Below are 62,462 nucleotides of genomic sequence, written 5' to 3' on the forward strand. Positions count from 1 at the left end.
AATAATTTATGATATTTTATAAACTTAATTTCAGATTTAAGATTGAGAAAAGTGAACTGATGCAGGAGCTGTCTATAAGAGTGACTCCACTCAAATTCTGACTAGAAGGTAAAGTACCGTCTAACTCCTCTTCAGAGTCCTCTGCGTCGGGCTCAGAGGGCGGCGTGTCGCGCCACATTTCTCCACAAAAGTCGTAGTTGTTCCACAGCGGCAGATAGGAAGTCCTGCGAGCTCTGAGCGGTCCTGCTCGCGGCTCGCCAAACATCCAGGGAATGGTTCTCACATTGACGGATGAGAGCGCCCGGAGAGCACCATCCCCGCCGTAGAGTCGGTCCACCTCCAGGCCGGAGACGTGGAAACTCTCTCCGTCTCCAGCGTCTGCATCACCGCGGCTGAACTCCACATTCCGGACGACGGAGCCGCAGTGCAGTTTATTCCTGCTGATGAGCTTGTTTATAGCGGGATCCAGAGATACGCGGATCTTACAGTCTCCGTCCGTGAGAGTGGCGTCAAACAGGCTCTCTGACATGGAGATGCTGTCCGGAAAGCGGATGCTGAAGTCAGAGTCTCTGCCGTAGCGGTCCAGAGAGATCACGTACAGCGGCTCGGAGCGGGTTCTGGCTCTCGGCGAGCCGGAGGTGTTGGATTTTAGGCGGTTTAAAGTGCTTTTGAGCGGGCATGTCTCTGAAGAACCGCCTGACAGCGCCGCCATGATTGCGCGACATCGACACACTGCCGCGGTGCATCGTGGGAGATTGAGTACAGCACAGAAAGAGAAAACGAAACTAAAATTTATGTTTAAAAAAAAATCTAGTAAATTGGTAAATGAAAAAACAAAAGATTGAACCATATCTAAGAAAAATAATGATGGAATTTTTTTTAAATATTGAAATTAAAGACAACTTTAGAAAGACTAAAAAACTAAAATTTAAATACAAATAAGTGCATTAAAGAAATTAAATTAAAGGCACAATGCGTAAATGTATAACAAATGTTGAAATTAATATATTTTTATATATTATTTATATATTATTTTGAATAATTTTTTAAAATATTTTTATTAAGGAGGAAACTCAACATTTTAAAAAGCAGGAAATCATAAAATAAACAGTTTGAATAAGCCTATAAATCAAATTGAAATGTAAACCAAAATCAAATACTTATACTTGTATAAAATAAAATACAGAAAAGGGAACACTTTAAAAACAAGAAATTGGACAATATTAATTGAATTCTAACAGTTTTGATCGTTTACGCTAAAAAATTAAAGTAGATTCAATTAGATTAAAAATGTATATGCATACACACAATAATCAATTTATTAATTTGTTTAATTTAATATTAACCTCAGCTAAAGAGACTGGTGGACACAATGTTTTCAGATTTCGATTCTTGGTTTAATTTTGGAGACCACCACTCAGAGATTATCCTCAATGTTCAGTTGTGGCCTGTATTTATTTTTTAATTGATTTGATTGCATAAATGTGTCAGAAAGTTTAACCTGGTGCTATAAAATCAATCTGCTGCAGCTGACGCTATTGCTGTGTTAATATAATGTAAACACACAAATCCTATGAAAAAAATCTTTTAAAGGCTGATGGCTTTTCATTTGCATGGTGTTTTTTTTTACTATTAAAGACTACTATTTTTATTTTCTGTGGGTTATGGTTAAAATATAGTAATTCTAATAGTTTAATAAAATGTATTTGACTTTTGGAAATCACCAAGTGACCCTGTGCCACTGGCCTATAATATATGTATTAGTGAGTAAAACCATCGCCATTACTATAAATTTGTGTAAAACACTATAAGAACAACCTCACCTGGAGGTAAGCAGTTAAAATTTCCTGTTTGTATTCTTCCTGCTTTTCTTATCAATTTTAAGTGTAGTTTTGATTTTAACGTAACTGTCTAATAATTATGTATAATCTTAATGCATTCACCTAACTGGTTAGCTCAATCATGCCATTTCTTAAAAACTGGGGGGGGGGGGGGGGGGGGGTGCAAATGAAAGTGAAGAGCGGGGGGTGGCAGGGGTTGGGGTGATAGTGGATTAAAGCGAAGAGCGGTTGTGGAGATAATGTCTCTGGGGGGCCCCTAAATGTAAGGGCACTTAGTATCGTCCTGACTAAATATCCGCATATTTGCAGTTCTTTGCTATAGAAAAACTTTTTTCCTAGGCGCTCCCCTCATCAGCACAAATGTTTTCTCCAGTGAAAATGTAACTCTTAACAGACATGTTGCAGTTTATTTCACAATTAACAAAGAAAATAAAACACTGTGCATGTGCATTAACTATATCATACATTCATGCACAGGATTAAACACAGTGACAGAACCACTTAATGAATGTACTCATTTTAACTGCATATCTGAGTGACATCAGAGTCAAACATCATGAGTTGTATCGTATTAAATTTTTTTCCTATTATAACTTATATTATGATAGTGAAATATGTAAATTACCCTTTAAGTTTTTAATATGTTTATATCTATGCTATTATAAATATATATAAAAGTGGCAGTTTTATTTAATACCTGGATAAAATGTACTTGAGTATAGGCTAGTATATATATATATAGGCTCATTTACATTGCCAATCTCCGGGTCTGCTGGGGTCACTATTACCCAAGCATAAATCATTGAATTGGGATGAAAATAAATAAATTTGTTCAAATATTTGTCCTTTTTAAATGAATAGTTCACCCAAAAAAAAATGAAAATTGTCATAATTTACTCAATCTTTACTTGTTCCAAACTGGTTTGTCTTTTTTATTCTGTTGAACACAAAAGAAGATATTTCGAAGAAAGCTGGAAACCTGTAACCATTGACTTTTTTGGAAGTCAGTAGTTACAGGTAACTGATGTTTTGTATATATATATATATATATATATATATATATATATATATATATATATATATATATAGCTAATGAATCAAAGAAACATTGACATTCGTAATTTCTTTGCCTACTTTTAAAATTTGGATTGCATGGGTAATAGTACACCACCTTTTTTTTAGGACTACACCACTGGGTTGCAGCCCAAAAATTCCGCTTATTCACGGGAAAACGTAAATGGCATGCGTGAGAAAGTGGATTTTTGCCATGAGAATACTGCCAATTGCGTGAATAAATAAACAAGCAAATAAATAAACAACTAGCAAATAAATAAATAGGAAAATAAATTAATTAACAAGCAAATAAATAAATAAACAAGCAAATAAATAAAAAAGCAAATAAATGCATGCGTGAAAAAGTGGGGTTTTTTTAGCGAGAGAAACTGCCAATTGCGTGAATAAATAAACAACATTAAATATATAACCATAAATAAATAGGAAAATAAATTAATTAACAAGCAAATAAATAAACAAGCAAATAAATGCATGCGTGAGAAAGTGGGGTTTTTTTAGCGAGAGAAACTGCCAATTGCGTGATTAAATAAACAAGCATTAAATATATAACCATAAATAAATAGGAAAATAAATTAATTAACAAGCAAATAAAAACATAAGCAAATAAATAAATTAACAAGCAAATAAATAAACAGGCAAATAAATAAATAAGCAAATTAATAAATAAACATGCAAATAAATGCATGCGTGAGAGTGGATTTTTGGCGTGAGAATACTGCCAGTTGCGTGCAATAAATAAACAAGCAAATAAATAAAATAACAAGCAAATAAATAAACAAGCAAATAAGTAAAAAAACTAGCAAATAAAAAATAAGTAAATTAACAAGCAAGTAAATAAATAGGAATAGGTTATACCTGTATGTGTGTAAAGGTTTAACCAACTATATTAAAACATCAGAGTTTCATTATTTCGCATTATGTTCATAAAGAACTGATTCAATCTTGTGAGACATCAAATGCACCTTATAGTGATAATGACCCTATATAAAATGACTGAAATCCAATAAAAATATATAAACATCAACAAAAGGTAAATAAATAAATAAATGAATAAATAAATAAACGATAAAATAAGCCAAAATGTAAACTATAAAATAATAAAAGGGAGAAAGATTGGCAGCACTTTAAAATTCACTGTGAGCTCATGACGTTCCCATGGCAGATAAAAACCAAAACATAAACAGGTCGCCATCTAGCGGCGACTGCGTCTCACTGACTGATGCACTGCTTAATCTTCCACTCAGAGACAACCTGCTGCTGCTCAGACGCTCCTGGATCGGAATAGATAATATAGAAGTTAGACATATAAGAAGATAAACAAGTCAGGTTAAGTCTAGTCTAGGTTAATATTAGATTTAATCTAATATTAAAGCCCGCGACATGGATCTAATGTATTTGCTGTTCTTTTCAAATTAAAGTTCAGAGCAGAAAACTCCTGTCTGGACTCTTTTGTGCCATGTGGAAATATTACAGAAACGGAGTTGTGCCGAAAAGAAATAAGCAGAAATCGGTAAGTTTGTGTTTTTAGTTCAATATAATCGCATCACTCTAAAATGCTGTGTTGCTGTAACACGTTGGGTCTAATATGAACATTGGGTTACACTGTAAAACCCAACAGTTAACTTTATCAAATGAAAGGAGTGTAGTTAACTGAAAATGTACTTAAAGTTACTTATTTGAAAAGAGTTTTGAACTCAGTGTTAAAAGTAATGAGTTCATTAAATACCTCATTACTTCAATTTAAATGGATTAAGTTCACAGTACTCATATAAAGTAGTTTTTTTAACTCAAATGGTTTGTTGCAATCGGTTTCCTCAAACGGTTTGAGTTGCCCTAACTTATTGGGTTTTACAATGCTCAGTTGGTTTGAGTTCTCTTTATTTATTGGGTTTTACTGTGCTCAAATTGCTTCGTGTACTCAAATGGATTAGGCTCACAGTACTCATTAGGATTAGTATTTGAACTTAAATGGTTTGTTGCAATCGGTTTCCTAAAACAGTTTGAGTTGCCCTAACTTATTGGGTTTTACAGTACTCAGTTGGGTTGAGTTCTCTTCATATATTGGGTTTTACTGTGCTCAAATTGCTTCGTGTACTCAAATGGATTAGGTTCACAATACTCATTAGGATTAGGTTTTGAACTTAAATGGTGTGTTGCAATCGCTTTCCTCAAATGGTTTGAGTTCCTTAACGTTTTGGGTTTTACAGTGCACATTTCTTTACACGAAATTTGACATAATGTTGAGTTAAAACATTTCTGCAATTTTTAGAGTGTCTAATAAATTTATCAATACTATTACAGGTTTTTTTTTTTGTAACGAAATGTTTGAACTTAAATAGATCAACATCTTTAAAAACACACACACACAGCCAAAAACGATAATTTACTATTAATTAACGTTTTAATCAGTTAAAGAAACTTTAAATAATTTTATATCTTTCATAAAATGCAATTAAGAATCAAAATATCATATACAGACCAATCTAGATTAATACCAATGACTCCTGACAAAATATAAGGGAGTTTTAGGAAGTGAAACAAATTTAAAGATCATTAATTAATTACAGATTAATCACCAACTTAATAAGATATTCTTTAATATTTTTACCTCAAAACTTGGGGTGAACTATCCCTTTTAACATTATATTCAACTAAATATGTCAATTCTGTCATTAGTTATTCATTCTTAATTCATTCCAAAGCAGTTTGAGTTTTTATTATTATCATTATTATTCTGTTGAACACCAAAGAAAATATTTTGAAGAATGTTGGAAATCGTTAACCACTGACATCCATAGTATAGGAAAAACAAGTCAATGGTTACCCGTTTCCAACCTTCTCAGAGAAAATCGTCCTTTGTCTTCAACAGAACAAAAAACTCAGCAAGTAAATTATGACAGAATTAACATTTTTGAGGGAACTATCTCTTTAAGACCCCTTAAAGGTGTTTTATTAAAATAAAACAGAGAAAGTCCATTCGTATATATACAGTATCACTGTATGTGTTTCAACTGAACAGGACAATGAAGTTGTCAACCTTCCTCCCATTTCCAACGGGATTGCTGCAAAGCTGGCACCGGTAGGCATTTTGGTTGTTTAATGATTGCTCTTTCTTTTAATGAATATTATTATTATGAAATCTCACTGCGTTTGTGACAGTTTCTTTGTTTTGCAGTGGAAGGCTCTGCATGAGCTGTAACTCAATCTGTTAATTTAGTTTTGCTAAGTCGGCTTCTTGTGTTACGGGAGGTGTTTGTGCAGCACACTTTACTGCTCGTCTCATTTAAGATGCATGACTTGTGCTTCTTCAGGATCAACAAAGCAACATCCAAAGCACAGCACAGAGGCTGCAGGAGCTCTTCTTCTCCTCTCAGGCTCTGAAGGAGCATGGCCTCCTGTATAAAGCCGTCCGGAAGAAGGTGCAGAGTCAGATTACTGATTGATATGATATTCAATAATTTGATGATATTCAATAATTTTGCGATAATGAAGGTGCACAATATTGATATTATCAAGGGCCCTTCAAAATACTGTGAATAATTATCTTATTTAAAAGAGTTGTTTGTCTTTTAAGACTATTTAGATTGTTATATCAGTGGTTTGGTCATCTCAGCAGAAATTTCAGTAACTATTTATAGGCCTTTTATTTGTTAACGTACAATTCATTTGACTATAGTCAAAGTAATGGCAACAACAAAAGCATAGTTAATGCCTAATAGACAGTAATGGAAAGAGTACTGAATAATCATACAGAAGTAAACGCACCATTACTTGCCTAAAAATGTAGTGCGATGAGAGTAAATGTTCTGTTGTAAATATTACTCAAAGTATGAGTAAAAAGTAGCCCTTTCAAAAGTACTCGTGAGTAGTGAGTACTATGCTGTAAAAATGCATTTACATGTAGTTTGTGGATGTGTGTAAGCGTAACATTCTTTAGTGCATTTAGTTATTGTCCAGCAGGCACACAATGTCATAAGACGTTAATATTAGGTTAGATTTAGGTTGTGATGTCAGGTGACCAAAATTCAATGTCTAGTCAGCGTCTAAGGACAACGTTATTTTGATGTCTAATTAGAACGTCGAATGACGTTGATATTTGGTTGATTTAAGGTTGTGTTAGAAAGTGAGCAAAATCCAATGTCGAACCAAGATCTTAAACGTCATATTGACGTCAAATACTCACATTTATTCGTCATGGCAACCAAAATCCAACATCTGATAGATGTCATAGTGGTTACGTACACACTACGTCAAGCTGTAACATCATTAAACTTTGATATTTGGTTGGTTTTATGTTGAACGTTGGACATTGACATCAGCCTAATGTTGAGTTCTGACGTCAAGCTGATTTTCTTTTCCAAACAAAAGGCAATGTCCCTTACGACATTGGGGTACAACGCTAATCTAATGTCATGTTGGCATTCTGTGCCTGCTGGGTGTTTAAAGCCATTTCGGTCATCATACAGTAAACATCTGTCATCTTCTCATCAGTGACATTTTAGTTTTCATTTCAGAGCAGTTTTCATTATAAACATATTTGCAAGCTGTTGTAATATGTTGTGTCGTTCTCTTTATTTATGGGATAGAAATCAACTTTTGGCCATCAGGTCGTTCCTTTGTCCAAAGTGAGTGTGGAAACAGAACTGCAAATCACAGCTCACCTTAAAGTAAGTGTGGAAAGTTTGAGTTGGAGTTCAGTCTAATCCTGAGGTTAGATAGATAATTAATGACAGCTCTCCATTTCAGATGCTTAGGATTATCAGGCTTAATCCATGTATATTGGTTTGTAACTATTGAGAGAACAAAAACTAATTAAAAGTTTTAATAAGACTAAGTTAAACATATGAAATATTTATGAAATGATGAAATGTAATAATGAATTATGATGAAAGAAAAAAGTTATTATTAAATACCATTCTCTATTTGAAATGCTTAAGATATACAGTTGAAAATTATTAGCCCCCCGTTGAATTTTTTCTTTTTATATATTTCCCAAATTATGTTTAACAAGAGTAAGGAAATTTTGACAGTATGTCTGATAATATATATTTGTTTTCTTCAGAAGAAAGTCTTATTTGTTTTATATCGGTTAGATTAAAAACAGTTTTTAATAAAAAAAAACTTAGCCCCTTTAGGCTTTATTTTTTCGATAGTCTAAATTTATTAAAAATACAAAACCTGAAAAAAATCACACGTACATCAGCCTTTGCTCAGTACTTTGTTGATGCACCTTTGGCAGCAATTACAGCCTCAAGTCTTTTTGATTATAATGCCTCAAGCTTGGCACACCTGTCTTTGAGAATTTTTACTCATTCCTCTTTGCAGTATCTCTCAAGCTCTATCAGGTTGGATTGGAAGTGAATTAGGTCTGGGCTCTGGCTGGGCCACTCAAGAACATTCACCAAGTTGTGGTAAAGCCATTGATATTTTGGTGGTGTGCTTTGGGTCATTGTCCTGCTGGAAGATGAACCGTCGCCCCAGTCTGAGGTCAAGAGCACTCTGAAGCAGGTTTTCATTTAGGATGTCACTGTACATTGGTGCATTCATCCTTCCCTCTATCCTGACTAGTCTTCCAGTTCCTGCTGCTGAAAAACATACCCACAGCATGCACCATGCTTCACTGTATGGATGGTATTATGAGCCACTGTGCTCATTGGATCTGTCAGAGCAGCAAAAATGTTTCTGTAACCTTCCCCAGCTTTGTGCCTCAAGACAATTCTGTCTTGGAGGTCTGCGGACAATTCCTTTGTCTTCATGCTTGGTTTGTGCTTTAACATGCACCGTCAACCTAGGGACCTTATATAGACAGGTGTATGCCTTTTCAAATCATGTTCAATCAACTGAATTTACCACAGGTAAACTCTAATTAAGCTGCTGAAACATCTAAAGAATGATCGGTGGAAACAGAATGTGCCTGAGCTCCATTTAGAGCTTCACGGCAAAGGCTGTGAATCCTTATGTACATGTGAATTTTCAGGTTTTTTATTTTTAATGAGGTAATTTGTGTAGAATTTGGAAGAAATAAATGAATTTTATCCATTTTGAAATAAAGCTGTAACATAAAAAATGTGAAAAGAGTGAAGCTATGAATATATATATATATATATATATATATATATATATATATATATATATATATATATATATATATATATATATATATATGTATATATGTATGTATGTATATATATATATATATATGTATGTTAATTTTGATCATTAATATGTGACCTGTTCTCTCTCCAGTACCGTTTGCATCAGCGCCACTCGTTCACTCCGAATTCTTCACTTGAGGACAAAGCTGTAGTGTTTCAGAATACAAAAACAGTTTTATTCAAGGTTAGTAGATTGGAATATCTTTAAAGAGGAGTTTTATGCAGCCATGATGTGATCTTGTGTACTGTAGATGTTCATTTCTCTTTTTGTGGTTGTAAAGGAGCAGGTTTCATCAAACAGTCCTCATCTCCTGCAGAGCATTGTGCCTCTAGAGAAGAAAGAGGAGGATGAGGAGGAAGAAGAAAATAAAGCAGGACCAGTGCTCCCTCAGAATGCATCTTCATGTACAGATGAGGCTCCTGAGGGCCAGGGCTCTCTGTCTGAGGGCCCGTTCAGAGATGCTGATACTAAAAACAAACAGAGATCACATGAAAGAGAGACAAAACAGCAAAATCATTCTTTCCTAGACGCTCAAAATGATGACAACGTGAATTATAAACAGAGGAGATTTCTGATCTATCTTTGTGGTGGATACAAAGGTAATGTGCACTTTGATTATTTATTACTTTTTTTCCATTTGAAAAAGGGCTGCACAATATATCGTTTCAACATCAATATCACAATGTGTGTGTCCGCAATAGACACATTGCAGGATCTGCAATGTTAAATTGGGATTATAGTCGATCAACAATTGAGAATGCATGGGATTTGTGGAGTCATTGCAACATATATGTAATGTGAATCGGGACGCTGGACAACGGAGTGCGGATCCAAATGCAGGATTTATTATGAGAATGGTCAGGCAAGCAATGGTCAACACAGGAACAAACAAATATATGTGGACAATCCAGAGTCATGGCCAATAAACAGGCAGATGGTCAAAAGGCAGGCAGCAGACAACGTAAATAAACAAAACAACAAAGCAATGGTCTAACACGGCAAGGAAAGGAAAATTTGTCATAATGTCACACACAGTTAAACAAGACTAGTGTGTATATCTGTGCTGCTTTTAAAGTCCATGTCATCAGTTCTGAATAGCTTCATCTGTGTGTGTTAGCAATCAGCACCCTAAAGCTGCGGTAACACTTGAGCATGCAAAATTCTGTAGTACGGCGCTGAGAAAAGGCGCGGGATTAAACAAGATGATTATACATTTATAAAAGCATGCAATTGCTCCATGTTTTAAATTTCTGTCCAGAGAGGATCCTCGATTGGTCTCACGCAGTAAAGGGATGTGATTTCGCAGGTCAAAGTTCACCAAGCTTGAACTTTGCAGTGCAGTGAACTGTGAAACTTGTCGCACGAGCTTGCGTTTACGGTCTGACGCATTCGTGTGCATATGAATGGAGGTCTATGTGGAGAAAAGTCTGATGCAGGGGTCACCAATCTCGTTCCTTGGAGGTCCGGTGCCCTGCAGGGTTTAGCTCAAACTTGCCTCAACACACCTGCCTGGGTGTTTCAAGAATACCAAGTAAGACCTTGATTAGCTGATTCAGGTGTGTTTAATTAGGGTTGGAGCTAAAATTTGCAGGACACCGGACGTCCAGGAACAAGTTTGGTGATCCCTGGTCTAGTGTGACCGCAGCGGAACAAGTGTGTGTGGTGCATGACTGGATCTGTAGTCCATGTAACGGCAGATTTGTAGTTCTTTAGCGATCTGCCAGGATTAGATCGCTGGGGATTGTGACAGTATAACCGTAACAGAGTGAAACTTTATAATTTGCATGTGTTTTAAAGGCATTTCAAACACGTGTAAAGCATTCGAGCACAATACCATAAAACATTTGTAACTTTAATGAAGAGAAATTTTACTGATTTATTAAAACAATGAAGACTGTAGCGTTATTTTACATTACAATATTACATTTCTGTATCTGAATACTGCTTGACTCTCCAGAAAACCATAAAGAACTGTTTATTTTACTTTTTTCTTTGCTCCATTGTAATTATTCTTATCAATACATTTTTTGTACATAAATCCCACTCTTACAAAAATCAACCCAACCAATCTAAATATTTTATTTTCACAAAGAGAGCTGTTCAAGCCATCTGCTGAAATTGTATTCGTATCACAATATATATCACAGCAACACAAAATATTGCAATGTCAGACTTTTCTAATATCGCGCAGTCCTAATTTGAAGCAGTTTTTAGTGTCACTTGATCTGATTCTACATATGATGGAGATCAAAATTAGTGAACAACCTAGAATTTTCTTCATTTCTGTTTTGGGGGTGACTGCTCTGTCCCTTCAAAGTTAAACCAGAGTAAAAAGTTTTTAAAGCATATTTATATTACGTAGATTCAGATTGACAGTATAAAAAAATTGATGACTACTTTATTTCGGAAATATCTGACGTTCATAAATAGTTTTTATGAATTTATATAGCATAAAGTTGAAGGCAAAATTATTAGCTGCTCTGTGCAATTTTAGTTCTATTTTAAAATATATAAGTGCTGTAAAACAGAGTTTTTTTTCAACACATTTTCAACACAAAACTAATTTTACTAATTTCTAATAGCTAAATTGTTTTGTAATATTATATGATGAAAAATCTTATTAAAATATTGTACAAATAATTTCCTAGTTATTTTGCTAGAGTAATCAGCTTAAAGTGCAATTTAAAGGCTTAACTAGGTTAATAAGGCAAGTTATGCTAATTATCCAAGACACTAGACAACAGTAGTTTGTTCTGTAGCCTTGAAATTTTATTTTATTTTATTTTATTTTATTTTATTTTATTTTATTTTATTTTATTTTATTTTATTTTATTTTATTTTATTTTATTTTATTTTATTTATTTTATTTTATTTTATTTTATTTTATTTTATACCTGGTTTTATTCCAGCCAAACTTAGAAAAATATATTACAAAATACTGTGGAGGAAAAAAAAGCTCTGTTAATTAGGAAATTTTTGAAAAAGTTCAAATTTCATGGGTGTAATAATTTTGCTAATAATTATTAATTATTAAATAATAATCTACATTTTTTCAAATAAGTTAGTATATATTATCAAAATATTAATAATAAAAGAAATAAATTGTTAAATTATGTATATATATATATATATATAAACTTATCATATATAAAAGATTATAATATGTATATTCAAACTCAAAAAATAATTTATACAAAAATAAAATTTGGCTCTAAAATTGTTGTGTGTGCAGATACAATTCCCGAGCGCAGTGCGCTGATGGAGAGTGTGTATCCGCGGCTGTATCTCCACTGTAAGCAGAGAGGATATGATTTCAAGATGATTGACTTGCGGGCTGGGGTTGGAGATCCTGATTCAGACCGTCATGATCTGGCAGAGATGCACATAGAGACACTCAGACGATGTCAGGACACTGAGGGACCAAACTTTTTTGTAGGATTAATTCCATGTGGTTTATTGGAGTAGTGAATCGAGTGTTTGATTTCAATATTTAAGTTCTTTCTTTTCTTACAAGGTGTTCACCGGACAGAAGCATGAAATACTCTCGCTGCCAAATACTATTCCCCAAGCAGATTTTGAAGCGGTTATAAAACTAATGGAGAAAAACAAGAAGAAACTCTATAGGAGACAGTCAGACATGGCGGTGGAGTCACAGTCCTGTTTTATTCCTGCTGGCGACAACAGGAGTTTTGTGCTGGAGAGGGAAACCCATTTATCAGAGGAGAAGGAGCTTTCGGAGAGTTCAGCCATCCTAAGTGAGAACTCGGTGTCCAGCAGTTCAGTGTCAGATAGAGAACAGACTCCGCTGGCCCTCAGCTGGATGGATTATGATCAAGAGCTGACTCTCTTACAGACTTGGTATAAGCTAGACACAAACACAGTTCCTGCTGTGTATCGCTTACTTCCTGTCAGGTGAGTTTTTTCATTTTTGGATGAGCTATCCCTACACGGTAAAAAATGCTGGGTTCCTCATGATTCCTTCATGTTGTCCCAACACAAATCAATTAAGTTAACTGTTTTTACAAATTGTTGACTGAACATAAAACAATTAAGTTGTCCCCCCAAAAAACTAAAGAATTGTGTTAGCTCAGCTCATTTTAAACAAAGTGCCTTTAAGGCAAGTCCTTTCACCTTGTGGCCATCTTTGAAACGCTTCTCAGACAGTATGCTCGGGCGTTCTGTTTAAATGGGGAAACATCAAATTCTTCAAAATTGCTTGCCAAGCTTAAGATTAAATTTCAAATTAGGAATCACCAATAAGGCGTCAGGCGATTGGGATAGACGTGCTGTAGCGAGCTCCACTCACTAGCTATAATATTCACTGAACATCCTCTACTAATTTCCCTTACTGATAGAATATCGACTTCATCAAGACATCGAAAAGTCAATATTGTTGATGGCAGAACACATACTGCGTCGAAAAGGACGCAAATCACGACCAGTTTCTAGCATAGCTGAAACGAGCGATCTCGACACACTAGACAACATGGCGGAGCAAGTAGAAGATGAAATATCGTTGCAGACTTTGTGGAAGGAAATTAAAGGCAACAAAAAAGAAATCAGCGAACAAATTGACCGGATGGCCAGTGATATCCATACTAAACTGACCCATATCGAATCCTCTATGTCAGTGTTTCTCAACCACGTTCCTGGTAGACCACCAACACTGCATGTCTGGGATGTCTCCTTTCTCTGTCACACCAATTACAGGTCTTTCAGTCTCCGCTAATGAGCTGATAATCTGAATCGGGTGTGTTTGGTTAAGGAGACATGGAAAATGTGCACAGCTGGTGGTCCCCCATGAACGTGGTTGAGAAACACTGCTCTATGTCAACATTATCTGAACAGATGACCGAGATGGAAACTAGAGTAAGTGCCACAGAAGACGACTTAAGTGACACTCAATCAGCAGTCAGCTGCATAGAGAAAGATATCTCCAATCTAAAAGATAAAGTACAAGATTTGGAGAACAGAAGCAGGAGATTAGAAAAATTAGAAGGAGGTTATATGAATTCGTTTCTGGAACACTTCATTCCTGAACTCCTTGGCGCCAAAAACTTCCTAGCTACTATGGTAATTGAAAGGAATCATCAATAAAATTAAACAACAACTGTCTGTTTAGTTTCAATTCTAAACGTTTGAATCACACAAAATCGGCAGAAACTCACGTCTAGTCTGAGCCCCTACCCTGGAGAATCGTCAGTCTATATCGATCGATGATTGGCTCCTGCACTAGAAGGTGGGATTTAATTCACTATATAGACCGTTACAATTTTCCCCATTCAAAACTATATGAGTGGCACGTCTTATTTTAAATAAGTTGTTTGAACAAGTAGCAAAATACATTTTTAGTGTATAAGGGACTTGATAAACCGATAACAACAATCATTATTCATTCATTTATTTATCCATTCATTTTCCTACGGCTTAGTCCCTTTATTGTTCAGGGGTTGCCACAGCGGAATGAACCGCCAACTTATCCAGCATATGTTTTACAAAGCGTTACCCTTCCAGCTGCAACCCATTATACTGGGAAACATTCATTCACACACATGCTTTGTGGTCAATTTAGTTTATTCAATTCCCCTATAGTGCGTGTCTTTGGACTGTGGGGGAAACCGGAGCACCTGGAGGAAACACAAGAGAACACTTGGAGAACATGCAAACTCCACACAGAAAGGCCAACTGACTCGAACAAGCAACCTTCTTGCTGTGAGGCAACAGTGCTAACCACTGAGCCACTGTGTATTGCTGTATTGTGATATATTGAGTTAAACATTTTTAACTGTGTAGAATTGCATGTTCCACCTGATAATACTGTCTGTCTTCTTTCCTTCAGTTTCATCTTTATGTTTTAATCCCTTTAAATCAGGAACTACTTGCTGAACTAGTTAAAACAATGGATTAATTGCGATCGTTGTTACTGAGCTTTTTTTCTTTTCTTTTCTTTTTTAAATAAATCCAGCTTCTCCTTGTTTGGTTCCCATGGCAGTGAATAGAAGCAACGATTTCCATGGCAGACACAATACAACTAGCATTGTTAGAGCGCTTATATGAACATGGATTCCTAACTAGTGTTTGTAACTGTTAACATTTCCTATGGCTTCTTATAGACATAGTTCACTTAAAGCTTTAACTCTTTCATCCTTTAATAATCCCCATGTTGTTCCAAATCTGTATGATATTCTGTGAAACATTTTGAAATTGTCTATTTATTTTATCAATAAAAGAGATAGTTCACCCAAAAATGGAAACTGTGTCATCAATTCCTCAACCTTCACTTGTTCCAAACCAGTTTAAGTTTTTTGTTCTGTTGAACAGAAGTGGATATTTTGAAGATTGGTCTGGTAAAACTGGTAACTGTTGACTTTCATAGGAAAAACAAATACTACACTGCAAAAATGCTTTACTTACTTAGATATTTGGACTGGAAACAAGACAAAAACTCTAAGAATTCTTAAATTAAGCAAAAATTGTGAAAACAAAAAATATTTCACAGCAAATATTAGATTATTTTGCATAACCCATTGGCAGATTATTTTACTCATTTTAAAGAAAAAAACAAACTTAATTTTGACATTATTTCTAAAAACAACACTATATTTTTTACTTGTCTAGAAAATGCTTCTTGAACTTTAAAATTTTTTGATATTTGGACAAGAAACAAGACTAAGGGGTCTATTTTAATGATCAAGGCGCAAAGTCCAGAGCGCAGGGCGCAAAAGCATTAAGGGTGTGTCTGAATCCACTTTTGCTATTTTTACACATGGTCTAAAAGGGTTGAGCTTATTCTCTTAATGAGTTATAGGTGCGTTTTGAGAAGTCTCATTTCTCATTCTCTTTAAGAGTCAGTTGCGTCACGCCATAGCGCTTTTGCTGTTTACATGGTGACTTTGTAAGGGGAAAAACTGAACCCTTCACTAGCGAGAAAACAGTTACACAGACCATCTGTAGTGTGAGAATAAGAGATGAGCCTCCTCATTCTTTACTTTCACTTTCACTTTCACTCTCGTGGATAGAGAAACGTGTTCTACGCGCAGACATCCATTAGTCTACATAATTAATTTTGTTTGTTAAGGACAAAGATTTGTTTCAAAACTATTTCTAAATTCAGTTCTAATTTCCAGCAAACAAATAAATTAATAATAATAACGAAGTGTGGTCAAAAAAACTGTTATATCCAAACACACATGCTGTGCCCCATATGGTCTAAAGCATGACAGGTGGGCAAATCTAAGCTTGTTTTTAATAAAACAAATATAAATATGCGTATAATAAATAATACTGCTTATAATAATATTATACAAAAGAAAATTGTCATGAATAAACTGAAAAAGCCCTCCGAGGTGAAGGCATGAAAGTATGTTTTTTATCTTTATGTAGAAAATAATATTTTTTGTAATAGTTTAATCCTTTAATTTTTTTTCATTTGTAAAGATATTTGTGTATTGCTGTACATCCTGTGTGTATTAAGCAATGTTTAAGCGAGGCGCACAACTGACGCGCTCTGGTCTATTGAACAGTCTATATAGTTCCTCAAAATAGCAAGGCGCCAGCAATGCACCATAACACACCTCCTTTTTTTAGACCATGGGCGCACATACAAGCGCAAATGCATTTGCTATTTAAACACTGTGGAGCAAAACATCAAAATGACTCTTGCGCCGAGGTGAAACTAGCAAACAACAATTACGTTGCGCCTTATTGCGTCGGGTGTATGATAGGGCCCAAAAACTCTAAGTAAGAAAAGCATTTTTTTTTTGCAATGTATAGAAGTCAAATGGTAACCAGTTTTCAGTATTTTTCTTAATATCCTCTCAAATATTGGTTCAGTGGTTAGCATTGTCGCTTCACAGCAAGAAGGTCGCTGGTTCAAGTCTCAGCTGGGCCAGTTAGCGTTTCTGTGTGGTTTGCTTGTTCTTCCTTTGTTTGCATGGGTTTCCTCCGGGTGCTCCGGTTTCCTCCACAGTCCAAGGACATGTGCTGTAGGAGAATTGAATAAACCAAATTGGCCATAGTTTGTGTGTGTGAATGAGAGAGTGTATGGGTGTTTCCCAGTACTGAGTTGCAGCTAGAAGGGCATACGCTGCATAAAACATATGCTGCATTAGTTGGCGGTTCATTACGCTGTGGCGATCCCTGTTAAATAAGGGACTAAGCCGAAGGAAAATGAATGAATGAATAAATTGTTTGGAACAAATGAAGGTTGAGTAAGTGATGGCAGAAGTTTCATTTTTGGGTGAACTATCTCTTTAAGAAAGTTAGCATTTGAATCTTTTGCGTTTGATTTTTGACTAACTTTGCTCACTTGTTTTTTGTTATTCATTTGAGTATTGTTTATAGTTTGAATTTGAATTTTTATTGGTATAAACCTTTAGGATCTGGGAAAAAAGGGACCACAAAAATAGTCTTCAGGCTAATTTGGGCACATTTACGTTCTTGGGCAATGTTAATTAATGTACACTCTCCCTTGTTGTGAAAATAAGTTCAATTAAATAATATTTTACCTTAGCACAAATCACCCAGATTTCCTCAGTAAGGATGGACACCGCAGGAAGTTGGGAAGGAAGGCATGGCGCTCGTCCTGTGTGAAGCTGTGGAGCGTGCTGTGGCGATCTGGACCCGAGGCCATCGGAGAAGAGGCCACTTGCCGTCTGCTAAGAACAGGCATGTGATTTGCTGACATAGTGAGACACCCTGGAAAACAGAAGCAAACGCAACAGTGCAGGTAGCCTAGTCGCCAGTGTATCCACATGAAGTACCAGATAAGTTTGAGTCCCGACTAGGCTAAGATTGTGATAAGCTTGGATAGAAATATCATTCACAATATCCTGGTACTGCTCTAAAATAAGCTCTTTTTAAATGTCTGGGTTAAAACTACTTTTTTCCTATTATTATACAATATCTTGCCTAATTACCCTAATCTGTCTAGTTAACCTAATTAACCTAGTTAAGCCTTTAAATGTCACTTTAAGCTGTATAGAAGTGTCTTGATAAATATCTAGTCATATATTATTTACTGTCATCACAGCGAAGATAAAATAAATCAGTTATTAGAAATGAGTTATTAAAACTATTATGTTTATAACTGTGTTGAAAAAATCTTCTCTCCATTAAACAGAAATTGGAGGAAAAAATAAACGGGGGTAATTATTCAGGGGGGCTAATAATTCTGACTTCAACTGTAAATACATATATACACATACATAAATATACTTAAATACATATTCAACAATACGTAATGAAAATCTGTGGAACATATTAAAAAAGAAAAAAATGACAAAAAAAGGAGAAAAATCTAATTTGCAATTTAAGCCTGGAAGTTTAGTCGCTTTTAATGTATAGATCCAGAAGGTCTCTCTCTGTTTAAATCTTTTTATCCCATCTACTGCCCTTGTAAAATTAAAAATAAGCTCTATAGCAACAATTTTTAATGAACTGGGATTGCTGTGTCCTTCATTTTTATAATGTAAAGCCATTGGACACTGTGGATTACAAGAAGGTATCGCATTTTTATGCTCAGCTTATCTCAATTAAAATTTTCTCTCAGTCATTCCTATTTATAGTAGAATCAAATCACATTTATTGTCACATCATCAGCAGCACGTGTGCTATGATGAGTGAAAAGCTTAGGTGCTGATCTTAAATTCACGACCTGATGTTGGATCCCTATGTTTGTATATTTCTACTCTTTGGATATAAAGTTAACCGCTGCAATGTTCAGGTCCAGAGCATGTTTGGATGTTGGTGCATAAGCGATTGTTTTTACAAATGTTTCCTGAATCGTGGGCTGACCAGTAGCTTTTGATGTGACAGGTCCATTTTTGCTGGAGATACTGTTGCCCTAAATAACGAAATAAAATAGTTGTAAAAACAAATAAATAACAGGCATAACAGAAAATTTTAGCGGTTTTGAAAACTTTAATTTTCCAAACCACAGTAAACCTTGAAACCAGTTATCGTCCCATGCCTAGTCCTGACTCAAGGACCTTTCCTGATCCCATCCCACTTTCTGTCTCGCACTTCACTTTCTGTCATTACACTGTCCACTCATCATAAAAGCAAAAACAAATCTCTAAAAAAAAGAAAGAAAACAGATATGAATGGAGTTGTTTCATATGTTTCAGTGCTGGACCGGGAAGTGGAAAAGGGTCTTGGAGGGAAGCAGCCACCGGAGGAGTACAGCCACTGTTACAAGAGGATCATCACTGACCTTCTGTACAACCTGAAGAACGAACATGCGTCACAGTTTATAGACCTGCACAAAGGAAGACCTGAAATCAACCAAACCTTTCATCAAGCTCAGCAGCGCTTCATACGCAACGTCCACCTCAAGGTATCTATCTATCTATCTATCTATCTATCTATCTATCTATCTATCTATCTATCTATCTATCTATCTATCTATCTATCTATCTATCTATCTATCTATCTATCTATCTATCTATCTATCTATCTATCTATCTATCTATCTATCTATCTATCCATCCATCCATCCATCCATCCATCCATCCATCCATCCATCCATCCATACATCTATCTATCTGTCCATACGTCCATTTATATATCTAGCATCTTTCTATCCATTCATCCATCTCACTCCATAATCATTCTGGCTTGTCTCTAATATGTACAGCAATCATCTTGCCAATTATTTTGTAGTTGAGACACACTAACATCCGCGAGACAAATGTCAGCTGGGGAAGGAAAGGTCTGAGTGCCAAACACAACAGATCTCATCAGTTTTATGTGGACCGGCTTTGCTCTCACTTCCAGCGCACTATAACTGCTTCCCTCAACAGGTAAGAGCTCACAATCATCCCTCTATTCCTGTCATCTCACTTTATACTGTTTGTCAGGCAGGCCGTACTCAAAAGTGTTGCTTCAGACACATGCAGGTCCGTCAGCCTAAAGGATCTTTCGACATGCAGAGGAAAGAGGTTTCCAGACTCAAAACTCAAGAGGAGATTCAGCGTCATGTCAGATTTGGGAAAACATTGTGAGTTACAAATTGTGAAATGGCTTTTGTTTTTGTGTTTGACTAGTTTTGAATTGCAACATGCATGCTCGGGCCAAAAACTGAGTCACTGTTTGATTTCAGTAAGCAAACTGGATCTGCAGGGATTAATATGTTTCTGGCTTGTTGTGTTTTTGACAAGCAATTGTTTTTCTAACTATTGATCCTAACTGACGGAGAGTGTAGCTTTTATACTGCAAAAAAAAAAAGCTTTTTAATACTATTTGTTTCTTGTTTCTAGTCTAAATATCTAAATATTTATAAGTGAAGAAGCATTTTGTAGACAAGCAAAAAATATTGCCTTCTTTTCAAAAATTATGTCAAAATTAAGTGAGTTTTTCCTTATAATAAGCAAAATAATCTGCCAATGTGGTACGTAAAATAATCTTATTTCAAAGTGAAAACAATATTATTTTGCTTACTTCATTGGCAGATTATTTTGCATGTTTAATGGAAAAAAATAACTTAATTTTGACTCATTATTTCTGTAAACAAGACAAAATGTTCTGCTTGTCTAGAAAATATTTCTTGATATAAGAATGTTTAGAGTTTTGTTTCGTGTTCCTTTCCAAGTATTTGCTTCCTTTCCAAATATCTGAGTAAGAAAACCTTTTTTTTGTAGTGTAGCTTCTTAAACATGTTGTTTGGGGATGTATCCAGTGGTCACATTTCAGGATGACAATGCCAAAATTCACTGGGTTCAGATTGTGAAAAAATGTTTCATTTTCACACACAAACTGACCTGAATCCCATTAAATGTTTTTAGATAGTCAAAACTGGATGCCTCAGAATCAGATAGCAGGTTTGCTCCCATTATCAGTACAAAAGAAAGTGGCAAAAGTTTATCAAAGCAATGCCATGACAAATTTACACTATGATCAAAGCTAAAAAAATCCTTAAAGCCCAGTAAAACACACTGTAGCATAGATGAAAACTGATTTGTTTCCTCACATCGGTTGCATCTTGACCAAAAAGCTGCTCATGAACACACCAAACAGATGACAGCCGAATGAAACTGTACATTCTGAAGCTGAAGATTGTACATTCTGTGCCTGCATGAGAGGATGTATCTTTCCATATGGCTGTAGTGTTGTCATGATACTGCAATTTCAGAACTAATCAATACAGAAGTCTAAAATCATCTTTTTCCCGCTAACATTTAAGTACTATTGAGCGCATTCTTAAACACCACTGATTTGCCACTGTGTTCACTTGCTTAACAAAAATGACTGTGATTGGCCATGAAGGTCATCAGTTCACCTTACTTCACCACTGTTCACCGAGTGCAAACACTGATACACGGACATAGGAGAGTTTTAAAACTGCGAAGTTTAGTCGATTCATCAGTGGATAACTCGGATGTCAGCTCATAGACAGACTAGCTGATCTTCACGGCTTTTTAGGAACTAGCTCAATAGTGCTTACATGTTAGAGGGAAATGGACGTTTTTAAAACTACAGTACTGATTGGTACCAAAATTGCAGTATCGTGACAACACTAGGTGGCAGTAGTCTGTACTGTCATTCAGCAAAGGGAAACCAGAACTAGTGCTGCACGCATACAAAACAGCATTCACTTGACATAGAGTGCAAATATATCTGATAACCTGATTATCCATATTGTTTACAAATACTTAAGAATTGCAACTAAATTACTGCTGCTTCTTTGTGTTCCCTCATGACTAGAGATGTTTGCTTAGTTTCATCACTTCAGCTGTTGTTCTCACCTGCTGATTCATAGCCAAACAGCCAATCATAGAATCATAGAACAGCCATAGACTGAGAATACTTTCTCAAGTATTTTCTCATTTAAATACAAACAGTGCCTTTTTGATGGAAGTGAAAAGTGCACTTGAAGCATTCGTAGCCGAACAGCCAATAAGAGAGCTCTCTTTCACTGACAGTACAGCCGATGCTGATTTTACATGCTGAATCAGGCAAACGCTCTCCAATGGGAAACTGAGACACATACGGCTGACTGTCAGCTTTGTGTGTCCGGCCCTGAGATGACCCTGAGGAGAACCACTCTGTGTAAAAATCACTCAAGCACATTTCAAGACGTTCGACTGGGTTCAGGTCAAATGGTGGTCAATTCAGGTGTGTGAAAATGAAGCCTTCTTTCCCAGTTTGAGCCCAATAAACATTGTTAACCTGGAAAATGTCAATGGAATACATTTTCTGATGAAATAAAAAGCTACACAATGGGTCAGTTAGAGTTAAAGGAATTTGCTGCCAAATAAATAACAAGCCAGGAACATATTAATCACTCCAACTATAGACTTTCTCAAGTATTTGCTCGCTTAAAACCAAACAGTGCTTTTTTTTTGGCTGGGCAGTGTAAATATTCATTCTTTTCTTCCACATTAGCGCACAGGGCTTTGTGTACAGGCAGAACTTTCTGATGGAAGTGAAAAGTGCACTTGAAGCATCATCATTCTCCCAGAATGCTGTGCTGATAGTTGGAGAACCGGGCTCTGGAAAAAGCATGACACTTGCCAAATTGGCACAGCTAATACCTACTTGGATACCTGGGTAGGCAAACAATGAGTAATATTAAAAAATTCACTAGCATTCAAAAGATTAATGTAGATGAAATTTGTTCAACACAGGCTCGTTGTAAATATGTAGCCCTCTATACATTTTACACTGGTCAATCTGTGCTTTTGAAAACACTATCCGTTGGGTTTAGGAAAGTGGGTGGGTGCTGGTCAATCTGTGCTTTTGAAAACACTATCAGTTGGGTTTAGGAAAGTGGGTGGGTGCTGGTCAATCGGTGCCTTTGAAATCACTATCGGTTGGGTTTAGAGAAGTGGGTGGGTGCTGGTCAATCGGTGCTTTTGAAAACACTATCTGTTGGGTTTAGGAAAGTGGGTGGGTGCTGGTCAATCGGTGCCTTTGAAATCACTATCGGTTGGGTTTAGAGAAGTGGGTGGGTGCTGGTCAATCGGTGCTTTTGAAAACACTATCAGTTGGGTTTAGAGATGTGGGTGGGTGCTGGTCAATCGGTGCCTTTGAAATCACTATCGGTTGGGTTTAGAGAAGTGGGTGGGTGCTGGTCAATCGGTGCTTTTGAAAACACTATCAGTTGGGTTTAGAGAAGTGAATGGGTGCTGGTCAATCGGTGCTTTTGAAAACACTATCGGTTGGGTTTAGAGATGTGGGTGGGTGCTGGTCAATCGGTGCCTTTGAAATCACTATCGGTTGGGTTTAGAGAAGTGGGTGGGTGCTGGTCAATCGGTGCTTTTGAAAACACTATCGGTTGGGTTTAGAGATGTGGGTGGGTGCTGGTCAATCGGTGCCTTTGAAATCACTATCGGTTGGGTTTAGAGAAGTGGGTGGGTGCTGGTCAATCGGTGCTTTTGAAAACACTATCGGTTGGGTTTAGGAAAGTGCTTAAGTGTTACGTGTTTTTTACGTTTTTGTCAGTTTAGTGGCAAATTCGTACAAGTTGAGTCGTATGAAAATGTATGATTTTAAAAAAGGGGCATGGCACCCAACCCCACCCCTAAACACAACCGTCATTGGGTGATGAGCAAATCGTACTAAATTGTACGAATTAGATCGTACAAATTCATACGAATTAGCCACCTAATCAAAAAGTTACGAATTGCCGTGAGATTGCATTAGAAACTACTAATACATTTGCAGAATACTTTGATGAATAGAAAGCTCAAGCGTGCTTCATTCATTCGAAAAAGGCAGCATAAATGAAATTTTTAAAATCATTTAAAGCATACTTGCCAAATTAAAAGTATTATAAAAAGATTAACCAAAAACAACTTGAACCGCAAACTTTAGAATGGTAATGTAAGCCTAAAACATTTTAGTGTTTAGAGGATTTGCACAATTTCAATTCTTATTTCAAAAATCAAACTATTAACATTATAACTAACAATAACAATCATGGTTAACTTTTTCTTAGGGATGTCAAAGTGCTGGCCTGTTTTGTGGGTCTGACATCTGACAGCAGAAATGTGCGTTTGCTCCTCCAGACTCTATGTCTTCAGTTAGCCAACATCTACAGCCTCCAAACAGAGATATCTGAGGTACATAAACACTTTAAAGACGCATCAAATATTCATAAAGGTCTTCTACACCCTTCTGGATATGCGATATTGAGAGATTGTTTATCTGTCTGACATATAGTGTTGCACTATGAAATGCAGTCTATGGTTTTTTTCCCCCTCAGTCTCTGTCAGAGTTGTCCAGTGATCTGTGCTCGTTGTTGGGTTTGGTGACAGAGGAGCGGCCCTTGACCCTGCTGCTGGATGGTCTGGATAATCTGAGTGAGGAACATGAAGCTGATCTTTCCTGGCTCAGTGATATTCTTCTGCCACACGTCTTCATTGTTGTTTCTGCCAACACACAGTCTAAATGTGCTCATGTTGTACAAGTAAGCAAATGAAGGAGGATGCTTTACACTCCCATTTAGTTGTGAGTCGATAGTCCCATTAATGGCGCAGTGGGTAGCGCTCTCACCTCGCAGCAAGAAGGTCGCAGAGTCGAGCCCCAACTGGGTCAGTTGGCAATTTTGTATGGAGTTTGCATGTTCTCCCTGTGTTTGTGTGGGTTTCCTCCGAGTGCTCTGGTTTCCCCCACAGTCCAAAGACAGGTGCTGTAGGTGAATTGGGTAAGCTAAATTGTTTGTTGTGCATGTGTGTGTGTCCTGGTCCTGCAGATTGGAGGTTGAGCGTTGGGTTAACAACTCACCTCATAAAAACTAGATATTACGAAACACCAATAAGGTGCGGATATAAATATGGATATAAATGGCCCTGGGAGAAAGTAAGTAAATAGTTATTACAGATATTAAATGTATTGCTGTCATTTAAAGCTTAATATTTTAATATGAAAGCTTAATGATCTAATTTGTCATGATTCTTTGATGAATATAAAATGCAAAGTATAATTTTTATTAATTAGATAATATTATACCATGTACTAATTTTCTAGTGGTGTTTAGTTGGGGATTTTTTTATATGTTAATAAAATAAATGTTCTATATTAGTTCAGTTTTAGGATATTTTTTGGTACTAAATTATATATATATATGCATTAATTGAATACAAATATTGAAGCCATAAATCAATATATTCTAAATTTTATAAAGAACGAATTGATATTTCGAAAAAAAAAAAAAACTCATAAGATTATGGCTGGGCAAATATTTTTACTAGATTAAAAATTTGTTTCCCTAATTTAATGTTCCTTTAAATTCCCTTAAAGTTTCCCTTAAATTAATTTCTAATGCAGGAATTTTGACTGTGATTATTTTTTACCGTGAAAAATATTAAAAGAGATAGTTCACCCAAAATGTTAAATTACTCACTCACATGTTCCAAACATGTCTGAATTTCTTTCTTCTCAAAAAAAATATATTTTGAAGAATGTTTGGAAACCTGTAACTATTGACATCTATATGTCATATGAGATATCCATATGAGATTTATTTTCAACTCTGCTAGTCAATGGTTACCGATTTCTAACATTTTACAAAATATCTTCTAGTGTATTGTGGGATTGATTGAGTGCACTATGGATTCGGCACCAGTAGAAATGGCTGTTTCCTCAAATAGTGCACTATTTTGGATACAGTGGGCAATTTTAGATACAGCCATTTACAAAAAAAATCTAAATCAAAATGACTAGCTCCTGTTAATTTTTTTCTTTTTTAAATGTTTTCCAAATTATGTTTAATAAAGCAAGGAATTTTTCACAGTATTTCCTATTATATTTTTTCTTCTGGAGAAAGTCTTATTTGTTTTTATTTGTTTGGCTAGAATAAAAGCAGTTTTAATTTTTTATAACCAATTTAAGGTCAATATTATTACCCCACTTAAGCAATATATATTTTTTTCGATAGTCTACAAAACAAACCACTGTTATACAATAACTTGCCTGATTACCCTAACCTGCCTAATTAACCTAGTTAAGCCTTTAAATGTCACTTTAAGCTGTATAGAAGTGTCTTGAAAAATATCTAGTAAAATATCATGTACAAATCATGGCAAAGATAAAAGAAATTCGTTATTAGAAATGAGTTATCAAAACTATTATGTTTAGAAATATCTTGAAAGTCCCAAAGGCCCACCTCAAATACAGCTGCGAATGTGAATTCATTATAGCTGGCCCATGCATTTGGAACGCACTGCCGCTAGAATTAAAAAATGGCTTCGTCACTGCAAATTTTCAAGTCTAAATTAAAGACTCATCTATTTTGGAGGTCGTATGAAGCATAAGTTCTTTTCTCGGGGCCAACGGTCTTGTATTTAATCCTGTTAAATGTGGTTAACTGTGGTAGCACCTTTTAACTAAGCGGAATTATTTAAAGGGTCTTTATTCGTTACATCTTTTATTCTCTCTTTTACATTATGTGCCTATTGCTGTTTTGTATATTATGTCTGTACTGCTTGTTTGTATCTTCTCTGTAAAGCACTTTGTGGCCATTTAGAAACGGAACTTGAAAAAATCTTCTCTCCGTTAAACAGAAATTAGGGAAATAAACATACAGGGGGGCTAATAATTCAGGAGGGCTAATAATTCTGACTTCAACCGTATATTCAATTTGAATCAGTCTTTTTCTTTCAGTCTCAGGTTAAGGTCTCTGTGCTGTCTCTACCTGCTCTTCACCATGAGGAGATCACATCAGCACTGGCATCACGACTATCTTCAGACTCACGCCAGCTTACAGAAAACCAGTGGATGCTTTTATCCCAGTCCTGCCTATCCTGCCCGTCTCCTCTCTACCTCAATTTAGCCTATGCAGAGAGCAAACAGTGGAGATCCTTCACTCCCGAAAACAGTCTCAGCATCCCTAAGGATCCAAATCAACTTTTCATGAATGTCCTAGTCAGTTTGGAGCGAGAGTATGGGTCGTGTTTGGTACGACGTTTGGCTTTGCTTATTTCACTATCCCGTTCTGGCATTGCCGAGGAGGAACTTTTGGTGCTTTTAGGATGCGATGGTCATGTGAAGCACGAGATGGCGAATTTGCATCATCAGACGCTTCCAGTTTCCGAATATTCCCCTGTGCCTTATGCATTTGTGGCAGGACTTTTGTACGCTCTGAAGGATTACGTGACAGAAGTGGAAAGTGACAACACATGGCTGTTACGCTGGACTCATATGGAGTTTCAATGTGTTGTTTTACAGCGATATGCACCAACAGAAGACTCTGTAAAAGCTGTCCATGCAGACTTTGCTGATCATTTCAATGGGAGTGCTCCGAATAGCCAGGTTTTTCAACCATTGGCTTGGATCAGGAAGGAGAGGGGAAGAAGGTGCTATGTGTTTAATTTGCGCAAACTCCACTGTTTGCCGTATCATTATATCCACTCAGGGCAGATCATTCCTTTGCTCACTGAGTGTCTGTTTAACTACGAGTTCCTTCTGCATAAACTGTGGGGCTTGTCCATCTATCACGTCCAGGAAGACCTTAAAGCAGCTGTCATTGTGGAAAAGTATGATTATTTCATCAGTGTTTGGTTATTGTTATGTTAAAGGGATAGATCATACAAAAAGTATTAGGACCTATTAAATCACTTATAAAAAAGGTTTAAATCCAGTTGTGTGGCAGCAATGTGTGAATTTAACCAGCCTCTAATGGCATAAATTTATTAATTCTACTTTTTAAAAATCACACTTGATAAAAACAGTCTGCAGAAACACTTTGATTCACATTTTCCCTTTTATACATGTCATTAGAGAAGGAAAGCCTCACCCATTAGTGACAATCTCTCCCTCATTAACATAGCCAGCCCTGAGTGAGAAGCAGCCAACGCCATTAGATTTTCGCGCCGTACACCATACCATGGACTACCTTTTTCCAACCCAGGCTCATTCTGAAAACGTACCATATAGACATTTCTGGAGACTGTCAAATATGTCCCAGGAGCTACATTTTTTTGCAGTTTTTGTTTTCGCAAATCCGTGAGAGGCCGCTGTGTATGCTTTTTGAGATCTCAAAGTTTTTTCTCGAGTGCCATTTGCGCTTGCTGTTCTGGTGAAAATCCACCAGAGGTCGCTGTCAACTGACTGACTGACTGACTGACTGACGATTGACTGACCCATCCTCCTTCTTCCCTAAACCCAACCAATAGTGTTCTAAAAAGCACCACCTGACCCGCCCACCCACTTCCCTAAACCCAGCAAATTTAAAAAGCAATCCAGAAAAAGAAAAACCCTCACCTGATTTTTACCACATTTTAACACATTCTCACCCTGTTATTTACTCATTTGTTGAATTTTTTGGCTTTTGTTTTTGTCCTACCTGCTTTTTGGAACTGTTTTTCACCACTGACGTACATGGTGAGCTACTGGACAAACTGGTAACAGTGGGAAAGCCGTCCATACGGAGGTAGGTCAGCTGGTAAGCGCGAAAAGGAACAGCATCATACCGCCCCTTAGTGTTCATTTTAAAGACGAAATGAACATACATACATCTGGCTATATAATTCGCAATTTCCAAAACGTATATAGGGCTACGTTTTCAGAATGAGCCTATGTTGCCTTTTTCTGAGCCACTTTTTTGACATTTTTAATTTCGCACAGAGATAATGTTAGTCCTGTTTTGAATCTGCCACTATGCTGATGCATTGGCGTTTGTAGCTCCACCCTTTTTTGAAAAGAGGGCTGGGAGAACAATCTCATTTGAATTTAAAGTGACAGTGACCAAAATGGAACAATTTGGATCAAAGCCTAAAAGGGGCAGTTTCAAAGAGATATAAAAATTATTAATTATAATTATAATTATAAATTATAAGACTGAAAAAGAACTAAAAAAGAAACTCATAAAGGTTTGGAAACACTTGAGGTTGAGTAAATTGTGAGTAAATGTAAAAATGTTGGTGAACTACACCTTCAAAGTGATTCCACTGATATTGTTAGTGCTACAGTTACGGTGAAGCATTTAACTATAATCTAGAATCAATTTAAAAAGATTCATATTTATCTTATAGTTATTTTCTTAAATGTAAACAAGCTGTAAGACAGTATATATACACAAGTGTGTGTGTGTGTGTGTGTGTGCGTGTGTGCGTGCGTGCGTGCATGTGTGTGTTTTACAGAGATCTTTTGGATGTTACTGTTTTGGATCAGGTTTTGAGGCTTTCTCATTCTGTGCTCTTGAATGACCCATGCCAGCTGGCATCTCAGCTCCTGGGTCGTTTGGAGCAGATCATTTGCCAAGACAAACCCGTAACTTCAGGTACACACACAAGCATAAAATGACTCATACCTGCAAACAGGTGTCAAACTTGAGCTCATATCTCAGTGTACGTGTTGTTCCAGGTGACCCAAGACGATTCTCCTTCCTTCATGATCTGTTAGCTCAGTGCAGAAGCTCTTCTCTGCCCGTTCTTGTGCCCTCGTACACCTGCCTGCTTCCTCCAGGTGGAATCATGCACACACTCCTGTCAGGTACACAGATTCAGCTCAGTTTCCTAGTATGACCAATCAAACTGGTTTTGACATTATCTGTATCTAAGGCCTGACATGTATTTTAAGAGCCATATGCATGTAAACACTAGCTATTCTCAATAGCGCAGATCGGATTGCATTCTAATAACTGACAGGTTAGAGTCATGGGTTTACTTGGGATTTTCCTAGGTGGTTTTAGAACTGTGTGTTGGGATTTATGAGCAATTAACAACTGTAGCTTGAATGTTCTATGTACTGTACTGTATAAACTGTACGTTCATAAGGTACAATATTCAGACTACAGTTCTTGTGCAATGCATTACAGGCCAGAAAGCACATAAACTCACATTTTGGTACTCTGCGCAATGTGGACTCTACACCTATAAAATAGAGTTCAAACTAAAACTGAAATGAAAAACATCTAAATAGAAATTGTAACAAAATTAGCCCAATTTCATGAATATTAATGATTATTAATAACAAGTTATTATTTAATTATGAATATTCAGAATTAACTTACAGTTAATTTAACAAAATAAATATAACAATGACTTTGTCCGCTCGTCTGAGCAGACTCTTTAATTGGTTATTTAGAAAGGGAATTATACTTCTTGTGAAGTAGATGAGTAGTTTTAGAAGTTTAATTCTAAAAATAAGCTAAAATTAAAGTTAAGTGTAATTAAGCTGGTAGCAACATATGCATAAAAATGTAATTTGTAAATTTGTAAAAAAAAAAAAGAAAATAATAATAATATTAATAATTATTAATTGTAATATTTATGGTGTGTACTGTATGTAGTGTTTTTTGGATTATATATACAGTTGAAGTCTTATTGAAGAATTATTAGCCCCCTTTTGAATTTTTTATTCCTTTTTAAATATTTCTCAAATGATGTTTAACAGAGCAAGGAAATTTTCACAGTATGTCTGATGATATGTTTTTTTCTGGAGAAAGTCTTGTGTTTTATTTTGGCTAAAAACATTTAAGGTCAAAATTATTAGCCCCTTTAAGCTATATTTTGTTTTCGATAGTCTACAGAACAAACCATCGTTATACAATAACTTGCCTAATTACCCTAACCTGCCTAGTTAACCTAATTAACCGAGTTAAGCCTTTAAATGTCACTTTAAGCTGTATAGAAGTGTCTTAAAAAATATCTAGTCAAATATTATTTACTGTCATCATGACAAAGATAAAATAAATCAGTTATTATAAATGAGTTTGGGAGAAATTGGGGAAAAAAATAAACAGGGGAGGGGGGGTAAAATTCAGGGGGCTTATAATTCTGAGTTCAACTGTATATTGGATTTTTCTTTTACCTGAAATGTGTGGTGAATTGCATACCAAAGCAAGCTAAATATTGCGAAAACAGCAAGCAAAGCACTGGTTCCGAATGAGAGAGACAAATACACAAAAACAAACAAAAAAAAAGCAACTAAGAGCCTGTTATTTTTTAAATAAATAAATAAACAAATAAATAAATAAATAAATAAATAAATAAATAAAATGATTGTATGTGTTGAAATAAAGCTGAAATCAATAAAATTATAAAACTGAAATAAAAATTATAAATACTGTCTTGGCAAATAATGGAAATATGTTTAACAAAATTACATATAAACACATAAAAAGGTAAAAAGGTAAAGCTGATTTTAAAAATTAACAATTAGTATAGTGGTATATAAATATAACTAAAAGAACACTACTGCACATGTGAAAACCAAATAAGTTTTGTAGCTGGAAAAAAAAAAAAAAAAAAAAAAAAAACATCAATAAATCTTGTATCATGACACTTGACACATATTTCAGTTTTTAGAGGAGGCTTGTAATTCTGCAATTCTTAAACACTTGGATTGCTATTGATACTGCTACCATGACCCTTTTTCTGCATTGAGAAATAGGAAGTGAATTCATGTGGTTTGGTGTGTCACATGAAATGAGCGCACAGCTGTTGGAGTCCTTCCATAGCGACTACTATGTCAATAGCGATTTTTGAAGCACACGGTTTTATATTAATGTTTAAGGCTCCAGAACAACTGAAGTAAATTCTGTTGAAGTATTGTCAGCAACACAGTATTTGGAACACTCTGGAGACCCGTAGGAAAATCCAGATGGAGTGCTTAATGAATTAGCCTCTCTGTTTGGCCTACAAATTGAATGAGCAGCTCTATAATCTGCAGAGATTTATGATGATGTATGATGGCTGAATGATCAGGCTTTAACTTCCTGACTCACTTTTAACTACAGTGCACTATTTGAGGGTTTTAGGGAGACACTGTTCAGAGCTGAACTGATGATCAACTTCAGCTGCAGTGTTGAACTGATTTACTATTGAGATCTCCACATTATCCTGCCCTCTCCTGCATTTGCGTTTGATGGAGGACCAGTCTTTTTGAGGGACTTGATTGATGTAGTAAAGGTCATTTTGATTGACAGATTGATGTTTGGAAAGATCAACTTCTCTGACTGTGGTTGAAACTAGTCTTTGTCTCTTTGGTGTTCATCTGGATAATCTAGTGTCTGAGGGTTTTTAATTATTTTTGAACGGCTCTCCATCTTGCAGTCAGTAAAAACTGGAAAATTTGACTGCCAGTTAACCCTTGTGTATTGTTCAAATTGACTACTGATAGACTTTGTTATGTTAGTGGTAGTTTTCGCCCCATTGACTTCCATTATAATCACATTTTTTGATTGTAAAGCCATGGCAGCATATAATCATGCATTCTTGATTGTTGGTCATTTTCCCTCTTGGCAAGAGGTAAAATTTGTCATTGACTGTTGATCATCAGATGGCACCACTAACCATACCTGTCAACATTGGGATGTGAAAATAAGGGATATGCCCACCATATTAAGGGATCTAATAAGGGACCCCCCCACCCCGAACACATCCTGACATAAATTGTCAGTAATATGTTTTATTATTATTTACAGAAAGAAAAATAAATATACATATTAGCAAACAGTTCAGCTTATTAAAATTAATAGCTATTATAATGAAATAGAATCAAGCTATCAATTCTCATTAGCCGTTTCTTCACCGTATAACTTACACACTGTGATTAAAGAGCAACAAATGATTCTCTTGTTTATTTAGATTTTTTTTTCATTTGATTACATTAAATAACAAATTAATACATCAAATTTATTAATATTAAATTAAAATGCACACATCTAATGTTATAATGAATGAATTGGACTGCTTTCCTAAATTTTTATGCTCATTTAGGACGAAATTAGTTGTGTTTGAAAACCTCCCCACCAAGATCCACATCTTTAGATATAATAATAATAATAATAATAATAATAATAATAATAATAATAATAATAATAATAATAATAATAATAATAATAATAATAATAATAAAAAATAACAACAACAACAACAACAACAACAACAACAATAATAATAATAATAATAATAATTATTATTATTATTATTATTATTATTATCATTATTATTATTATTATTATTATTATTATTTGTATATGTCTGTTCAAACACGCACACAAAACCTAGACTTTCGCTCTGTTTCAAATCGCGTGTATAGAATATGTTTGGGAAACCGCGTCTATTTATCACTATGGAGTGCGTCAGCTGACAGTCATGCACCACTATCATTACGGGAGAAATACGGGAAAATACCTTTACAGGATGATAGCGGGATAGAACTGTAAAATACGGGAGAATCCCGGGAAAAATGGGAGGGTTGACAAGTATGCCACTAACCCTTTAGATAGGCCTGTGCAAAAACGTTTCTAGCTTTTATATAGAGTTCAATAGAGTAAACCAGCAAATAATAGTGTGTGCATAAATACACTTACTATGTTTACTGTGTTCTACGAGCTGAGGTGCTTATTTTGCTTTTCTCAGACATGTCAAGGTAAGTGTGCAAAGGTCTCTCTTACACTCTCACACACGCTCACTATACTTCATAATAAAGCCAGAAATTTTTTTGCACTACATCTGTTGATCAACAGTAAAAATACTAATTTTACAGTTTTCCAATGGGGAAAGCAACCCAATCAATAATACATAGGAATATGGTGTCATGGCTTTGCTATCAAAAAATGTAATTGTAATGGAAGTCAATAGAGTTAAAACATCCACCAACATAATGAAAGGGTAGTAAATTTGCCCAGAGCGTGTTTTTGAAAAATTTTAAAGCATTTTCCTAAAGTATGTGTTCAAATAAGATTTGTGACCAAAAATCATTCCATTTGCTGAAACAGAGAAAGTTGTGGCCAAATTAAGACAAAAAAAAATCACCCCAGAATGGATGAAAGCATCCCAACAGCACACAAGAGTTAAACAGGTATTGTCAGATAATGAAGGAATTTACCATCAGATGCAGATTAATTACTGGGAGGAATCTGAAAGTGTTTTCTTATCTTGATAAGTGTTGCTTATTTAAAATATATAATATATAAGATTCTTTTATACTGTGCTTCAGAATATATGCAACTCAACAAATATTCTTAAAACTGAGAATTTCAAATATAGTTAAGCACTAACCTCAATGTTTTTAGGCGATTGTATGTTGTTCTGTGATTTTGATCTCCACTGTAGGTCATATGAGCGCTGTGACAGCATTGGCTCATGGTGGACGTCATGTTGTTTCCTGCTCGTCTGATGGAAAGCTGAATCTGTGGCGTCTGGATGAGCAGACGAGGCCTGTGAAGGCCCTTCCGAGGGCTCATGGATGCGCAGCGGACTGGGCCGCTGACTCGCTCACTCTTTGTCTGGATGACACTGTGCTCGTGCTGCAGATGGGCCACTGGCTGCAGGTCAGAGAGGTGCATTCTGGAAAAGTGCTGTACGTGGAGAAGGAGTCATTAGATGTTCCTGTGGTCACATCTGCATGTGATGGACGGCTGCTGGTGGTTTTCTATGATGGCTGTCATGTGGTTAAGGTGAGACTCCTGGGAGATTGCACATCCTGTATATGCCTAGAAAAAAAGTTGTTGTAAGAAATTGTCTATAAAAAAATACAGTGACAATGTTTTACTGTAGGTATTACAGAATACCATACTGGCATCCATACATCCCCAACTAATAATTGTATCTTATGAATATTGTATCTTAAAAATTTACTTTCATTTGGAAGAAATCTCATCAGACCTCTGTGGAATAATAATAATAATAAAACTATTTACTTTTAAACTAATAATTATATTTAACTTATTTAAAGATTATTATTAAAGGGCTCCTATCTTACCCCTTTTACAAGATGTAAGATAAGAAAAGATAAGTCTTTGGTATCTCCAGAATGTGTCTGTAATGTTTTAGCTCAAAATACCCATAAGATTATTTATTATACAATGCAGAATTTGCCCATTTTGAGCTCAAAGCAGTGTAGCTGTTTTTGTAGTTTGTGTCTTTAAATGCTAATGAGCTGGTTCTCCCCGCCTACCATTGCCACGTGAGTGTCTGTTTCTCCTGCATTACGTCACAGGAGATACGGATGAAGCAGTAATTCAGCTCATTAGTCAAAAATAAAAAGTAGGTTTATTTACTGTGTTTGTGGTGGAGTGTGTTCAAGCCTTTCTGAAATGATGAGTGCCACACAAATGCTGTTACAAAGTTTGCAATACACACACAGACGTTTAACTTTGCACTGTTTTTGGTCTCATATATTGTTGCTCCTTGTATACTATACTGACACTATGCGGTTGTGGTGATTCCAGCTGTTATGAAATACTTGGCATTTTTACTGTCTTTTTTTATTACAAACATGTACTGTTTTAAAAGTTTTCACACTGTAAAACTCTTTCTTAAAAGGGTGGTCCACTACGATGTCATATTTTAAACTGTAATTGATGTGTAATGTAGCTGTGTGAACATAAACAACTTCTCTGAATGTAATACGCTCAAAGTTTAATGCAAAGGGAGACATTGGCTTTTACCGAGTTAGCTTAGCAAAGCCTACAGCGCACAAAGTTCCAGAGAATTATTAAAAATATATATAGCTAGCATTTGACAAAGGACATCTTCCAGAATCTCTCTCTGTTCAGTGCGGGATTTGCCTAAAATCTCCTCCAACTGACAAGCTGTGGATTGTGAGCCCTAACCTGTAAGTACATTTATTTGTTAAAATTGATCAGTTTCTAGCGTTAGCAGTATGTTGTAGCAAGGACATAAACAAGGATATAAACAATGGTAAATGCTGTTTGGCACCGCTAACATTTTAGCTACAAATTCATATTTATCAGTCAAACCGCTGTAAACACCAACAATCTTTACCAGCGCTGCAGTGTCTCTCTCTATGCAGCCACTTTCAGTGTCTCACTATGCGACTACTTTCCCTGCGTTCTACATCTCAAATAACAAACTCGAACATGTTTCATATTACTTACACATGCTTATTCCGAATATATGTGAAAGACACTTGGCAGATTTCATTTTAGAGAGCAGGCGTGAGATTTAGCTGTGTGCTCTTCATTTTCAGTCTGATTCAGGCTCAAACTGATACGGCTAACAGCTACTCTGACTGAAAGCGCATGCTTGAAGGTACATGACATTTTCCCTGATGATGTGAAGCTGATCCGCAAATCACAGCACATTATGTTAGCTGACCAATCACAGCCTCTTGAGGGCGGGCCTTTCAGAGGAACTAGGAAATATGACAGTCGTTTTCATGTTAGCTGAGTAACTGTATATAATCAAAGTAAGATATATGAAAAAATAACCTGATTTTCTATAAGTGAAGTATGAGCACACATTGCTTTGCATCTTATAAACACAACCAAGGCTTAAAAATACAAGCTGAACCACTCCTTTAATGTGCATCTGACCACAGAGAGTTGGAACAGATCTTTTAATCCCAGTTTCTTTGCAAATCCTGTTCTGTGGACATGTTTATATGCGTTACTACGGAGACATGTTAATACACTCCTGTCAATCATTTTGGTGGACAGGGAAATCTGCACTCCTACGTCACGTTGTGGTGGTCCTCAAAAATCACTGGGAGTTGGATCCTATTTTAACGTCAGGAAATTCTAAAAAAAAAAAAAGAGACTGTGTGTATATCACTCGAATTTAACTGTGGACACACTATATCTACACAAGGTTCTGTCCAAGCAGCTTCCAAAAGTTGATTTTGCATCATACAGTAGGTGCCATTTAAACTAATACCCATCCAGTACACCCAGAGAAACTGAGAATTGTCAAGCGGTATCTTTTTTCCAAATACCCAGTTATCATTTCAGTTCTAACTTCCTCTTTCTGTCTCTCTTATTTTCATTCAGGTCTTTGATCTCGTGTCGTCCTGTTCGCTGCTGTTTTGTGTAAACCTCACTCTGGAATTTGAGCCCATCCACAAAGACCAGTCCATCTTAGTCTCCCGTCAATGTGCTAAAGACTACGTTCTCTTCGCCTACAGGTTACGAGCACATTACCACACGCATAACACACACATGCACATCAACATTAATTAATCATCAAAGTATTTTGTTCTTAAATAACAAGATGAGCGCTGACATAACAATACGGCGCATATCTAATTTCCAGCCATGTGTGAAAACAAAGCCACTGTTCCTAGACTGATTTATATTGTCTGGTCACACTATGTATTATTTAAAAGTCTGCTTCTCGAGTGTATAAGTGTGTGTGTGTGTGTGTGTGTGTGTGTGTGTGTGTGTGTGTGTATGTTACTGGTTTCCTTTGTTGGTTTTGCAAATCTGTAGCTATTTAAAAAATGAGTGAAGGCTGTTTATCTCGTATTTCAATGCATGATTAAAATGCAAGGATTATCCAGGAGCGATGATTGAAAGAAGTAATGAACCCTTGCTATTAACGTGATTAAAACACGTAAGCAATTACACACAACTGGGTCGACTAGTAATTTGAAACTGTTATTAAAATTAGCTGTCAAAGTCATAGATGCGCAAGACATTTATATGAGGAACAAAAGTGTCACTTCTTGTGTCCATTTCTGTTGTAGAATAAAAATAAAAGATTTTAAATTAAATTAAATTTTAAATTTTATGTTTTTTCTCACATTTGAAGGTTTATTTCTCACAATTCAGCCTTCTTTGAAAAATGAAGGGTTTCTAGCTTTGCATGAATTGCAAGAAATGACTTTAAAGTACTTTTTAAATCCACAATTCATTGTTCATCTTCATATACTGGCATTCTAATTTTTTGCCATTTCTCCAATTTGTGAGAAATAATCAGAATTACCAGATATAAACTGCGTGAGCACAGTTGCAGATCTAAAAAAAATAAAAATATATTGCAAGATGTTCAAATCAAGAAAATAAAATAAATCAAAATTTACTATGTTTATTTTGCTAGTACACAATGTCATTCTTTTCCTCTGGGTGCTCCGGTTTCTCCCACAAGTCCAAAGACGTGCGGTATAGGTGAATTGGGTAAGCTGAAGGAAAATGAATAAATGAATGAACATTGTCATTCTTTAGGTGAACAATTAATCTGTTCAAGTTAAAACACTGAATTTTTAGTTTTGTTTTGGTAATTTTTAATCCAATTCTGACCATTTGCTTCTGCTTTTGGAGTGGCGGTCCTTCTCTGTTGACGTCAGTTTGACAGCTTCAGCCACATTATTCTTAGACCTCTCTTACCATTAGTTTGCTATGAGGGCATGATCCACACAAAGACAGCCCCGCCCCCTACCTAATATTCAGGAATCAAACTCGGGTCGCCGCAAGCACTTTGGGTACTATGTGTCGATGCACTAACCACTAATTCAGTTTATTTTTACAAGATTTGTGAGTTTATGTATTGCATTTCTGAGTTTATTCTTTCATTAATTCATTCATTTTAATTTCGGCTTAGTCCCTTTATTAAGCAGGGGTCACCACAGCAGAATGAACCGCCAACTTATCCAGCACGTTTTAAACAGCGGATGCCCTTCAAGCAGCAACCCAGCACTGGGAAACACCCATACACTCTTGCATTTAACACACATACACTACGGCTAATTCAGCTTATTCAATTCACCTATAGACCATTTCATTTCAATGTGGCAATGTCACTGGCCTATGAACACTTCCTGCTTGTTGTCAAACAGTTTTATTACTGTAACAAGAGACAGCTCAATCATAACTTTAATATAATCGTCATAACATTATTTATCAATATGGGGGCCTTTTTTGGATTTTTAGAATTTTTTTTTTTAAATATATAAAACAGGAAAGACGTTAGGACCATCGTTATTGTTTACATCCCTCAAAATTGTCTATAGCACATGTCTTTGGGATGTGAGGGAAACCAGTGCACCCAGAGGAAACCCACCCAACACGTGGTGAACATGCAAACTCCACACAGAAATGCTAACTGACCAAGCCAGGGCTCGAACCAGCAACCTTCTTGCTGAAAGGCAACAGTGCTACCCACTGCGCCACCGTGTCACCTTTCTGAGTTTATATCTAAAAATTGTGAGAATAAAATGTATAATTGTGAGAAGCTCACGGTCGCGCAAAACAGACACTATTCTGAAAAAAGAAGTCAAAATTGTAACATGTAAACACTCAAATCGGATTTTTTCCCCTTAGTTTGGAGTTTACATCTGACATAATAGACTTTTTGTCACAGAATGTATGAGTTTACATTTATCAAATCATGAGAAAATTTATATATGCTCCAAAAAAATCTAAGTGAAGTTCCACAAACTAATTTCGAGAGGATCATGGATGGGGGAGGGGGGTCTTCCAAAATGAAGACAGGGAATGGAGTTAGGCTGGATATTTATATTAAATTTGTAATAATCCGATTGACTAACTAATGATTAAATCAGCTGCGGTCAATCATATTGATTGACCGCAGCTGATTTAATCATTATCTAGCCAATTGGATTATTACAAATTTAATATAAATATCCAGCCTAAAGCTGTGGTCACACTGGGCTTTGTGTGTGCGAAATTTTGTCGTACGGTGCTGCGAAAAGGGGCGGGATTAAATAAGATGATTAGACATTAAAAAAAAGCGAGCGATTGCTCCATGTTTTAAAATTCTGTCCAGAGAGGTCATGTTTGGATCCTCGATTGGTCTCACGCAGTCAAGTGATGCAATTTCGCAGGTCAGAGTTCACCAAGCTTGAACTTTGCACTGCAGCGAACTGCGAAATTTAACGCATGACCCTGCGTTTCCGGTCTGACGCATTCACGTGTGTATGAATGGAAGTCTATGGGAGGAAAAGCCCAGTGTGAAAGCAGCTTCACTCCATTCCCTATCTTCATTTTGGAAGACCCCTCACCCCATCCATCTCTTCTCCCTCCTCCTCAATTCTAGGATCGGGCGACACGGCGGCTCAGTGGCTAGTACTGCTGCCTCACAGCAAGAAGGTCGCTGGTTCTAGTCTTATCTGAGCCAGTCGGCACTTTCTGTGCGAAGTTTACCTGTGTTCATGTGGGTTTTCTCTGGGTACTCAGGTTTCCTTCCACAGCCTTAAAACATGTGACACAAGTAAAATAAATAATAGTAATAGTCACAAGCACTTAATGTGTACACACTGGTCTTATTAATCAAGATAAAGGCTAAACGAATAGGGGTCCTCTCGAGAACTAACTAATCTCGTATCCCTTATAATGCTTATTGACCGGGAGGAAGCCTTGGGCTCATCTATCTCAGAGCTCAGGGTTCTCTCCTAGGACAGCATGCCAAACCTACTTTAAAAAAAAAAAAAAAAGATTTATTTTTGGCCTTTTTTAGATAGGACAGTATTGAGACAGGAAGCGAAGTTGGAGAGAGAGAGGGGGTAGGGAAATATCCTTGAGTAGGGATTTGAACTCGGGACACCCTAATGAGCTACTGCACCTTATGTCAGCGCGCTAACCACTAGGCTATTGCGCCGAATTAAAATGACATTTTTTATGATTTTATCATGGCTATATCTAAAATGATGAAAGTATAATTAAATTGTAAAATAATAGCCTAATATTAACATTGTACCTCAATAAAGCAACTTTCTTATCAGAGCTGATGAATGGGCGAAGAGCATATATCTGTCAAAATAACTCAGACAGCCAATCAGATCAAAGAAGGTGGGATTTATGTCCCTGAATGCCTTTCTAAACTCAGTATTTTGACCTCTGTATTTATAAAACTCAGTCTATGGTAATGCTAGTAATTTCCTATTTCCTCCTGACTCTGTCGTAAAAGGGGCCAAAAAAGCTTCCAAAAAGTCATATTATGAGGAATCAGATACTGGATGAAAGAGTTCATTATACTGTGGAAACACACTCGCATCAAAACTTCCTCCAAGTCTCAAAACTGCAAAATTGGGTTTTATACTTCAGCAGATTTGAGGCTGCTGACGTCATGAGAATATTTAAGCACCCTGTCTAAATGAAACCTCAACTATACTCCTTTTGGGTTCAGAAACGTGACCTGTGGAAGAGATGCCCAAATTACTGAACACCAAAAGTAGTGATAAGTGAAAGAAATGGGAAGTTTGCAATTGTATGTTCTCCTAAGGTGCGAAAGTAGGCGGATAAGGGACTTTTAACTTTTGATCATTTGAGTTGTGCATTCGTGTTTTAGTTCGTGTAGTATGATTCAGCTTTATTCTTTTCTGAACATGGCATAATGTAATCAGGGCTGCTGTAAAAAAAAAAAAGGTTGGAACATTAAAATATTTTTTAGGCGTTTTAGCCTGGACAAAAGAAATGTAATATGTCTTTTTGTAATATAATTTTGTACTTGAAGTCATTATTTTTATTATTATAATTAGTTTTATTATGATTCTTCATCTGGGGGTCAGGATTCAAATTACATGTATGATGGATATTATCTTATTACTCGATGTAATTTTCTGACATGTTTTTGCACTAAAAATGTTCAATAAAAATAAATTTGAAAAAAATAAAATAAATTTTATACGTATGTATTAAGTAGTTGAAATACAGCTCTGTTCCTCATGTCTCAAGGCCAGTATAATTAAATACAATATTATTAGAATTTAAAATCAATGTTTTTTATTGTAATATATTTTAAAATGTAATTTCAAAACTGAATTTTTAGTATAATTTCTAGTTTACAGTAGCTGTGTTTCCATCCACTTATTTTTATGTGCATTTTGGATATGCACATAAAAAAACAGTTGATGGAAACACAAAGACATGCATAAATTTTGAAAATGAGCATGCATAAACACATGCGCATAACTGAGTAGGATAAACTTTTTATTCGATAAGACAAATGTGATTAAAACAAATTTTAAGTATTCGCATTAAAAAGGTCATGTGATTTTAGTATAAGAAATCATGTGATGGTTAAAATGTGTGTGAATGGATAAACCAGCAGGCTGAGCACATTATAAAACATCTGAAATGTTGTTTTGGTCATTCTAAAATGCTGTAACCATTTCAGTATTAGTGTTATTATGTTATTATTACCTCCAGAATAGTGAAGAACGTCTGTGCTCCACGTCTCACGCCTTCAAATGCCACCACGCATTCATTGCGTGTCGCCATTGTCTTCTGAGATGCAAGTCATTTATTAAATAAAGAAAAGATTCACACAGCTTCTCCTACTGCAGTAAATTCCATTTTTACTTTTGATATTTGGCGCCAGTTAATCTGGAAGTGACAGTTTTGTTTTATTTGACTCATTGGATGGAAACGCTGCTTTATTCGCACATCTTTTATGCGATATTCCAGTTTTGCGCATAAATTTAATTCGCAACTTGTGCCGATCCTTTCCCGCTCTCTGCTCCCCATGCTTTCCTGTCAATAATCTCTACTGTCCTATACATTAAAGGTGAACCCCCCCCCCCCCCCCCCCCCCCCCCACCCCCCCCCCCCCAAATATTCTCTGACGTCATGAGAATATTTAAGCACCCTGTCTAAATGAAACCTCAACTATACTCCTTTTGGGTTCAGAAACGTGACCTGTGGAAGAGATGCCCAAATTACTGAACACCAAAAGTAGTGATAAGTGAAAGAAATGGGAAGTTTGCAATTGTATGTTCTCCTAAGGTGCGAAAGTAGGCGGATAAGGGACTTTTAACTTTTGATCATTTGAGTTGTGCATTCGTGTTTTAGTTCTTGTAGTATGATTCAGCTTTATTCTTTTCTGAACATGGCATAATGTAATCAGGGCTGCTGTAAAAAAAAAAAAGGTTGGAACATTAAAATATTTTTTAGGCGTTTTAGCCTGGACAAAAGAAATGTAATATGTCTTTTTGTAATATAATTTTGTACTTTAAGTCATTATTTTTATTATTATAATTAGTTTTATTATGATTCTTCATCTGGGGGTCAGGATTCAAATTACATGTATGATGGATATTATCTTATTACTCGATGTAATTTTCTGACATGTTTTTGCACTAAAAATGTTCAATAAAAATAAATTTGAAAAAAATAAAATAAATTTTATACGTATGTATTAAGTAGTTGAAATACAGCTCTGTTCCTCATGTCTCAAGGCCAGTATAATTAAATACAATATTATTAGAATTTAAAATCAATGTTTTTTATTGTAATATATTTTAAAATGTAATTTCAAAACTGAATTTTTAGTATAATTTCTAGTTTACAGTAGCTGTGTTTCCATCCACTTATTTTTATGTGCATTTTGGATATGCACATAAAAAAACAGTTGATGGAAACACAAAGACATGCATAAATTTTGAAAATGAGCATGCATAAACACATGCGCATAACTGAGTAGGATAAACTTTTTATTCGATAAGACAAATGTGATTAAAACAAATTTTAAGTATTCGCATTAAAAAGGTCATGTGATTTTAGTATAAGAAATCATGTGATGGTTAAAATGTGTGTGAATGGATAAACCAGCAGGCTGAGCACATTATAAAACATCTGAAATGTTGTTTTGGTCATTCTAAAATGCTGTAACCATTTCAGTATTAGTGTTATTATGTTATTATTACCTCCAGAATAGTGAAGAACGTCTGTGCTCCACGTCTCACGCCTTCAAATGCCACCACGCATTCATTGCGTGTCGCCATTGTCTTCTGAGATGCAAGTCATTTATTAAATAAAGAAAAGATTCACACAGCTTCTCCTACTGCAGTAAATTCCATTTTTACTTTTGATATTTGGCGCCAGTTAATCTGGAAGTGACAGTTTTGTTTTATTTGACTCATTGGATGGAAACGCTGCTTTATTCGCACATCTTTTATGCGATATTCCCCCCCCCCCCCCCCCCCCAAAAAAAAAGATTCAATCTACAATGCTGAATTGGTGCTCAAGAAACTTCTCTCAATAACATTTTTTGTTTTGTAAATAACAGTGAAGGCATTTGTAATGTTACAATGTAATTTAAAATGTGAAATGAACGCTGTCATTTTGAAGATCTAATTTATTAGTGAATACTACAGTTTTACCTGGGCCGGATTTCATGATTTGGGGGCCCTAAGCAGTTCCTTACACAAAAAAAACAATAAATCAAAAATAATAAATGGTTTTAAAAACTGAATCTTTACCTGACTTGACTGCTGGACTGCTTGATAATTGGGGGAGTAAGATAAATTTGCCTAGATGTTACAATTACCTTAAAATTTATTTTGTTAGACCCTCACCATACAAAATAGGATGGAAAACAATGTTATGTGTATAATTTATACTTCTAGGTATTTATTAGGGGCCCCCAAATTTCCTGGGGCCCTAAGTGGCTGCTTGCTTCACTTATTGGTTAAATCCGCCCAAGTATTACAGTTTCCATTAAAAAAAAAGAAGCAGAGAACAGCAGTAATAATTGATTATAAAAGAGCAGGAAAGGTGTCCTTTAAAAGACAGTAGTAATGAAAATTCAGCTTTTGAATCAACAGAATACATTACATTTAAAATATATCCAGTACAGTTATTTAAATATGTTATCTAGGAGACCTGTGAATAGTAAGAACAAATAAATCTACAGTAGTGAAGTGAAAGTAAGACAACCAGACTGGTTTGTTTTAATGTTGTGATTATGGAAACTGAAGTATTGCTAGAGTGATAAACGGACCACAAATGCTGAGCCTTACTGTCATGCTTTCTCATGTTTCTTTCTTGCTCTGTTTCTCATTTATAGGGACGGAGGAGAGGCGGTGGTGTTCAATGCTAAAGGTGGAGTTGTGTCATCCACACTGAAAGCTCAGCACCCTGCAGCGTCAATACAAGCTGTAGAGATCAGCTCTCAGTATTTACTGCTCTTCTGCAGGTAGCACTAAAGGAATAATACATCTAGATGTGAAATTTCGGATGGAGTAACTTTAAAGTGACCATTCACTCAAAATAAATACAAACAAAACAAATACTTGTTAATTGATTCACCCAATATGTAGTTGTTGTTTTTTCCCTTTTGACAACATTAAGCCTTTTGACACGACTGTCACCTCAGTGTGATCAGTCTAGACTCGTCACTAGAGCTTTTGATTCTGTGTGATCAGTCTAGGCCTTTCACTACAGTGTTCAATCCGGTGTAATCTGTCTAGGCTGGTCACTGGAGCATTTGATCAAGTGGGATTAGTCTAGGCTGGTCACTAGTGCTTTCAATCTGGTGTGATCAGTCTAGGCTGGTCACTAGAGCTTTCAATCTGGTGTGATCAGTCTCTAGGCTGGTCCCTGCAGTGCTGGATCCAGTTTGATCAGTCTATGCTGATCCCTGGAGTGTTCAATCTTGTTTGATCAGTCTAGGCTGGACACTTGAGTGTTCGATTTGGTGTGATCAGTCTAGGCTGGTCACTAGTGTGTTTGATCTGGTGTGATCAGTCTAGGCTGATCACTAGAGAGTTTGATCTGGTGTGATCAGTCTAGGCTGATCACTAGAGAGTTTGATCTGGTGTGATCAGTCTAGGCTGGTCACAAGAGTGTTTGATCTGGTGTGATCAATCTAGGCTGGTCACTAGAGTGTTTGATCTGGTGTGATCAGTCTAGGCTGATCACTAAAGTGTTCGATCTGGTGTGGTCAGTCTGGGCTGGTCACTGGAGCGTTTGATTCTGTGTGATCAGTCTAGTCTGGTCCCTGGAGTGTTCTATCTGGTGTGATCAGCCTAGGCTGTTTACGAGAGCTTTCAATCTGGTGGGATCAGTCTATGCTGGTCCCTGGAGTGTTCAATCTTGTTTGATCAGTCTAGGCTGGTCACTAGAGTGTTCGATCCAGTGTGATCAGTCTGGGCTGGTCACTAGAGTGTTTGATCTGGTGTGATCAGTCTGGGCTGGTCACTAGGGTGTTCGATCTGGTGTGATCAGTCTGGGCTAGTCACTAGAGTGTTCAATCCAGTGTGATCAGAATGTTATTATCACATTATCAGTGTTTTCAAATAAATAATATTTGATTTAGGTTTAAGACATTTAAATACACATTTTACACAATTATGAGCTAAATATAACATTTATGGTTTGTTAAATACACACTGTTGTCTAGGGAGATGTTATATATTTATGAAATCTAAAATTTCACCATATAATTAGGATGTTTGTCAATATTTGCATGAATATGAAAAAGAAACAAAAACAATGTGTACATAAATCATACATTGGGCTGTGGTCAGGTCATAAATTCACCTCGTCTTCAAGGAAACTTTAAAGTGTTGCATTTTAAATAATGGTCACATAAAAAAAAAATCACAAGGGAAGTGGGGGGGGGGGTAAACTTGTGTGTGAATGAACTAAAGATTTCTATCTGAAACATTTTGTTGTTGGTGATTCATAAAATGCAAGTCAACAGATGCCAGCACTTTGAAAGTTTAAAATCATCTTTAAAGTTGTACTGATGAAAAATCTTTATAAAAAATGTTTATTGTTGGTAAATTAACAGCAATGTTCTTTGCTGACATATATTCACTATATATGTCTCTTTGTTTTTTTACAGATACCCTTATAAAAGACAGAGTGAAATCATTCATATTGAACTCTTCAGCGCTGCATCTTTCCAGTATCTGCGCTCTATCTCGGGTTGCAGTCAGGACTACATTTCCCAGGTCACACTTGCAGGAGGCGGGTCCCACATTGTGGCCTTTTGCCCCACCCCTCACCATGGCACAACTGAGATTATTATCTGGAACATTGAGACGGAAGACCATAAACACATTGCGCGATTTCCTGGCCTAATGACACACGGTTAGTCAATAAACACGTTCAGTATTATTGCCCCAATAACTCTTTTGGCAAACATGGCTGAACTCATTACTGTAATACAAAATATACAGTTGAAGTAAGAATTATTGAATGATACCCCTAAAGGAGGGGTGCCCAAATTCGGTCCTACAGGGCCGGTGTCCTACAAAGTTTAGTTTCAACCCCAATCAGACATGCCTGGCTACCTAATCAAGCTCTTACTAGGCTTTCTAGAAACATCCATGCAGGTGTGTTGAGGCAAGTTGGAGCTAAAATCTGCAGAACACCGGCCCTCCAGGACTGAGCTTAATCAAACACCATTATACTTTACAAGCCATTTTATTACTGTGAAACAATCATTTCAGTTATGTTTGTTTTCCATCTGTCGTGAAATGTATTTATCTGTATAGAGTATGTCACTTGTATTCTCCATGTTACAGGGGTGTGTTCTGACCTGCGGTTCTGTGTGGGCTTTTGTGTCGGAGAGAGATTTTTACGCATGTGGAACTTGGGATCCAGAATAAATGACCAAACACTCACATACAACGTGCACAAAGCACACATTGATGGCACAGCGGAGATTGTGACCATGCAGAGAAACCCCAGGTACAAAGTCCTGTGCACAGCTTGCATGTGGTTTATCACTGTTAACATTGAGACTGACAGCAGATATACAGTGTTCAGTATTATTGAGTACACCCTGTTTTGAAAATGAATATTTTTCTCCATTTCTCAGTGAATATAGGCAAGATTTAATAAAATAGGTCTTATGAGTAGGCCCACACGGAATCTGTGCGCACAGATTTTTAGTCCATCATTGATTCTTTTTATTTACTCGTGTAAATGTGTGTAAATTCATATTTATTCAGTTTTTAAATTAATTTCAGTAATATTATTGACTAATATGAAAATATTCATATGATTTATGTACAATATAGTTTGTAAAGTAATATTTTCTGTCTTTTAATAAATATATTACATGAGAGACTGGCTTTGTTTACCAAATAAAGTGAATCTAATTGGATTTGCATTGTAAACATTAAATACAATTTAAAAAGTTATTACTTTTTAATTCATATATTAAGGTTTTAGTTATGATACTCTAATAATATAATATACGAAAATAATTCCGTAGAAATCCGCAGATTTTTACCAAAATTCTGTGCTGAAACAGCAAAAAATGTCCGCAGATTCCGTCTGGCCCTACTTATAAGTCATATGTTTGGTGTATATTAAAAGGTCTCCTCTGAATCAGGTATGTAGTGTGTCGAAGTACACGTCCCGGTACGGTGAGGATCTGGAACGTGGTGCGGGTGCGACTGAAGGGTCGTCCTGTACAGGTGGAACATGGCTTGTTCTCGAGTTCAGACATCGTTCTAATACGAGACCTGAAAATCTACATACTGTCAGACCGAACTACCTCCAACTTCACTGATGCAGCGGTTTACCAGGTACATTTGTAATGTATATAAACATCATATTTTACAAAGGACAGAGTATATTTCTTGTCATGTGATGCAGTTAGTAAAAAAAGATTTAGACTTACAGTTGAAGTCAGAATTATTAGCCCTCCTGAATTATTAGCCCTCCTGAATTATTAGCCCTTCTGTATATTTTTCCTCCATGTTTGTTTAAGGCAAAGATGATTTTTTCAACACATTTCTAAACATAATAGCTTTAATAACTCATTTCTAATAACTGATTTATTTTATCTTTGCCATGATAACAGTACGTACTATTTTACTAGATACTTTTCAAGATGCTAGTATTCAGCTTTTCAGCTGCGATTTAAAGGCTTAACTAGGTTAATTAGGTTAACTAGGCATGTTAGGGTAATCAGGCAAATCATTGTATAACGATTTACGATTTGACCTTAAAATGGTTTTAGAAAATTAAAACTGCTTTTATTTTAGCTGAAATAAAACAATAAGACTTTCTCCAGAAGAAAAAATATTATAGGAAATACTGTGGAAAAATTTCTTGACCTGTTAAACATCATTTGGGAAATATTTGAAAAGAAAAACAGGAGGGCGAATAATTTTGACTTCAACTGTATATTACAGGCCACTTGAGATCATGCAAAAGAAGATTTAACAGAGCCCTGTTTGGACTACACAGAATTGTTAAAAACTTTGCACAATTTGCTTGATGTAGGGTGTGTTCGTAAAACAACAATTGGGCATTGAGACACAAGATTCAATCATTTCTTCTTGTGTTTTGTGTCATAGTGCACGAGCAGGTTTCTGCAGGTTCTGCAAGTTAAAATTAAGACATTTTTAAGACCTTTATGAATTAAATTTTAGACTCATACAGGGCTAAACGCTAAGGAGTTTTTCGAATCGTCCAGTTGGAAAAGATTTTTATTTGCCCTATCAAAAACAATTATAATTTAATAAATGTAATAATATAATAAAAATTTAATAAATCAAATACAATAACAACAAATAACAATTTATTTATTTCAGAGCAACATATTTTAAATAATGTGTCAAAGCAACAAGCAAGCTCTAGTTATATTTTTCTCAAAGTAACCTTCCTTTAAAATATAAAATTAAGTTTTAAAAACTATAGTAAACTAACAACAGTCTATCCAGGTCAGTGTCCTCAGCAGTAAATACTTGGAGATCATTTAAACAAAAGTTATTGTAAGGAAAATAATTAAACTATTAAAGTAAATGGAGTTAAATATTACATTCTTATATAAAAAGTTAAAACTTATATTGAGATGCATTGTCGGTGATTGGATGGGTGTTGACCAGATTGGGTACAAACATGAACAAAGCAAAATTAAGCCCTGTTGAAAAAAAAAAAAAGATTAAAGACCAACAACACAATATTTCAGTACATTTAAGACTTTTTAAGGCCTTAGCCACAGCCATATCACCCTGCAGCCCAAGAGCGGATACTCACTGAAGCTAAGCAGGGCTGAACCTGGTCAGAACCTGAATGGGAGACCATATGAGAAAACTAGGTTGCTGTTGGAAGTGGTGTTAGTGAGGCCAGCAGGGGGGGGAGCTAAATCTGTGGTCTGTGTGAGTCCTAATGCCCCAGTAAAGTGAAGGGGACACTATACTGTCAGTGGTGCCGTTTTTCAGATGAGAGGTTGAACCGAGGTCCTGACTCTCTGTGGTCATTAAAAATCCCATGGTACTTCTCATAAAAAGTAGGGGTGTAACCCCGGTTTCCTGGCCAAATTCCCTCCTTCGGCCCTTACCCATAATGGCCTCCAAATCCTCCCTATCCCCTGAGTTGACTCTATCGCTGTCTTTCCACTCCACCTTTAGCTAGTGTGTGGTAAGCGTGCAGGTGCCGTTGTCCTGTGGCTGCCGTCGCATCATCCAAGTGGATGCTGCACACTGGTGGTGGTGTGGAGAGACCCCCCTCATGATTGTGAAGCTCTTTGGGTGTATGGCCATTCGCAATAAATGCACCCTATAAATACACATTACATTACATGTAGTTTTTCAGGATTTAAGATATTTCAAGACTTTAAGCCACCCTGACAATAACTAATTTGCATATGCTTCACATAACTAGTTTGCATATGCTTCACAAAATCAACACAGAAAGTTTAGCATGTTTCATTTTTCTCCCTTCATTCACAAAGGGTTGTGTCACATGGGTGAGGTTGACCAATAAGACCACAGAATCTCTTCCATACACAGCTTTTTAAAATAGCAAAATGAATGAGAGGGCTGTGCTGTGAGGGATGGGGAGTTATGGCAACTGTATAATGTGTCATTGAGGGACAACAGAATAAAAAAGATAGACGTGGGTGATTGTTAGCCAAAGCCTTTAGCAGACTGATGAGTACTGGAATTGGCAGAAAACAACTTACTGTGTGCAATAGTGACAGTGTTTCATGTTTTATTTTTGTGGCACTGCATTAGTTCCTATATGAATGTATTTTTGAAGGTAACCTATAAATGAAAATGTTTTAAATTTGAAGTAATGTTAGTGTTAGGATTTTTGATGACTACATGCGCATCATAGATGTCATGCGATGATTAATCATGAAACAATGTGTAGTCTGGCATATTTTGTACCCATGTTATGTCAAGATTTTATCAAGTCATAATTGTATAATCGGATACACTGTCATAACCAAGAATAACAATTGTGTCGTCTGAACAGGGACAATAAAACAATTTTGGTTGCCAGTCACATCCATTATTTGGACCATTCCCAATTATATTGATGAAAGTTGGTTTGGTTGCCATAACATAGAAAGATTTCTCCAAAAAATACTTGTTGTGTTTTCATATAATATTGATAACCAAACACTTTTGTTTGCCAATAATTTCTTTTCAGACAAAAACACAAAGAATATTTCTTAAAATATCTTAGCTTTATATTTGGAGAAATATCGATATCCATAAAAATATTAGGAGATTAACGTCTATTTTTTGCACAAAAATCACATTTTTTTAATGTAAGCTAAAAACATTTTTTTAATGTAAACTAAAATATGTTCTTTGTATTTTGACTTGTAGTAAATCAAAGATTTTTAATTATCATTCACTTCCACACTGTTATTTATTTTTGTAAATTACATGGTATTTAACTGTAATTTGGACAGTTTTACAGTATTTCACTGCATTGTAAAGTTGGATTGTACAAATGGCTGCTTATTTTACAGTAACAATATGCAATACTGTAAATATACAGCAAGATAAACGGTGCTGTAAATGTCAATACAGTATTTTTGCAGTAATTGATTTACAGTAAGTTACTGTAGATTCTACAGGACATTGTTAACATTATTTGTAATATATATATATATATATATATATATATATATATATATATATATATATATATATATATATATATATATATATATATATATATATATATATATATATATATATATTTATATATATATATATATATATATATAAATATATAAAAGCAATTCCTAAGTTTTTATCTTTTGAATACAGTAATTTTTTAATACTGAATGCAAAATATTTTATTCATAAGCAGAAATTGCTTAAATTTCCTTTGTTTTTTCCCCATTTTTTCTTGCCAAATTTAACTATCTTGTTTCCTCTCTTAAAGGTGCAGTAGGTGATCTGCCACAATGCTAGCCTGTTAGCATAAATCTCTGAAACACCATCCCTCCCCTGCCGTCCAAAGCCACGCCTCCTGAAAACACGAGCACGTGTACCTGAAAGATAACCGCAGAACCCTCTCTCATGTGTTGAGCTAAAGCTAAAACTTGGCCGGCGGCTTGCAGGAATTACCCTCATTATTACACTCATTTCTAAGCCATACATGCTATTTCTGACCGAATATTCAGAGTAGCGGTAAACAATATAGGGAACGTGTCACAGATTGTCATTGTTCAAAAATGAACCAATGTGACTATAAAACCATCTTCAGCTCAGTAGAGCAGGCTAGGCGGAATAGCGCTGTTTAATTCTGTTTTGTTGTTAAACTAAATATAAATCTAAATTATCAGAAACATTTTTTAGTCTTATGCCTTACCCAGAATATCAAAATACATTTAGATCATTTACTTTAATCAGCACTATTGGAATGTGAAGACACTTTCATCTAGCACAACGCAAAAATGTTTCTGAAGACAATCACCTACTGCACCTTTAAATGTCCTAAAAAATAAGAAAGCACTACATTTTTTATTCATTATGACAATCTTTTATCTCTATTTATTATTAAGGACTCTATTATGTACTAGCTTTAATTATGTAAACCCACATTTGTTGGTTTATTTTAATTGTTATTATTTATTTTCCTCTGTATGCTATATTTACACTTAATAGATATACTTACGATTCATATATCCCTGTTATTGATTTACCAAAAACTGAATAAAACTTCAGCATTTCTCAAAACAGCTTTGTTATATTTGTACAATTACAGGCAAACAAACAATTATAAGAAAATATCTACTTTATATTTTGACAAAATACATTTTTCAAACTATCATCATAGGTCATATGGGTTTGGAATGATGTGAAGCTGACAAAATTACCACAGAATTGTCATTTTTGGTTAAAGTTACTCAAATATTTTACCGTTTACGAACCGTTTTCTGTTACACTTCCTATTTTTTCAGACCCTATTGGTGTACGACCTTCTGAAAAAGAGTTACATCAAGAAACAAACCGGACTGTTCATCGTGCCCTGTCCTCAGCAGGACTATCATCTCCTGGAGGGTGAAATACTGCTGGGCCTTTCAGAAACACGGTAAGAACTACATCGTTTTGTCACTTCCTCATTCGACAGAAACAGAAAATTACTATATTGCTTAGTCTAGTTTGAGTAATAATCACGAGGCTGTGTGGATGTGGTGTGCAGGGATCATCTGATATTGTGGGATCTGGACTCTGGCTATATTAAAGGACGTATTAAGACATCCTACAAAGAAAGTCTGCTCCTCAGCATGGACACAGATTCACAGATTATGCCCTCAAAGAAGAAGACAGGTATTAAAACTGAACATAAACACAGGGGTGTAAAAAAAAGTCAAAGTATAGATTCTGGGTGTAAATGTACTCTTTAAAAGTACAAGTATATGTAAATCTGGAACAATAATCAATATATTGACTTATCAAGCAATACTTGCACATGACCTTAATAATTTTTGGTGTTTCAATATATATTTACAAATTCACAAATAATAGTAAAGTCATTTTACAAGGACATTACAATTCGACATGTATAATAGGACATTTAATAGGATATATAATAATGTTTTAATGTTTTAATATCAGATTAACAAAGCTAAATAACCTTAGGGATGAAAAGTTTTTGTCTCTTGAAAGTATTTAAGGGTATTTAAATTATTATAGTATTGCATAATCATTGTCGTGATTATCTCAAATGACAATAACATCACTTATCACAGCAATTTCTGTGACAAAAGACTGCACAACAAAAATTCTTTATCATGACAGGCCTAAGTATGTGGCTAAAAGTATACCTTGAGAAGTGAATAATAAATAAATAAATAAATAAATAAGTGTAGCTTTAAATTGTACTTAAGCATTAAAGAAGTAAAATTACCCATCATTAATTTAAATATGAAAGAAATGTCAGTAGTTTAAAGAATAAACCAAATATTATTCTTGTTTTATTATTTATGTTTTGAAATTCATGTTTGCTATTTTGTTATTTTTTTATTTCATTTTTTACATTGGCACAAAAACTTTTATACCATCTTTTACATGTATACATAGTTTTACAGCAGTTTTTACCATCATATGCAGTATATGAGGTAAAGTGAAGTGAAAGAAGAAATACATTCAAGAAAAATGGGGAAAAAACTAACTAAATGAAAAGAAAAATAAATAAACTGGGCTGTTTCTTTTTAGGCTTCAATTTCTGCTTGCTCTTGTTGAAGTTGAATTACATTTTTATTTTAAATCGGGAAGAAATGTCATCAGTAGTTTACAGAATAAAACTATAATTATGTTTTACTTGAAAACATTATAAATAATGAATTCAAAAGATAAACAGAATTTTCAACTGGTGTCAGTGTTTTCCATAGCTGTATAACAAGCAGAAAACATGCGGTGTAAAAATAAGAAACTTTTTTTGTGCCATTTTAAATCACACACATTTGATTGTGTTTCTCCTATTACTTTTACTTGTGGCACAGGTCTAGTGATGCCATGGGACAGGCGCACCGAAACCCAGACTGCAAAAAGGAGTCGACAAGAGCATGAGGCGAAGAGAAAGAAGGATGAACAGAAGCTCCTCGAAAGAGAGAAGTTCAACTCTATAGACCAGTATCTCCTCAGTGGAGATGAGCAGGTACATTGATCAATACTGTTAGTTGACCAATGCATTAAATGTTCCAGCATTATCAAATAACACTCTCATGGCTGAAATAATCAGACTGTTGAACACTGATCGATAGTGTATGTAATTCTTTTGTATGTTGACCTATTTTTAATTGTTATTATGTTAGAACCTGCTGATGTGCTGTGTGAGTCCACAGAAAATTTCCCCTTGAGGGACAATAAAGTATACAAACAAACAAACAAACAAACAAACATAATTGATTAGTTATTGGCCAATATTTTATTATTATTATTATCGTCTGCTACCAATATGATCACCAGTATATATGTGGTATCACTATTAACAGGTCATTATGTGTTTTGTTTATGGGGTGTACTAAAAGGCTATGTACACAGGTTTTCCCTGCTTTTTTTTTTTTTTTTAAATCTCCATACACATGACAGCGCAAAAGTGCGTGAACCAGAATCATTTTTTTTTTCGTATTGTGACTATGAAATGAGCAAACCGTGACCGTGGCTTATTCAGAAAGATTGGGAAAAGGGTTTTGGGAGATAGTTATTAGAACCTAATCGACACGTCGAATGACAGGTGAAGGGTCGTAGTTGAATATGTTAGCCATGCCGAATACCGCAGACGGATGTAATCTGAGAATGTAACTGAAAACAAACAGGACGTACATTTTCAGATTTCAATTTTAGAAACTAACTGAACTAGCAATGTGAGCTAACAAAGTCTATATGTTTTGATTTAATTTGTATTTTAAGGGCATTGTCGAATCCACAGGTGGAGATAATGACACTTTTATGCTATGGGCTCACACCAAACTGGGAATTTTAAAGTATTTTCACAAGTAAATTGCATAGAGGTCAATGCAATCATTAGACCAGAGACAGATTATCGTCTTGCGCTACGTGAAATATGTGATCCGTTTCCCATGAAAGTGTGGAATTTGCATCATCTGCGTTTTCTGCAAATGGAAACATTTTGGGTGTGAACTCAGCCATGTTGCCCAATCAAAAAGGGTGTTATGAGGCAAAAACTCTGGTTGTCATGACTACACTGTATCTGTTTTCACTATACTCTGCTTTCGTGTGCACAAACAGCAAAACCCTGGAAAAAAAAGTGTAGTTTTAAAAATACCAGTGTTCGTATGGACAGGGACTAAAAGAACATGCATAATTTCCATAATTTAAAGTACACATGAAATCAAAACTAGCAATATTGATTTTGTTTGCTCATATTGCTAGTTTTGTGCTGCACAATTCATCTGTGGATGTCAACAAGAAAGAGTTTGCCCATTGCCCTTGTAATCTAAAATTAAAATTAAACTTCCTGTTTGTTTTCAGTTAAATACTCAGATTACATCTGTCTGAGGTATTGGGCATGACTAACATACTTAACCACGCACCTACAACTGTCAGTTTTGACAACAAACAGAAATGGTAAGGAGGAGATGTCTGTTAGGTTCTAATAACTCTTCTGAAACCCCTTTTTGCGATCTTCACTACTTCCAATCAGCTAGCAGTAGAAAAAAAAACAAGCCACACCCAATGTTTTCTCTTTTAATATTCTGTTTTTCTAGGAACTGCATCACTTTGTGGAAAAAAAAAACTGTTGCAGGTTCCAGTTGCAGTTGCCTATAGTGCTCTGATTGGCCAAACACCTCAATCTTGTGTCAGAAATGTCCCTTTATTTATTACTATAGCAGGTATTTAGCTCCCAAGACTTAGAAAGCAACTGTAAACAACAACAGATAGTAATGGCACCAGTTTTACCATACGAGCCATTGTTAAAATGATCAAGCAGAGAAATCAAATCCAAATTCATTTTTTAATCTTAAACTCTCTCAAATGACCTGGCAACATCATGCCAATTCAGTAAGCTTCATCTTTTTCTTTTCCAAAGACTTAGAGATAATATGTCAAAATATTACATAGACGTGTGGAGAAGGATTAAAAACAACACCGACTCATTGTGGATACATACCCATGTTTACATTTCTGGAGAGCATGAATTATGTAGTCAGAGGTACATATGGCTGCACTTCGTCTTTATAATGAACGCTACGGCGGTATAATGCCGCCAGCAGCTTTTGTTCTTTTTAGCACTACCAGCTAACCGCTTATCTCCGTATGGACGGTTTTTCTGGTGTTACCAGTTTGCCTAGTAGCTTGCCTCATATGCCGAAGGACTCGGGGCATGGAGTTAATGACAACGACATATTTCTAGTCCGGCAAAGAACGGTTCCAGAAACCAGGTCAAATAAAAGCAAGTAAATAAATAAATGAACAACAGGCTGAAAACATAGTAAAACCACACGGCCATGACTGCTTTTCTTTTTCTAGATTGCTTTGGAAAACACTAGTGGTTGGGTTTAAGGACGGAGGTAAGTGGGTCAGTCAGTAAAGCCTGGTTTATACTTCTGCGTAGTGGTGCATGTCATGGGTCTCTCTGTCTCACCCACACTCGTCACTCGACCAATCTTGCGCAGAGCTTGCGCTACACGTTGTTGCGACATGTAGTTACATTTTTGAGAGGTGCGCATCGGCAACAGCCACGGTGAGTACTACTCGCCCACGGGCAGGCTGCACCAGAGCATGCGTGTGCACTTGACGCTGAAGTATAAATCAGCCTTAAGTCAGTCGACAGAAAGTTGGTCTGGTCGTTATAAATTGTATGTTGTGCTCTCTGGTGGATTTAAGCGAGAAGAGGACACATGAGAGAAATTTGAGATCATCAAAAAGGCATACACAGCAGCCTTTGGTGGATTTGCAAATACAAAAGCTGCGAGCAGACGCACTGTACCTCAAGTTATGTATTTCGCTGTCCCCAGAAATGTATACCTGGGTACGTATCCGTAATAAGCCTGGGTTGATTAAAAAGATTGATGCAGTTACTCTAAGGTAGGTCTGGAGCCATTCTCTCTTCAATCAAAATAAAAAATCGTTTTTATAGGAGACTGATCTTACACACTAAAGAAGAGGAGAAAATAGCAAAGCAATAAAGTCTTGCTATGGATGTAAAAACATCGTTAAATGGATATTTTCTCTGTGTATCACTTCAGGTAGTCATATGTTCATACTTTGCCCATCATCTCAACGTCTTCAGTGTGGTTTCTGAGGAGCATCTGCACACGCTTGAGGACCGATGGTCCCTTCTGAGCCTCCGTACTGCTGCAATCACTCATAATGGAGAGCACTTGGTGGTTTCCAACTACAGCGAGGCCCAGCATGCTCCATTCCTCACGCTCTGGGACACACAACGGGGCATGGTACGCCAATCATCACAGGCTGATCTGTTCAGTAATGTGTCATGTAGTTTTAAATCAGAACAAAATGAGCGCATTGCTAATTTCAGAGTGTTTGCTCTAAGGTGTAATTCATCTTCTCTATGTAGTGTGTAAGTTTAATATTCTTTGTATTGGGCAGGTGCGGAAGAGATTGAAAAATGAACCTGGAATCTGTTGCATTGCTATAAGTGACGATGCCTGCAGAGTGGTGTTCGGGATTGCAGGATTCAACAAGTACGTGCCAATAATATTGTAAATGTATAGAGATGTTCTAGTTTAATGAATTGAAAATTTAATCCAGGGCGGCACAGTGGCTCAGTGGGTAGCACTGTTGCCTCACAGCAACAAGGTCTGTGGTTCGAGTCCCAGCTGGGCTAGTTGGCATTTCTGTATGGAGTTTGTATGTTGTCCCCTTGTTGGCGTGGGTTTCCTCCAGGTGCTCCGGTTTCCCCGACAGTGCAAAGACATGCGCTACAGGTGAATTGAATAAACTAAATTGGCCGTAGTGTATGTGTGTAGAGTGTGTATGGATGTTTCCCAATTCTGGGTTGCAGCTGGAAGGGCATCCGCTGCGTAAAACATATGCTGGATAAGTTGGCGGTTCATTTCGCTGTGTTGACCCCTGATGAATAAAGGGACTAACTGAAGGAAAATGTATGAATGAGTGAATAAAAATTGGCTGTAGTGTATGAGTGTGTGTAAATGAATGGGCTGCAGCTGGAAAGGCATCCGCTGCGTAAAACATATGTTGGAATAGTTGGCGGTTCATTCCACTGTGGTGACTCCTGATAAATTAAGGGACTAAGCTGAGGTAAAATGAATGAATGAATGAAAATGTAATTCGATACTTTGATGGCAATTACTCCATTACTCCAATCTATTGTCACATGATCCTTCAAAAATGATTGTAAAATGTCAGTTGTTGTTGTAATAAATTATGATTGATGCCAATAATGGTTCGTTTCAAATGTTGAAAATATTTGTTTCTTAACATTTAACTGCATTTACTGACACTTCTTATTTATTATTCCACTTATTCAAAACTTGGGTATTTCAATTTACACAAATATATTAAGAAATATTATTATATATGAATATATTAAAAATATACTAAAATATATTATTACATCTGTCTATTAAAAGATTTCTGAATGATCATGTGAGACTGAAGACAGGAGTGATAATACTGTAGATTTATTTTTAAATGCAATAAAATCAAAAATTGTTTTGAATTCTAATAATGTTTCACATTACTATAACTATTTTTATTGTATTGAGTTTATGTAATAAATTAATTAAATCTTAATTATTCTTAAATAATAAGAATGTAGCAGAACTAGTAATGCACGTAGCTCTTAAAACTTTTTTCCCCCCATGTGCTAAAAACTCAGACTGAAAGTATGGGATCCATTCCGGAGGAAGCATAAAAACATCTCTGGTTACGGGAGTTTAAATCTTAACTGGTCCAGCCAGCTCTTTATCACTGAAGGACAATCCAGAGCCATTTTATTATCAGGTACAAAAGACCTTTGTTCATGCTTGTGTCATCTTGCTCTAGATGCTATCAGTGCAATCCAGGTCAAAAATAACATGCAAACATTTGAAGGAATGCTCAACTTATACTGGATGCACATTTCAATGTTTTGAACAGGCGCAGTGAGCATGTGGGACCTGGAAAATGGGACGTTGCTGTCCGTCTTCACACCTGACTCTAAGATCCAGAGCATCTCTCTACTTGGGCCAAACAATGGCACATTGCTTTTAGGCTTTAGTGACATGTCAACTCTCATCACCATGACGGTCAGCCAACAGAACGCACACACTAAATCCAGCACTGCTCGTGGAAAAGACCTGTTTGGGGAATCCAGTAGTAGTGAAGATGAAGAACATGAACTAACAAATCAGTCCTGACTGGAAAAGAAGATCAGTGTTAAGGAAGCTATCCTGAAACTGTAGCTTGATAAGCTACAAGCAGCTCATCATGAAAACTAGCTAAGCTACTGTCACTTCAAAATAGTAGCTAACTACACTACTATTTATTTCCTAAAAGTAGCTGTAGGTGGGATCAACAAACCACCTGTAGAAACAAACTCATTCCTCTCATTGACACATTAACCGACACAAACACTATGCATTTATGAAGTGTACTTCACACAGGGGATTAGGTTTGACAAACCACTTGTAGAAACATTCTAGCACTAAGTTCTCTGAGCACAAACAAGTTACTTTGTATAACTAGCACTTCTTGGGTGTATTGCCTCTTCTTGTTGAATTGCTGGATGTTTCCTAAATAGCTTTGGACAAAAGCAACTGCTAAATGACTAAATGTAAATGTAGCTGGTTAAATTGAAGCTACTTCTTTTGCAAAGGTGTGTTTAACAAAAATATGTATTAGGGATGCTCTGATAGATTGGCTGAAGATTGATATCAGCCGATAATCACATTTTATGACTTGATCAGTACTCGCCAATCTGGCCGATCTCAAAAATAACCCGGAAATCAAGGAGATGAGAGTGAATTAGCAAGAGAACAGATTGTGGGTGCCATTGTGATTTTCTAAGCTTTACATTTGTTAGGTTAGATAAATAGCACAATAAAGACATCTCGAGTGCACATCCCTGTCTCTCCCATTGAGTGATCGAGTTGCTCTAAGGCTGTCTAGAGCATAGGAGCTGTGGTCACAGACGTGCTAGTCGGAGAGCAAAATATTGGAATGGCCTAGCATGTATTTAAGCTTTTTTACATGTACACTGTAAAACCCAAAAAGTTAAGGTAAGTCAAACCATTTGAGGAAACTGATTGCAACAAACCATTTAAGTTCAAAAACTATTTCAAATGAGTGTTGTGAACTTAATCCATTTGAGTAAATGAAGCAATTTGAGCACAGTAAAACCCAATAAATGAAGAGAACTCAACCCAACTGAGTACTGTAAAACCTAATAAATTAAGGCAACTCAAACCATTTAAGGAAACCAATTGCAACAAACTATTTAAGTTAAAAACTAATCTATATGAGTACTGTGAACTTACTCAATTTAAGCTGAAGAAATGAGGTATTTAATTAATGAGTTCAGCACTGAGTTCAAAACTCTTTTCAAATGAGTACAATTAACTCTCCGTAGATTTTAAGTTAACTCCACTCATTTCATTTGGTAAAGTTGACAGTTGGGTTTTACAGTGTATAAAAACTGAATGTTCTGTGTTTTTGACTATTTTATCTAGTAATAATAGTAATAAAGCTGCTTCTGACCATGACATGTCCACACAAAACAGTTGTAAGGGACATGTTTAAGGGATTTTATGTAACATCCTTTATTTATTCTCTTAGGTAAGGAGAGATTTTCACTTACTTGGAGGGGAAATGTGCTTTATGCATTATAAAGATTGAAGCATCAGAATTGGTACTCAGTATTGGCCGATCACCATGACCTCCTGACCTCATTATGAAATCTTGATCGGAGCATCCTAAATACAGTATGTATAAACATTACTTTTAAGTAAAATATTTTATACTTAAAACAGTAGTCTATGAAACAATTATATTATAACTTAATGCTTTACACTCAAGTTTTCAAAATTTTCAGACTATCCAGAGTCAAAGTACAAAAGTGTACATCATAAATGAAGCATTGGAATAATAACACAATTGTCTTTGATTACGGTAGCATTTTATCAAGAACAAAGTGGAATTTGGCTCTATTTCGGCAAGAACGTTCTTATTTCATGTTAAAAACCAACTATTAGAAAACTTTATGGATTATGTGATCTTGTAAGACGACGCTGTGCTGCTTCAGACCATTGCAGGTTCACAAAATGAAAGGTATAGCTGTTGTCAAACTACTCTGCTATTTGCAGGAAAAAAGAGCTAGCTACGGGAAAAGTTGCACTGTATCATAAGAGCTACTGAGCTTTTGTCAAGCTACTGAAAATGTAGCTGAGTTACTTGTAGCTAGCTACTACCAAGCATTGCAGAATATGAACAGTGAAATTAAAGGCCCTGTAAAGTGCATTTGAAACATGAAGGGAGGGTGGGATATAAAGTAGCTCCTCCCCTTTTTAAAAACAGCCAAAAGCGTTTTGTTTTATCACCACTTCTGCTAGTGAGAGTAACTGAGCAGTGATAAAACGAAACACTGTTGGCTGTTTTGGCATGATTTGATGAGAATCTGAAGTATGAGGTGACGTGATAAAATCGTTGATCCATTTAGGTGGAAGTGACAAACAACAAGCTTTACCAGTTTATATCAGTTTTACATCTTCTAAATGTGAATTTTGCCACAGTTTTGGAGCACACTAGCTTATAGGTATCCTAAACACTAAGAATACTGATACTAACATCTACAATTCTTTCTTTGAATTTTCATGGCACCTTTAAGGGTCTGTTCAACACTTGGAAAGTTCTTGCTTTGGTCCAGACTAATCACGGTTCACATTCACATGCTTTTCAAGTAAACCAGAAATTGTTCACAAAATCAGGTGTGTATTAAAGTCAGCTGCTTATTGGACAGATATGCGTAGTGTCTGCTGTGCAACTATCAGCTAAACTGTCTGAAGGATCTCAACTGACAAACTCTTGCTGTATCTCGGAGAAACCATTCACATATTATGTCTATTGCTCACACAAGTCCTTTATTCCAAATGTGCAAACAGAGAGCAACTTGGTCATGAAATGTGTATTATATACATTTCAGATATAATGGTAGAATAGTTACCACAGAGAAATGGGGAACAGACAAATACCTCAGCAAACCTTTCAATTTATTCATAAATAAAACTTGTTATCAGCGCTAAAGCTAGGGCATCAACAGTTTGTTAGTGGCGGTTCATTGCAACAGCAGACTCTATGAGTACACATCTCAAACTTCGA

General features: G+C 35.9%; 3 protein-coding genes and 1 long non-coding RNA gene across 4 annotated transcripts in view; 3 read left to right on the plus strand and 1 right to left on the minus strand.

The window, feature by feature from the left end:
- Nucleotides 1-719, minus strand: part of si:ch73-71d17.2 (RPA-related protein RADX) — a 20,935-nt gene extending 20,216 nt beyond the window's left edge. Inside the window, exon 1 of the mRNA XM_056461157.1 lies at nt 118-719. Within this exon, the coding sequence (XP_056317132.1) occupies nt 118-712 (595 nt within the window). The 5' untranslated portion in view covers nt 713-719. The remainder of the gene's footprint in view (nt 1-117) is intronic.
- A 3,592-nt stretch (nt 720-4,311) lies between these two features.
- LOC130232568 (uncharacterized) lies at nt 4,312-6,266 on the plus strand. Its single transcript, XR_008838127.1, has 3 exons — nt 4,312-4,425; nt 5,935-5,994; nt 6,227-6,266. It is a non-coding gene; the product is annotated as an uncharacterized LOC130232568 (long non-coding RNA).
- Nucleotides 6,267-6,401: 135 nt separating this feature from the next.
- Nucleotides 6,402-27,587, plus strand: LOC130232676 (NACHT and WD repeat domain-containing protein 2). The gene is made up of 13 exons (XM_056462652.1): nt 6,402-6,407; nt 9,162-9,254; nt 9,352-9,670; nt 12,304-12,503; nt 12,586-12,983; nt 17,584-17,738; nt 19,199-19,407; nt 19,734-19,873; nt 19,960-20,070; nt 22,455-22,619; nt 24,010-24,133; nt 24,277-24,480; nt 26,676-27,587. The coding sequence occupies exons 1-13, from the start codon at nt 6,402-6,404 to the stop codon at nt 27,585-27,587; spliced, it is 3,036 nt and encodes a 1,011-aa protein (XP_056318627.1).
- A 6,493-nt stretch (nt 27,588-34,080) lies between these two features.
- On the plus strand, nt 34,081-60,601 carry si:ch211-212k18.6 (uncharacterized). Its single transcript, XM_056462755.1, has 13 exons — nt 34,081-34,419; nt 36,754-36,887; nt 44,507-44,635; nt 46,289-46,536; nt 46,974-47,139; nt 47,789-47,984; nt 52,616-52,746; nt 52,858-52,985; nt 54,161-54,315; nt 57,371-57,577; nt 57,735-57,829; nt 58,987-59,111; nt 59,247-60,601. The coding sequence occupies exons 1-13, from the start codon at nt 34,081-34,083 to the stop codon at nt 59,504-59,506; spliced, it is 2,313 nt and encodes a 770-aa protein (XP_056318730.1). The 3' UTR covers nt 59,507-60,601.
- Nucleotides 60,602-62,462: the final 1,861 nt, after the last annotated feature.

This window comes from Danio aesculapii, chromosome 7 (genome assembly GCF_903798145.1).
Source record: "Danio aesculapii chromosome 7, fDanAes4.1, whole genome shotgun sequence".
Lineage (NCBI taxonomy): Eukaryota > Metazoa > Chordata > Actinopteri > Cypriniformes > Danionidae > Danio > Danio aesculapii.

Bases quoted from the DNA above. Each gene is read 5' to 3' on its own strand.
- LOC130232676 (XM_056462652.1), top strand. The intron at 9,255-9,351 runs GTTAGTAGATTG...GTGGTTGTAAAG, and splicing joins CAAAAACAGTTTTATTCAAG to GAGCAGGTTTCATCAAACAG. The intron at 20,071-22,454 runs GTGAGTTACAAA...CTTCCACATTAG, and splicing joins GTCAGATTTGGGAAAACATT to CGCACAGGGCTTTGTGTACA.
- si:ch211-212k18.6 (XM_056462755.1), top strand. From the start codon at position 34,081: ATGAGCGCTGTGACAGCATTGGCTCATGGTGGACGTCATGTTGTTTCC. The intron at 46,537-46,973 runs GTTAGTCAATAA...TCCATGTTACAG, and splicing joins TCCTGGCCTAATGACACACG to GGGTGTGTTCTGACCTGCGG. The intron at 59,112-59,246 runs GTACAAAAGACC...TGTTTTGAACAG, and splicing joins CAGAGCCATTTTATTATCAG to GCGCAGTGAGCATGTGGGAC.